This window comes from Glandiceps talaboti, chromosome 2 (genome assembly GCF_964340395.1).
Source record: "Glandiceps talaboti chromosome 2, keGlaTala1.1, whole genome shotgun sequence".
Classification (NCBI taxonomy): domain Eukaryota; kingdom Metazoa; phylum Hemichordata; class Enteropneusta; family Spengelidae; genus Glandiceps; species Glandiceps talaboti.
The window spans coordinates 27,187,071-27,259,159 of record NC_135550.1 but is presented as its reverse complement, the minus strand read 5'-3'; the positions used below and the strand labels follow the sequence as shown (position 1 = coordinate 27,259,159).

General features: G+C 36.7%; 4 protein-coding genes across 4 annotated transcripts in view; 1 reads left to right on the top strand and 3 right to left on the bottom strand.

Annotated features, from left to right (window-relative positions):
* Nucleotides 1-13,250: 13,250 nt before the first annotated feature.
* LOC144446169 (protocadherin Fat 4-like) lies at nucleotides 13,251-33,426 on the bottom strand. Its single transcript, XM_078135915.1, has 23 exons — nucleotides 33,357-33,426; nucleotides 32,673-32,870; nucleotides 31,874-32,185; nucleotides 31,143-31,445; nucleotides 30,239-30,547; nucleotides 29,853-30,049; nucleotides 28,892-29,564; nucleotides 28,448-28,607; nucleotides 27,870-28,079; nucleotides 27,255-27,632; nucleotides 26,370-26,725; nucleotides 23,009-23,182; nucleotides 22,120-22,482; nucleotides 21,422-21,829; nucleotides 20,471-20,782; nucleotides 18,693-18,995; nucleotides 17,616-17,924; nucleotides 17,015-17,211; nucleotides 16,054-16,720; nucleotides 15,480-15,639; nucleotides 14,804-15,013; nucleotides 14,095-14,487; nucleotides 13,251-13,635 (listed from the first exon to the last, which is right to left on the bottom strand). Exons 1-23 carry the CDS (start codon nucleotides 33,424-33,426, stop codon nucleotides 13,251-13,253), a joined length of 7,047 nt encoding a protein of 2,348 aa, XP_077992041.1.
* Nucleotides 33,427-56,616: 23,190 nt separating this feature from the next.
* LOC144446163 (25-hydroxyvitamin D-1 alpha hydroxylase, mitochondrial-like) lies at nucleotides 56,617-62,090 on the bottom strand. Its single transcript, XM_078135900.1, has 8 exons — nucleotides 61,675-62,090; nucleotides 60,901-61,097; nucleotides 60,387-60,593; nucleotides 60,021-60,196; nucleotides 59,250-59,416; nucleotides 58,815-58,893; nucleotides 57,699-57,905; nucleotides 56,617-57,057 (listed from the first exon to the last, which is right to left on the bottom strand). The coding sequence occupies exons 1-8, from the start codon at nucleotides 62,088-62,090 to the stop codon at nucleotides 56,944-56,946; spliced, it is 1,563 nt and encodes a 520-aa protein (XP_077992026.1). The 3' UTR covers nucleotides 56,617-56,943.
* Nucleotides 62,091-63,740: 1,650 nt separating this feature from the next.
* Nucleotides 63,741-69,007, bottom strand: LOC144446155 (25-hydroxyvitamin D-1 alpha hydroxylase, mitochondrial-like). Its single transcript, XM_078135888.1, has 8 exons — nucleotides 68,601-69,007; nucleotides 67,370-67,569; nucleotides 66,414-66,617; nucleotides 65,845-66,023; nucleotides 65,008-65,174; nucleotides 64,741-64,819; nucleotides 64,303-64,509; nucleotides 63,741-63,854 (listed from the first exon to the last, which is right to left on the bottom strand). Exons 1-8 carry the CDS (start codon nucleotides 69,005-69,007, stop codon nucleotides 63,741-63,743), a joined length of 1,557 nt encoding a protein of 518 aa, XP_077992014.1.
* Nucleotides 69,008-70,513: 1,506 nt separating this feature from the next.
* The window catches only part of LOC144446148 (BTB/POZ domain-containing protein KCTD7-like), a 2,261-nt gene continuing 685 nt past the window's right edge, over nucleotides 70,514-72,089 (top strand). The window contains exons 1-2 of the mRNA XM_078135874.1: nucleotides 70,514-70,540; nucleotides 71,437-71,585. Of these exons, the coding sequence (XP_077992000.1) occupies nucleotides 70,514-70,540; nucleotides 71,437-71,585 (176 nt within the window). The remainder of the gene's footprint in view (nucleotides 70,541-71,436; nucleotides 71,586-72,089) is intronic.

Below are 72,089 nucleotides of genomic sequence, written 5' to 3'. Positions count from 1 at the left end.
CAAACATTGTGGTATAATTGCCTTCACTATCTACTTCAAAGATACTTGGCCAGCTCATGAATGAAATGTGTTCCACTGTCCATGTTCATAACAACACTAGTCTAGGAATCTTTGTTTGACTGAATCGTACTGTGTTATAACAAATGGTAAGACAGATCTGCTGCTAGAATGTATTGAGTGTTTTGGAACACCATCGATTGGATATACTGCATTATACGTCACCTATCTCCAATCTCGCATTCTGATTGGTCGAGAGCCCTGCAGATACACAGGCGTAGTTTTCACCAACAGCCGTATTTTTGCTTGTTGTACCACATGATCACTGCACGTCCCCTTGTAAACAAATCTAGCAGACAACTAGAGATCGAGCTATAACCAGCATTTCCAATGCCAAATTTGTTGTCAATCGTTCGATATTGTTTACTTACAATTTTTCACTGAAAACTTTTGTATCCTTATTTTGCTCGAAAACAAAAGATTGACAATAAGTTGTGACTGAAATACACCCTTTGGAAATAAATGTACACCTGGCTCTGTACACTCTAAAAATTAGTGTACATTTATACAATATACATACACACGTAGTTAGTTAGTTATTTAGTTACTAAGATAGTTAGCTATTTTATTCACTGTACTTTTTAGATGATGATACACAAAACCCAAGGCAATGGCACCGCTAAGGCGGCTTTCACAAAAACCTGTTGGGGGGGGGGGGGGGTTCGGGAGAATTTTTGTAAAACCCTAATTTTTTTTCAAGTACCCCCCCCCCGCCATATTCCAAAAATTTTCAAGTACCCCCCTGCCAAAGCCCAAAATATTACAAGTACCCCCCTACCCGAATAAATTTTCAAGTACCCCCCCACCCGAATATTTTTTTTGGAATACTCTTCCTGTGCGTTAACATTCTATACCAAGTACAAAACTGTACATAATACACTTAATACCAACTTTGTCCATTATATATATAATAAATTTGTATATTGTGTGTGTGTATATATATATATATATATATATACAAACACCAGTTAAAACAAAATGTTATGTTAACCAGTGCATTGCCTTTCCAAAAAACAACATATACTTGTAAATGAATTAAACTTTGAAGAACTCTTGTAAAATGCTCAGCAAACCAACTGAGTCTTTGTTTTCTGTTCAATATTGTATTAGTACATTATACTAGTAGTGTTACAGTTGAATGTCATTTTAGTTGTATTTGCAAATATTGTGTTATCTAAAGAGAGTTTTATACTGTGTTGTTCCAGTTCAGTTTCCTAAATTGGTCTAAATAACACTAAAAAAAACTCTTAATAAAATGCATTTCCATGTATCCCGTTCTTGTTTGATGTAAATTAGTTCAATATAATGTCAAAAGAAAATAAATGTATGACTCAAAAATGCCAGCCACATTTCATCTAACAGAATAGGAATCAAGTGATATATATTAGTGGTAATGATAATTAAGATGGCCCTATTATCATAGTAATTGTATATCTTAATGAACCTGGTAATACATTTACCATGTAAGAGCCTGATTATTGGACTGGTTTTGACGTTAGATTACAAAGGTGAATGCAGGATTTTAAACAAAGTCTCAGAATGTGTTTATTTAAATTTTTGATTTCCAAGTGGTAGCTCTCCTTCCAGATCTTGTGTATATAAACATGGCATTGTCATCATCATCATCACACCCAATTTCTCCTTCAACTTCATCAGAGTTGGAACTAGCTGTATCATCATTCTCACTGTCAGTGTCACTGTCATCAGATGACAAATCACTCTCACTTTCTTTAGATTGATAATAGTGGCATCTTACAGCCTCAACTTTGTCTATTTTGTGCATTCCTGCCACAGCTGGAATTTCACAGTTGGAAAGGTACTTATCAAGTTCTTTCACTTTCAATTTGGAAATGTCACCGTTTCTGAAAAGCGCATCCCAGTCATATTCATCAAATTTGTTCAGCACATTGCTCCCTTTCTTTCATTCTTTTTCTTTCCCTCATAGAGGCAAGTGTTCTCTGTTGTTCTAAATGAAGGATTGCTCCCTTTAATATCTCTTTCTTGACACAGTTTCTTGCTCAATTCGTCAAGTTTCTCAACATTTTTACTTGACACTAACGCTTTACTATACAGGTTCACTACCTCATTCCTGCCATATATCTTTAGGGTAACTTTATATTGATAGTTATGTCAAAGTTTATTTATTTATCTTTATATTTAAAGGTAATAGTATATTCATGCAAAGTTGAAAAGTATGTGCAAAAAACTTATTTTAATTTTCCTCTGTTAACTCAGCTTGTGAGATATTGTCTTCTGTTTCACATGTAGCAGACGTTGCCAATGTGCTAATTTTAGGAAATATTTAGAATGTGTTATTAAAAGTTTATATTGAAAATTATAGTCATATCTATAGGATAAAAAATATCTTGCACAGAAGTTTTTGATACTTGTCAAGTATGTTTTAGTGCAGGTGCATCTTTTACATTTTGATGGCAGGCTGAGATGAACCTTTTCCAACTTTTTTTTAACTTCCAAGAGCTGCAAATTAAAATGTTGTCTGTCATATGTGTCTGTCATTTAATACAAGTAAGCATTTACATGAAAAAGTTACATATCATTGTGATAACCACAAACCAAAACACATTCATATCACAAAGAATATTTTCAGTACAGTGTAAAGGTAATTTCACACATTAAATGAACCAAATTTCAGTAGATAGTAGTGGACATGAAAGACACTGGTATTTTCAGACAAAAAACAATCTGTACCACTCAATTTGCCCATTTCAATTTATCATTACATTAACAGTTTCTTAAAAGAAAATTAAAATTTGACTGTTTTTGTTTTTCATTTTACTAACTTGTGAGCAACTGTTGTTTGTAGCTGCTGTTTTGTTGTTGTTGTTGTTGTTGTTGTTGTTGTTATTATTGAAAAAGGAAAACCAACATTTTAAAAGCTTATTTTCCCATGTTTGAAAAGTCATGTCAATTTTTTCAGGTACCCCCCCCCCCCCCACACAACCCATATATTTTCAAGTCCCCCCTCCCCCCCTAACAAGTTTTTGTGAAAGCAGCTAACATAAGTTTAACACACTAAAGTAAAAGCCGATAAGTACAGAGGGTCAACCAAAGGCAGATGGCATATAATTACTAGTATATTACATGTAACAGTTCAGACCTGGAGTCAAAAAACACTGAAAATTTAAACACTTCGGATTTACAACAGTGTATATGGACATTTTCATATATGGATGGGGGACAAGCTATAATAAGCAGTTTGAGATTACCTATGGTCGTAGGTTTTAAGAATGTCTGATGAGATTTTGACCAAGGTAACAATATCCTTTTACAGAAAAAGTCTTTTAATGAAACAAAGCTGACATCCACCATCCATACACACATATACATAGACCTGATATGTGGGCACTAGTATACATATATTACCCCCAGGGCTGTTGTGTGGTTTTTAACCTCAGTGTATCCTTATAATTAGTATCAGTTTCTATATTAATAATGCAACTTGTTGCCATTGTTCTCTCACACATCACATATGGATTATACCAGCACACACCATATCTACATGTAAATACAAACAATAGACGGGTCATGATCACATTCTAATTTGCATAAAACATAGACACCTTCGATGATATGATATCTATCCACAAACTCCACTAACAATCATACAAATAGGCTGTTTAGCAGGCTACTTACCGTGTATTTCTCATGGACGACTTCTTTTTAGAAATCCCTAAAACACAGTCATCGATCATCGCGTCGTTTCCAAAACCTGGGTCACGTATGTTATCAGACTGTTTATGTCCTCGATGTAATCTTCACTCAAAGACCAGCTGGGCACGAAAGGAGTCTGGGTAATCAGGACTAGTCCATGTTATGAACAGGTCATTTAACTGAAAAATATATCGCTACACACACACACAAATTCTTCTCGCGTGTATATTAAAACGTATTTCATACACTTTTATTGGAATTATTCAAAAGTAGGATTCTTTCGCGAAAGCAGTTTTTAGCGATATGTCTTTGGGCAATCATTGCAGTAGACGAGTCATTCACCCTTGTTGTTCGCGTACCTAACAGAAATGGACTTTACCATTAGGTCACGCAGGGATTATGCCACTGACCTTTTCCAACACATACGGCCATGGGTACAAAGAGTTTATGGGGTTTTTTTATGTTCTGACAATCGCGAGACTTAATACATTTACATGTCTTCAATGCTGTGATCGTGGTTTGTGAAATACACTGGTGGTATACCAGTATTCTCATAAGCCTTATGAAGAAGAGAGAGCGATTCATAACTATGGATAGAGTTTAACGGAGGTCGACAAACAGTCAACATGGCATGGTCAATGATGAACACTCACCAATCGTCGCTCATGGACAATTGTCTGACGAAATGCAAGGTAAGCTACCCCATTGATGGTTATATGTGTGTTTTATTTCCAGAAGATGTCGTTTGCACAATTTGAATCGATCAAAATTTAACAATTTCACAAAAGTCCTGTGTACCATGTCAGATGCAAGCTATTGTTCATTGAAGGGGTCATTTGTTAATTATGCATGTTATGTAAATTGTAATAAATGTGTTAATGTGTTCCTATTGTATTGCGATACACATGTACATTGTATGAATACGAATGTAAGGAGTGTGTGAGATACAAAATATACTGTTAGGCTGTACTTATTAACATACTGAGGCAAAGGGGTTCACTAAAATTTGGTTCAGGTGTTAAATCTCAAATATTATTTTTGTATCATTTTCATCAGAACATAAACAAACTCTATTTGACTAATGTCATCCCAATATATCTCCTTGCTGAAATTAATTTGATGACAACAAAATTAAAAACAACTGAATACCAATACCATAGTATTTTAAGATCTGATATTTGATGTATCAGCATTAACTGTACTATTTCACAACAAAAACTTGCTGCCATCGGTAACAAGGGAAATGTATTCATAGTTTGGTTTCAATGGTCACAGTACATTTTGTGCGTTTTAGGGTGGATAAATTTTGAAGGAATGAACATTCCAGTCACATCATGATAGGGAAACATTTTCAGCATCAATTACTTTCCATATACCTGGAAATTATTTTGCTGTTCATTAATTTTTCATATTTTAAAATAAAAATACTGCATTTCCTTGGCAACTAGTCAGTGTATGAACAAAAGTATGGTGTCATGCAAAAGGTCGTCTTCTATGCTGCATTTGCTGAAAATTTGGTGCAAATTGGTCAAGAAATGCTAGAGTTATTTACAGTTTTCTTTGTCCAAATTCCATCATATTTGGTGCCATTGTCTTTCCTATTCAACTGTGATTACCCTGACCAAGACATTTCCAAATTAAATCATAAAATTTAATCATATAAAAATCTGTAACTTTTGAATGAAAGATTGAATCAAATAAAATGCATTTTTCTTGTTTTGAAGAGATCTATCAAATGAGCCCATTTTTAATGTTGTACAAGGTATGGTTAATTTTCACCTGAAATCCCTAATTAACACATACTAAAGTAATTATAAAAAGTATGGTATTGCTTGTGATATAACCTTTTCATTTTTAGATTAACTGAACTTAAAAGGTTCAGTATAGGACTGTATTTCATGCCTTTTTTGCTACGTTTTATCAGGAGCAATACTATAACTGCATACATGAGCCTCTGGCAATCGTTGTTGCTATCTGAGTACATGGTTATAGTATTGCTCCGGATCAGAGCTATGGGTCAACTTTAGTTTTAGATATAACATACCACAAACGACTGTCGACAGTCTAGGTTCATTAGTGTTATAGGTGTCCGTGTGTGGGTGATTGCCCTAGTATTTGGTTGGACATTACTTTGGTGGGTATTGGGAAATTGTTCAAAGCAAAATAATCACACCACAGGTGTGATTTTGGCAAAAAAAAGTCATTTTTGGTCAAAAAGCATAAAATAAAAAAATACTGAGTAGATTGGTCTGACATTTAGTAGGGACTTTCTTAGTGGTGTGTAGATTAAGATGTGTTCATAACATGATGATTCAATCATTAATATGCAAATTACTAATTAGGGCTGAAATGTGGCTTAATTCCAAAAATCACTTCGCAGATTTTTCTGAAATGTAAAGGGGGTGCAATTGGGATGTATAGATGGAGAAGTGCTAAACGTATAATGATCTCACCAGCGATGTGCAAATTATGTATAAAATGTGAATTTTAGTCAAAAACTTATATCTCAGAAAGAATTTGGTCTATGAGACTGAAATATGGTGAGATATTTCTTGAAGTGTTACCCGAGCCAGGGGTAATAATTGTAAAGTGCTTTGAGCACGGCAAGCGCAATGTAAGAACCCAACATTATTATTATGTTGACACAATTGGCCCTAGCAACCATGACCATGCCCTTAGTAACAACCAATACAATGTGTGGTAGACAAGTGAGTAAACATTAAAAAAATGTATGCAAATATTCCTAACAACAATGATCACACCCTTAACAACAAACAGATGCTAGTATAGTTTTGCTATTTAAATAACATCATCTGGTAGGCAAGTCAGTAAACATTAATATGGCTGAGTATACATAAAAAAAAACATTAAAAGTTTGCATACACCTATAGAGGTGTTGCATCTGAATGCATTTCCTTGATGTGATGATGTTACCTATTTGCCATAGCGAAAATCTTTTAATCCTAATTAGGGGCCACTTATATATGAAGTTGCGATGTTACTCTGCATCAGATAAAGTAACGCGGTTATTTGAGGCAGAGTAACTGCACTAATTGTAGTGTTCGACGTGATTTTTAGGACTTTTTTTCTGTTTTTGTACTTTCTTCATTCCGACATTTAACTGGAAGCAAATGCTACAATTCCCAAGTTGGGTGTATTTGTCTGGTAAATTACGCCTTGACTGCGAAATTTTGGGACATTTCCTAACTCCAACATTAATTATTGAGACTTCAAGACCCAAACAGTCTTCAGAGGTACCTACATTTCCTTCAAAAACAGCAACTGTAGCAATGTTTTCAGCATGGTCTCATCTATTTGGGTTAACTTTCAAACTTTGTAATGTTTGCTTCCTGTTAAACAACAGTATGAAAAAAAGCACAAAAATAGAAGAAAAAGCTCTCAAAATCACAGCAAACGCTACAATCAGCTAGCACCAGAGATAATCCTAACCCCTAACCTCAATTCAACAGTGTGACGCATGGCTCCTAACAGCTTAAATCTTTGTTTATTACTATGTTGACTTTCTTCTCTGAGAAGTCAAAAATAAATATGAGCACCATGTTTATTTCATCTTTTTGTTTCTTACAGGTAATTGTATACATGTATTATTAGTTCTCGAGGAGAAGCGACATTGCATACTGACTGATGAAGATAAAAAGACTTTAGGAATGATATGCTACAAACTATTTGCAAGAACGAACAGTGAAGATCAATGACTAATCTTGATAAAGGAAAATGTTCCAGAAGGAGTGTTCTTCTTCTTATTTTTGTACAAGACACATTGTGTGGACAATGCAAGGGAAAAGTGGAAACTACTGCTGCAACTATTTGTGAAACTTTTCGTGACTGCTGAAGACTTGATTATCTCAGGTTGATATCAAATGAAAGTGTACAATTATGATGTGTTATCAAAAGTAGGCCTCGATATACAAGGATGACTCAAGATAGACTGATGTGATGATACTACACTTATTTACTATGGTAGGATGCCATTGTATCGTGGAAACACTTAGTATTGAACATGACCATACAGGATATTTAATACGTGTAACCTACATGTTAGTGTGACCTTACTACATCCCCCTCTTTTGTTTCAAGATAGAAACTATAAAGTTATTGTCAGTGTTCACTAATACTGTTTGACTTCGGGTATATAGCTGGGAAAGTGTTTCAATTCAAATTATCACACTGCAGGCTTTCAAAAAGGCAACAACTTGAACTCAAAAACCGCTGGGTGGAATTGCCTGAAATTTGATGAAAATGTTTATAGGGTTGTATACACAATGATCGTCTGTGACACAGTGATCCTATCGGTGATGACAAGTAAAAGTAACTCTTTTTGGTCAAAATCTCAAAATTGTTTGGCTTATTTGGCTGAAATTCCACAGGGATGTTTCTGAGGACATACTTTTCAAGAGATATTAATTACTTGATGATCCCATAAGTGATATGCAAATAGGGTTAAAAATGTCATATTTTGGGTCAGTTGTTTCTCAAATATTAGGGACCTACAATTGTCTAGAAATTTTATTGTTTCATTGATCTCATTAAATTTTTTAAATTATATGGGGTACCTCACATAATGTAACCAATGTACATGTATGTCAGTGGCACTTAAAATTAATGTCTTCTTCAGTTTGCTTGGAAACATTCTCTAAGTTCTAACACTAACTGGCATATTCATATAGGTTGGTTCAAGGTAAAATGCATGTCTGTTCTTCTCATATGGATGATGCAAGTGATTTTAGTATTGAACTATACCTCTAAAACTAAGTCCTGAGATGAAATTTGGTAATGATTCTAATATTGTCATGATTCTTGATAGGCGAATGGTTAGCATGGCCGGCTTTGAGCCCCATTGCTGCCATATTTTTCTGAATGGTTAAAGTCCTTGGGCAAGAATTTTGTGTGCCTTGAGCTCTCAGGAGGAAAGGCGCATTATAAATTTGTATTATTATTATTATTATCATCATCATCATCCTCATCATCATCATCATCATCATCATCATCATCATCATCATCATCATCTGAAATATCAAACTAGATGAAGTATTCACTGATTTTAAATGTATATTTGAATAACAGTAAACCATGAAACTATTTTCCATTTTATGATGTGAGTGTGAATTATATTGCAACAACTGTAATAAATTCTGATTTTTAAGGACAAATTGATAAAATAATAAGTCTACGTTTTATTCTTTTCTGAGTATGGAATGGGCTGGAAACTGTGAAGGGCCAACACTGTGAACACCCTGTGAATATATGACAGGGTCATCACTGTGAAGACCCTGTGAATACTCGACAGGGCCAACATTGTGAAAACCCTGTGAATACATGACAGGGTCACCACTGTGATGACCCTTTGAATACTCGACAGGGCCAACATTGTGAAGACCCTGTGAATACATGACAGGGTCACCACTGTGATGACCCTGTGAATACTCGACAGGGCCAACATTGTGAAGACCCTGTGAATACATGACAGGGTCACCACTGTGATGACCCTGTGAATACTCGACAGGGCCAACATTGTGAAGACCCTGTGAATACATGACAGGGTCATCAATGTGATGACCCTGTGAATACTCGACAGGGCCAACATTGTGAAGACCCTGTGAATACATGACAGGGTCACCACTGTGATGACCCTGTGAATACTTGACAGGACCAACACTGTGAAGATCCTCTGAATACATGACAGGGTCATCACTGTGACGACCCTGATGTTTCGTGTTATAGCTGCAGTTTTATGAGAACTGAAATTTACAGGGATTTTTTCATCATAAACTTTGCAAAAGTTGTGTGTTAAATGTAAATTGCAAATATCTAATGTAATATTTGTGCATTAGCATACATTTGAATGGATTTGTCAGTCTCAAAATGTCAGTTGTATATAATGCATTGATATTTATCAAGTTGTTGAGGCTCTATTTGGTTTCACCGGTCAAATCCAGTGTTTAAGCCTTATTTTCTAAATATGACTGAGGAAAATTATCTGCTGTTGCTATGTATTTCAACTTTGTATCATGCTATTATCAGGCAAATTGCAATGTTGCTTGAAAACACCATTGTGTTGCATTTGCTACTAGCCCTCAGTGAGGAATTTGTCAAAGTTTGAAAATGTTAAGCAGTTCAATAATTAGGATTTTTGGTAAAATTGAAGAAAGCAAGCAAAATTTGAAATATTCCCCAGCCATAATATGTGCAATCTTATAAATTACCCATAAGCTAGGCCAATTTACAAATAATAAGATGCAGTTTTACAGAAAACAAGGGGAAAACCTTATTTTTACCCAGAATTATCTGTACATATTCAGTTTTCTGATGCAATTGTTCCGAATTCACCATTATCCAATTATCCCAAAATAGTTCCAATCGTGTTATTATTACAAGTCTCTGTTCAATAGCATTTTTAGTTGAATTTTTCAGATACACAATTGAATAAAAATAATTATATAAATATATATATATATTTACTTCATATGGGATATAGACAAATGACACTGACTTACCTTGGATCAACTCAAACGGTGGAGACAGGCCTGGATCTGGTGATATACTTTCTAGAGCGTAGTAATACAGCCCTGTCTGCCCTTGTCCCGTAGCTTCGAATGTGCAGATAAGGCTTTGGTCAGCGATTAGTTCGTTTACAGGCACCGTATTAGGGTAGCCCCGAAATCTGAAAACTAAACAGGGTACAAACAAATATTTAAACGGGAAAAATAATTCAACCGACGCTACACCAGTCAAGGTACTTCGGCCCATCGCCAGTTATGAAGTCTGTCATTCGTCTGTCCTAGAAAAGTAAAGGTAGTCCTTATTTTAAGGGAAGGGCCGGGATGGGGGAGAGGGGACACATTTTACAAATCGGTTCTCGAGGAAGGCCATATTTGAGAATTTGGATAGGGATCACATTGTACTTTGACTCGTATGATCTAACTTTGCATCATTTTGCGATTTAGGTATCCCATCGCTGCCACCAGTGTCACATTTTATTTATTTATTTATTTATTTATTTATTTATTTATAACCACCCAACAGGCATTGCCCAATAATAGGAGGAAGGTTCAATGTTAATGCAGGAGGAAACCGGAGTACTCGGGGAAAACCTGCGTTGTTCGGTAGAGTCAAACTGAACGACACTCTTCTTAGCTACGGCGTGGTAAATTTAATCAAACCCTTGTCACTAAATTCGTAAGGAAAAACAAAAATAATGAATAAATCTATTTCAAGGGCTTCATTTTTTTATGTCATGTAATGTTCCACATGAACCTTTGTTTCAGATGATCAGATAAGTACTTGTCGGTTTGACGGAAAAATAGTCAGGGCAGGTTGATCTGGACAAGAATAACAGAACAGTGGTAGAGAAGTACAGTGATAACAATAAGATACGGTGCGGTGCATCGTTTTCTGACGGTCATAGGAAAAAAATTGTGACAGCACCAATAGTATTATAACTGTTGATATATACAATGTTATACTATTAAACAGGAGTTGGTCAAAACTCGACACTTTCGCTATTCACAGTAGATACCATATAAATGACATCGAATGATTGCCATATTCTTTTCAATATGATATACTAGTAAAACATGTATGTTTTGTCCATATTTTTAAAAAGCTAATGGTGTGCAATCTGGTCTAAGTTTGTCGTTAGAAAGGTGGATTCTGATGGGTATTGAGTTTGTGTTGTTTCAACAAATAATTACGTGTACATTCGTAGCATTCGTATCAATCATCTCAATCCTCTACAGGAAAAATTGACATAAATTTCAAAATAGATCCAATATATATTGAAATGAACACAATTTAGGCTGTGTTTTTAGAAAGACAGTAATTGCAATACACATGTAAACATTCGTTGAATCACTTACCACAGTGTCCTCCACTGAACAGAGTTCCGAACAAGATGAAATAGATCAGGATTCTTTTAAACATCTTCTGTCTTGGCCCATAGATCAAGTGACTTCTAAATCGCAAACAATTTGGGATTAGCAGATACGTTTTAATCCATGACTCAACGGACTCGGTTTTGCAATCGTCTGACGGTGTGTTAATAGGAGTACACTTTTTTACTCTCCTTTATTTTATTTTCTCCGGGACAACGTTTTGCGAGTAGGCATCAAGTGATTCGATTTCAATAGAATTCAAAATGAAGTGAACACCTTGGCGATCGTAAATGTTTAACATGGTACTGAAATTTCACAAACGTGTTCTCTGTCGCCTAACTAAGCCTCTTGAACTAAACAACGTTGGTTTGAGTGGTTATGTTGTAAAACCAAGATTGTGAGAGCAATACTTGTCTATCACTCAATGCATTCCTCTCAATCACAATGTTTACATAACAGCTATCAACGTTAGAACCATATGAATCCAAAGTACAGAGTCAGTCAAAAACGCCGAGTTAATAGAATATTGCTTTGTTAAAACAACATTGTTGCTACAACAGATCTGTTGCCAGAAATTATATTTTATGAAAAGGTGACACACCTACAAAGTTAGCAAATCCCTTTGTTGAGTTGTAGATGTACACAGGTAACGATTAGTTTGATAAAGCAGTGACGTCCACGTTTAGAAATTTATGTGATGTCAATGTGACTGCAAACTATATTACTGAACAAAGAAGGTCGCATCGTGTGTTCTTAAAGTAGTTTTCGAGCTATGAAGGATTTTAGCGACAAACGCTAGTCAAGCACCAAAACATTGGAGATCCAAATTTTTGCTGGTCGCTTATATCGTTGTTAGGGGAAACCGTAAGAGTTTAATCAGAGAAATTGTTGACAGATGTACGAAAGAATGCATCACAATCATGCCGCTACGTACGTGGATTGTGTTTTTCAAGTACTTCTGTAGACTATTGACTGTGTAAGAGATTTTAATAGAGTGATAGCAATGTATGAAATTGTGATTCAAGATCTATTTTACAGAACGAATCTCCGTGATAAAACTTTGTTTCACGTTCTGCTTCACATGGAATCTTGGCATTATACTTACGTTTCTTACAAATGTACAAATCTTGTCATAAAAATGTCGAGTGTCATTTTAGTATCACGAAACCTTGTCATTTACACCTGCCATACAACATTTCTTTGTTCGCACTCAAGTAATATTTTATTTCTGTATGTAAGCATATACACACTGAATCAAAGTAATTGAACATCAAAATTATATTTGCAACTAGGAGGAATTCAAACTTTATATCTTTATCATATTTGACTTTTTCAATGTTGTGACATGCAACTGAACTGTTTTTAGCATTTAAATCATTACATTTCAACATTATTATGATTAAGATATAAACTTTCCAATTCTCAATATGTTATGAATCTAGACACTTCTGTAGAACAATTTTTCAAGTGAAACGTTCTCTAGTGTACGACACGGTTACTTTTAAATTACAAAACTAATTGATTAAAACAGCCATTGTCTATTATATAGTTCCCAGAGAGATTATTCCTCGCCGTCCTGGAATACTAATGACTATAACGTGAAGAGGTGTACCACATGCGAGTTTCGAATTACAACATGTGGGTATCGAAGTCTTTTTTCAGTGGTGTTTTATACGAGCTATACGCATGACCATAAGTACGGGCACTCTTATTCCCATCAGACAGCTTGGTTTCCGATGATGAATTTGAAGATCGCGACGACGGTCGACTGTTACTGTCCGTTGTAGGCCTGGGTCTGGGTTGTGATGGGGCGACAATTACTGGTTGATAGCCCTTCTTTCGTAAGTTGTGACCGAAAGGATTCGTTTTCGTTGGTATTGGTACCACTCCTGGACCGTCAAACATCTTGCCATGCGGACGATTTGCATATCTGTGATCAAATGTTCCGTTATTGGCTGGTTCCACATCCCTAGGTACTTTGCCAGGTCGCTTCGCACCTTTACGCTCCCATGTTCTGGTTGAAATCGAGAAAGAAGTTAACTGTTAACTGTTATCTGTTATCGATAGAAACACTTAAGATATAAACTAAAGATAATGTTGATCAATCAGTAGCTATACAGAGTAACAAAACTACAAACGTTTAATATGTCAATGTTGTAAAGTCAGAGAAATGCAAAAATGAAAACCGTTCCAAATATATGTGTTGATTGTAATGAGTAACATTTATTTGGGATAAAGTTCAAGGAAGAGAAAGAAACTTTGTTTTTTTCTATATGAAGGACTATTTGGATGCGGAATTGTTCGCCCGGCTTGGTCATTCTTATCGAAAACGGTGATCAGCCATGTGCATCAAATATATATATGTGTCACTTTGTGCTTATCGCGGGTTAAGAAATTAACAAAGTCAACATGACATAGTATAGAGCAAGGAAATATGACAGCAAGAGTCACTTAGCAAATGAGGTTCACTTACTCCGCTCGTTCTTTCTTAGAACGTTTACATAAAGAACCACAACACCTGGCGCACCCTTCGCAGCACCGATATTTCCAACAGCAGAAGGCAATCAAAGCGATCAGCAGAGCTAAGGGAATGATGGACGCCAATACACCAATAGTGACGTTGCCTTCAACTGTATCCAACCACCAGTTGAAATCGTCCGATGTAACCTCGTAAGTTGGTTCGACTTTGACGATTGGATAGTTGTCAAATTCTGCACCAGAGATGATATCTGAAGGAGTGCCGTCAGAATGAATCCTCATTGCCGACAGTAAATCTTTGTAATATACGAAATCTTTTGTTGTATCGATATTTGCTTGGTGTTCTGTATTATCGTTGGTTAAAGCGTATATTTCGGCAACTGCAGACCTGAAATTAGATCAGTAATTAGCAAGTTCGTATCCTTAAGTGACACACTGTTGATACGATGACCATTTTTTTAATTATCAGAATCAATATCGATTTCCATATTCAGCCGAGTTCGTGAATTATCAGCTTCTGTCGCCAAGTTTTATCAGATTTATTTTTCGTGATTTTAAACATTATGAAAACTTTACGTTTTACGTCTTTACGCTGACACACGGCAACATCTAGCTAGGTCCATTCGCCTTTTGTGAATGAATGTATTATATATACATTCGTCCATTAAACTGTAAATACAATCCGTAATAAATGTGCCACTTACTCTTCGAGCAAACGCCTTTTCGTAGCAACCTGTAGATCGTTTCTCGATCTGACGGTTGAGATACGAAAATACCAAGGACTGTAGATATTGTTTAACTCGTTCAGGAACTGCTGCTGTCTGTCTGATGTAAACTCAACCACCGAGATACCAAGATAAACATCCACAAGTACGAACTGGGGTATAAAGGTGTCAATACGAATCGTTGATGCACTGTGAAAAAAGATGAATTGTCAATGATATTAAATGACACTGGTGCCTACATCGACTCGAGAAACCCGTCCTTTTTTGAATGTTTAAAAGGGACTTGTGATCAGCCATGTGGTACAAAATGTTTCGCGAATTGAAAGAGAACAAGGAAACAACTTCATGCAAATAATATTTGAGTTTTGCTATAATATATAAATATATACTGTTTCATAGCTAAGTATTACATGTATTCGAATCAGCGAAGGTGGGAATCACGATTGTCAGCGTAAAGTTATATCTAAGCTGTATTATGTAATGTAAAATATACTACTGCTCTGAGACTAGTACATATCTTGAGGTCATGGCAGGTACTTCATCATAAACATTGACAAGGTCAAAATACATGAACAGGTGCGTGAACATTAATTTCTTCTCATGAACCCAACCCCCCCTCCTTATGTAACCCCTGAGTTTGCTCTCTTACACTCACCCCGATGCTGCTGGTGGTGTTCCACTGTCCCGGGCATAGCATGTCACTAAATACTTTAGTTCGGGCTTCAGTCTCTCTTGTATAAATACTTGTCCGTCAGTTTCCATGGAAAATTTAGCATGTGGGATGTAAAGCAAATAGGAAAGTACTCCATTTTGACCTGTAGGTAGGTAGACGACAGAAATGTAAGGCTGAAAGATGTTTCCGGGGAAACGCACGATATCAAAGTTTATAGCACAGACAAGGAAATAGTCTTTTCTTTGTCTGTGTTTAGACATAAATATTATTGTTTCTACTGAAACATATATACACTTCTGAAGTGTTTGGACAAGTATACAGGTATTTTTTTTATAATTTGTATACTTACTGTATCAATATGTCTGTCTGTCTGTCTGTCTGTCTGTCTGTCTGTCTGTCTGTATGTCTGTCTGTCTGTCTGTGTCTGTCTGAATCCCCCCATTACTACATACATGTATAAATTCCCATCACTCATTCTTTTCCTCAATTCAGTGGAAACCCTTGATGAGCCAGACGCTGAAACAACAACTACAATAATATGTTTTAGAGCCCTTACCAACATCCGGGTCAGTGGCTGTAACAGAATTAACATAGGAAGCGACATCAGCATCATAACGTATTTCCCAGTTCCAGAAAGATTTACTAAAAATTGGAGCATTATCGTTGATATCTAAGATGTTGATTGTCACTGTTGATGTGACCTGTCGACTTGGCGATCCGTTGTCAATGGCAACAACAGTGAAAGTAACGAATTCACCCACTGTCATATAATCTACCAGTTGTTTGACAGTGACGTCACCAGTTACAGGATCAATATCGAAATAAGGATTTACAGGATTGATGGAATACGTCACTGCAGTTGCTTCGTCATCTATGGCCGATACTTGTAGAATGGAAGAACCGTAAGGTTCCTTCTCGTACATTGACCCTGTGTAGAGAGTTTGGGAAAACACAGGAGAGTTGTCGTTGACATTCTGAAGATGAACCTTCAAGGTCATGTAACCTTTACCACCCTCGGGGTCTTCTACAGAAAATGTAACTGTGAACGGTTCCGGGAAGCCCGCCTCGTAATCCATAAGTCTTGCAATGCTAAGTTGAGGACCGCCATTAGTGAAAGTGAAATATGACGAGAACGAACCATCAACCATGCTGTACACCAATGATGTCTGTGGGGTATCAACATCCACCACTGCCCAGTCCACGGATAGTACTGTTCCAATCATCTGAGAAACAATAAAATATGTCCTGGCTTTCAGTTTACTCTTAGGCACAGATATGTGTATGGAGAGAATATTAGTATTAAAGTAATGTGAATTGCAATCTCAAGTTGTTGAGTTATTGATCCAGAACAAGTCACCCAGGGTAAACTAAACACCAACAGTCTACTGTAACACAGTATGTAAACTTTCATTTAAAATAAAATAACACTTTTCGTAATATCGTATAATATTCTAATATATATATATTGGCAAGGCTCCAAATAATAGTACCATCTCGTCTTAGTGTTTTCAACTTACCTGATCCTCTCTAATAAACACATTTTGGATATCATCCACAAATCGTGGAGGTTCATCAGCGTCGACAATATCAACATTCAGTGTTCCAGTTGCCGTAAACTCGCCGTCCGTCGCTTCTAATATAATGGTGTACTGATCAATGCTTTCGTAGTCAAAGCCAGGATTGTCGGATACCTTGATCTTGGCATCATTTGCAGCTGTTAAAAAGAATATTTATAACTTTAATAGAAGCAAGACATCTAACTACTGATAGTTTGGGAATATTTGTCAGACCCGGACAATGGACAGGTCTTGCTCGTACAAGGAATAGGTTCCCTTTCTTTAGTGTTGTTGTTTTTGTGTCTAAACATGAGAACAGGTCCACGAGGAACCGCATGCTTTACACGTACTAAGAGTGATACAATCTCCACGTGGAATAACACATGTACCACAGAATGACGCCTTGATGTCTTAAAGACGTTACATTGATGAACTGAGGTTGTCTTTCGATACGTGAGCTTATTTGCAACTTTAGATGTCCGTGTCTTGTGGGAAATAAAGAAAACTGTAAACTCACAAAACTGTAACTCTGAAAACTGTAAACTGTAAATTTTGAACTCACTCGTGTTTATAACAAAGAATTTCCCTAGACCACTTGCTGGAATTACTGAAAGGTAATATCTCAGATCATTTCCATCCTGGTCAAATCCAGCAGCAGTATAAATTGCAGCCATATTTATGGCATCCTCGGGTACCGTCACTGTGGCTGGCAAGTCCAATATTTCAGGTGGTTCGTTTTCATCAGTTAGTTGGATGAAAAGTTCCCGAGGTGCACCAGCGTTTATGGTATCATGACACGTGACAGTCAGCGTGTAGTTACGGAGAGTCTCAAAGTCTAAAGTGGGACTGTCGATGACACTAATGACATTAGCTGAAACGAATACAAATTTTAAATGTAAGCTTTTGGCCCTGAACTTATACGTAGACGAATCCCTGTTGTTTCCAACGAGGGTCTACGAAAGGACAGCCCGGTTACTTAAAGACCAAGGTCTGTGAGATCTCAAGAAACAACGTCACTCCATCAGCAAACTATATATTTGTCTAACATTCATCAATTTCACGTTTGTTTTCGGAATGAGAGCAAATGCTGTGTGGATTGCAAAGTGGTATGAAATGCTAGAGTAGAACTCGGGCACGCACACATTCAATTGTTTGACTAAAAACTTGTAATGAAGCTATAATTGCATTGGGTTTTTAAAAGGGTGTTAGCAAAAGATGCCCAAAAAATAGCGATAAAACTCTTCAAGAAATAATGTACATTAATTTGTATTTGTCTGAGGAACATAAATTTGATCCATATTGACTTTCAAGTTCAAATCCATGAACAAAATGAACTTTTGCTATCGTTTTGTCGGCTTGCTTTGTCGACTACCCGGCCCCCTTGCAATCCTTCGGTGATGTCGTAATATCAAACTCCTATACCATTGTAATTTCGTTGTCCATAGTATCCCTTTGCCAAAACATTGATACAAATCCTTCATGTAGTGAACTTTCTTTGGAGTATTATTTTACAGACACTAGTGTATAGTACTCTGTGTAAAGAAATCATTTGGTGATTAAGAACTACAAGATAACTTGTGTGCCACTGAATGCTTATAAATCGGACAACGACACCAAATATTTATAGCAGTATACTTACTAATGGAATTAATCTCAAAGTTTCCATCGTTGGGGTCTACAAGCATAACACAGAAATAATCATCAGCATCATTATCCACAGCCACAACAGTGAAAATATCATTGCCTGCAGAGCTTACTTCTCCCACATCTAGTGAGACACCGGCTGGCATGTTAACAATCACTGGTCCCACGTTGACATCAGTGATTTGAACGTACAGTTCTGCACTGTCAGTTAAACCACCTGGGTCTTCGATGTACACATTTACTGTCCAGAAATTTGTTGTTAAGTAATCCAGACCTGGCGCTGTGACCTTTACCATCCCTGAAATATAATTTACAACACATTATGTGATATAGTCCTTCCAACACAATTTATCTATATGGCAATAGACAAGTACAGTAAGTTTGTTCCAAAGCTATTTCTACGCCAGGCCCTGCCAATGCTTCCTGAACACAAATATCGACCTATAGTTGTTTCTCTGAGTAAGTCAGTTTAGTCAGTTCACCAGTGTTGGTAAACCATAGTATCGAATTGAATTTCATGTATAATTTCCAAGGTTGTTTTTTGAACAAAAGGTCATTTCGATACTTTAACAGATTCTTGACAAAGGTTTGCAATAATTTGTTTGTTGATGCTGATTCAAAACAAAATGTTAACATCAAATCAAACTGTACAACTGAATATCAAACTTGATCACTAATTCTTAACAATCATATAACTGATGCCGGGGGTATTAGGTGTGTTGCTCATCATGAAGTGTAATTCAGCTGAACAGATAAACATAAGATTGAACAAACAAGGCATCAAACTTTTCTATTCCATTATTAGCAGCACTGTCAAAAAGCCAGACTTGAGGGTGTTTTATTCTGAGTTATAATGATTGTTCATGTGAGAAAGGGAGTACAGTGTCATTCACAGGTAAATGTCTGTGAGGATGATTTTAGGGACCCGTCAGTTTCTCCGGCCTGGGAGGGGGTCCCGTGTATTTTTCCATCGGCCGACGAAAAGTCACTGAACCCCCAACTCTCTGTAAAACCAAAAACAGATTACACCCCCACCCCCATCACTTAATTCTGACCTCACCACCTCCTCCCCCATATCATATTCACTTGACAGGTATTTGATCGTGACTCAGAGTGGACTGTTGGAATATGTCTTACAAATACTTTTATAAGATAGTACCATCATGTAATTAGCGACTACACAGGGTAAATATATTGAAAATGGCATTTTGACAGTAAAAGGCAGGGGGAAAGCTTGAAATGAGGATATGTCCACTTCTCATGGGTGGGGAGTCCTATGGGAAACTCTGGGGGGGGGGGGCGTTTTACTCTTAAAGCCAATAATATTTAGTTAGGCTATTCAAACCCTTTCAGGCAATTATTTCTAAGCATTACAAGAAAGCACCAACAACTATCAGAAACTATTTCTTATACACAGGGTTGAAATGTGTTCTTAAAAGGTTAAATTGCATCATTATAGTAAAGGTCATCACATCTGATGGTTGTATCATTGTAGAGGAAGGCTTGGAGAGTTTCTTGACTTTAGGAATCTTTTAAGGCAATTTTTAGATTATCTTGGCAATACTTTCACATCTTAGAAAGACATCAAATTAGCAATTAATCAGTATACACAATTTAAATGCCTAACTATTGAAACATGCAGGCCTTATGTTTAGCTATGCCTCCACCTATGTGTTTTCTTTAATTCATCTATATCAATCCATCTATCAATCCGTCCACCCATCCGTCCATTCATCCTGTCGTTCCTTCGTTCGTTCGGTCAATTTATCTTACCCGATGCATCTATAGAAAATGGTCCACCAGAGGGCGCCGTTGAAATCATGAATGAAGGGTTACCAGGGTTGCGTATATCCTCATCAAACCATTCAACTTGATAAATATCACCAAGAGTCGATTCCGGTATCATAACGGTGTCAGGAAGATTGGTGATGTTAATTGGTTCATTCTCATCGGATATAGACACGTTTAAATTAGATGTGATAGTCAACCCGGTATTGTCTGTGGCTGTGATGTAGAGTTCATATATTTCATCGAACTGCGTCTCGTAGTCAAAGCCTGGATTTAGTGCATTTTGGATCTCTACCACTGTTAACAAGGAGAAACGAAGATTGCGTTAGTTCGACTTCATCGTTTCACTAGAACAAAATAAGTTAACATATATGAATAACTTGTTCTGGCTATCTCATCATACGTACTTTTGAAAATATATAGATGATATACATTGAAGTACTTTATTTTTTATTGTCTTTCCTAAAATAGAACCCAAACGGTGTTCATGACATAGACTTTCTGTAGCCTAATATGTAACAGGGCATTTAGTTTCATATTTTCTCTTTTTGTATTGTTTATTCACAGACAAGCACATAAACACTACATGCATACGTACGTACGTACACACACACACACACACACACACACACACACACACACACACACACACACACACACACACACACATACACACATACATACATACATACATACATACATACATACATACATACATACACACACACACATACATGCATACGTACGTACACACACATACACACATACATACATACATACATACATACATACATACATACATACATACATACATACATACATACATGCATGCATACATGCATGCATGCATGCATGCATGCATACATACATACATACATACATACATACATACATACATACATACATACATACATACATACATACATACATACATACATGCAATGTCTAATTCTGTCTTTAGCATTACACGAACCATGTTCTCACAGTCGTCCCACGTCTCATTTCTGTCTTCCTTTAACCCTCTGATAATTAGGTTATTTCGACAAGTATGAGAACGAAGTCCAACAGCTTCGCGTTCCAATTCTGCAATTCTGTCTGACATTTTTTTATTTTCCTCAACCAATTCATCTTGTTTCGTTTGGATCTCATTCACGGTTTTGGTAACTTTTCTCATGTCATACTTTAGTGTTTTAATGTCTGCACGGATAGCCCTTACAATAGATAGTGTAGATTCACCTGTTTCGTCCTCAGTTTCTATGTTGTCTATATCTAGTATGTCACCTCTCGTAGATAATTTCATCTGTCTTGTCTTAGGAGGGCCTGGATTAAGTTCGACATCACTGGCTTGAAGTAGAAGTCTTGGAATGTACGGCATGGTGACAAGTTCATCTTTGAGATCAATTTACATACATACATACATACATACATACATACATACATACATACATACATACATACATGCATGCATGCATGCATGCATGCGCGCGCGCGCGCGCACACACACACACACACACACACACACACACACACACACACACACACATACATACATACATACATACATACATACATACATACATACATACATACATACATACATACATACATACATACATACATACATACATACATACCTATATTCCCGGAAACATCTGTTGCCGTTCCGATTTGGAATGGAGCACCTGGTGGGTCAGATCCGGAAATACTAAATGTGATATCGGCAACATTAGAATCTTCATCCGTGACAGTGACTGAGTGGAATGTTGCCGGTATTGTGGACAATTCTCCAACGCTAGCAACTCCAGGAAGATTGGTGAATATCGGTGGATCAGGTGCGTCATTGATGTCAACGGTTAGTGTACCAGTCACTGTGCCTGCTAGTAAATCGTCTAGATCGACGACAGTAATGATTAACACGTACTGGTTTACAACTTCATAGTTAAATCCTGGTGGAACTACGGCAAATATATCGGCTTCGTTGACTGGAGAAGGCGTTCCTGTAGGAATCAGTGAACAATAATACAGTGATAGTTAATGCCAATATAGCAAGTATATTTTTGTTGCCCTCAACTCCAATGATAGTGAAGTATGACTTTTGTAATGATGCTGTCGATCATTGCTATTGATCATAATCCATGTTAAATAATTTTACTTTCTCTGATGCTTGTAACAGCCATACCCAAAACCTTTATAATATACACTACCGCTCACATCCACTGATGCTTAACTTACACACGATATCATTTATATGTAGGGACATGATACTGATATCACAGTAAACCCAGTATATTGCACACGTTCTTGGCGAACAGATTACTATGAGTTCTACAGTCACCCTACTGTTATCCCTGAAAATAAAAGCTAGATAGTACAAACGTTTATTATCAACACATTTCTCTCAAGGCTTCTTTTGAATATTGTTCAATCTTAGTCCCAATTGATATGTTACTATAAGTCTGGATAGTTTGATGACTTTGATGCAAGTCATTTGCAGTCGTAAAAATAGAAAGAACAACTATTTACCTTGAGGTATTAATGTAAATGGAGCAGAGTCCGGTGTAACACTTTGTAAGGCGTAGGAATACCGCGCGTTTCCTCCTTGTCCATTAGCAACAACAGTATATATGTAGGAGCCGTCAGTGACATCTTCATCTATATCTGTCTGACCTGGGCTGTTCAACGCTGGTATATTCAAAGCTAGTCATGATAAAATATGAGTGTTTGCAAATGTTAATATACGAAGGTGCCATGGCTCTGAATATCAACTACATTACATGTAACTCTTATTTGAACAGGTTTTGTGTAGGAAACTACGAGAAATCCTTCGAATGTGATCGGGGAAATTTTTAGTAAGATTCATTGATTTTAAACCTGCACTAGCTCAACTCGGACGTTTTTTCATCAAAAAACCACAGATATATCATTAGAATTGGTCAGTTATTTATAAAAAATACATTGCATATGTTAATTTGTAGTCAATATCATGTTTAGATGGTGTAGTAGCAAGTGTAAATCTTGGGTAAAAGTTCACTTTTAAAACTGTCACCATATAAAATCCGTTAGTTGTAACTTAACTGGCGTATCACTTTCGATCAGACAACCACAATATATTTACTAAAATTGTTAAAACGCTAATAATTAGACATTGAACATGTAACCAGTGGTCGATATTAGCCATAAGCAGTACAGAAATAGGTTGAAATCGTGACTGCCGTTGAGGGCGTTCATTTATGGGTGCGGACCTAATATCAATTTAGTTTTATTTATCGTGTAAAAGCAGCTACAAAACAACAATAATATAATATTTATAAGCTATTTTTAATCGTCCAACCCAGCCATCAAAAGGAGACAAGCCCTGTAAGATAAGAAACGTCGCGTCGTACAAAGTCTAACTGAATGTCTACTGTTTGATTGTACCTAAGATCACTAACTGAACTATATATGGCCTTCTGACGAGAATTACTTACCACAATCGCCTGTACACAACAGGGTTCCGACCAGCACGAAACATATCAAGATTATTTCAGACATTATCTGTCTTCGCCCTGAAATGAACTGATTTCTATGTCGATTTCATTTCACATAGTCTGAAATTAACAGAGACTTAAATATCCATTAGTCAGCAAGCTTGCCTCTCTACGGTCTGACGATATGATCGAAGGACATATATTTTTTTACTCCCCCTTTTATTTGCCTTCCCTATGACAACGCCTTGCTAGGAGGAATAAAGTAGAGGGATTTCAATGGAATAAAGAACACTGAGAGAAAACACCGTAACAATCGTTGATGTTTATCAAGGGACCGCTATCTCACAAACGTGTTCATCGTCATCTAACTAAACCACTTGAGCTGAAATAACGCTGGTAGTTAAGTGCTTGTGCTGGAATACCATGCAGGACCTTAAAAGTAATACTGCCCATCACTCTACGCCATATCAATAGCATTGTTTACATTACGTATATTAAATGAATTCTGTAGTGGATCAAAAGTGCAAAGTCAGTATAAACACCAAGTTAATAGGACGTTGCTTTATTAACGGCACATTGTTGCTACAACAGATCTGTTGCTAGAAATTATATTATATGGCTAGGTGTAACACCTACAAACTTGTAAAGTTATAGCTGTCACAAGGTATTGGCAGTTATAAGGTCAGTACGTTCACGTAAATATGATATTGACTTCACAAATAACAATGTTACCGACGTAGAAGTCGGTCATGGTGGATATTTTGAGACAAGTGTCGGTTAGATTTCACAACAAATGTAGATTGACATTTTTACGATGACTTATGCCGTTGATGGGGGAACCACGAGAACCGTGACAGATATGAAAAATAGTACAAAGTCTTTTAGACAGCACAGGTGATTGCACTTGTATTAATTCATGCCTCGTTGATATTCAACGTTCTTAAGGTTATTCCCATCCTTGCCGCTATGGACTTTTATCGTGAGTGTATAATGTTTTTCTGGCGTACGTATAATTGTATTTCCTTTGAGCAAACGGTAATCTGGATCAATCAGTTACCAGGGGAATGTTTATATTTGTTGTTTCTATTTTAAAACACTCATTCTTGTTCCATTAAAACACATTGCTTAAACCGTTGCTATGGACACGAATAATGTTTCTATTTATTTTCCCCATTTGAATACATGTAACCTTAACAATACAATTTTCATCCCATTTATATCCCTAGGGATGCCTCTTTCAAATACCATAGCAGCCATCTCATCGGGATTTTTTTGGATTTATGACTTTTTGGTCAAAAATGCATCTTATATTTAGGTTATCGTTTTAGCCATAGATTAACATTCATCGTGTACACTCATTTTGTAAGTTTTATGTGTTCCATAACTGGTATGACTTAATTCTGCTGCAGCCTTTTAAAAACAATTCCAGTTTTTTAAAAAATGAAATGTGTATGCTGAGTACAAGTTCCCTTATAATTGTTCACTTACAAATATCACACCTATCTACAGAGCATTTATTTCATGTTTTAAGTTTGATACTGAACAAACGCAGCTGCCTGTTAGTCATTCTAGAGTAATGTGCATATCTGATACAATTCAAAATGAGTCTTGGATATTATTTTTCATTCAGCGACCAGTACGATCAACCCATTACATTTTCTACAAATATAACAAACAATTTTAGGCTAAATCTTCTGATCTTATAAAAAGTAAAATTCCACTGAATTATATACACATTTTCTACATAGATAAATTATTATTCTTACTCGTATTTTGTTTTACTATCAACTTGTTAATTTATTACTGTACTAAATTCTGTCAGGGTTTCACCATGTCTACGGTAAAAGACAAATGCACATTAAAATGTGATGTATTTTATCAGTATATCGTGATATATTCGATATCCACACGTATTTATTTGTTCTGCCTTACATTTCTTTTCTACAATTCTGTCAAGTAAAATACTTTAAAAACTTTTCATAGAATATCAGAACGATATTTTATACTAAAAATGTACTCTTGTGATATTTTAAATCCTGTAATCCATTGCTAACATATCTGACATTTGAAAATCCAGTAAGTAGAATTTACTGACTAGGTTATGATATAGTATATTACGCTTCAATTCCTTATAAATATGAAATGTTTCCACAAACATTTAACTGCCTTGTTATTGTTCAATGTCACAGATATACGACTCAGATACAATGACGTCATTAATCTATAAATGAAGACCTGGTATTTCTACAGACTTTTGTTGACAAGTTCACTACAACACTTATCTGGTATTACGCTACATGATATAGAGAAACACATTTCATGTGATTTTCCGAACTACATGTGGGTATCAAAGTCTCGTTTCAAAGGTATTACACCCGAGCTGTACGGATGCCCATGATATGTACGGGTGATCTTACTGCCTTCAGATTCCTTGTCGGCTTCATTTCCAGTGCTAGATTGGCGGGACAGCTCTGTCTGTGATGTTGAATTTGAAGATCGCGACGGCTGTCGACTCATGGTACGGGCCACTGTAGGATTGCGTTTGGGTTCTAAGGGGGCGATAATTAGCGGTTCGTGACTCTTCTTTTGAACATTCTGTCCAAAAGGAGCCGTTGTCGTCGGTATGGGTACCACTGCCGGTCCATCAAACATCTTGAAGTGAGGGCGATTAGCATAACGGAGATCAAACTTCCCGTCATTGGCTGGTGGGTTCACATCCTTGGGAACATCATTAGGTCGCTTCACTTCTTTATTCTCCCGTTTTATCGGAGTTCTAGTAAAAATCAAGTAGATATTTCATTGAAAAGTCCGTTATTCATTAAAATGACGCAATAATTAATATGTAAAAAAAAAAAAACCTTTAAATTCGGTGACGAGAAACAGTATCAAAAACGTTATATCTGGATTTAAAGTGACGTAGTAAGACGGGACAAATATCAGTCATCACGTACAATAATATGGATATAAATCATTGAATTAGATTGGGAAAAAAATCAAAATAAAACATCAAATAACACGTGATCTATTTTGGGTTTTTATTTTCTTACACTTTTTGATATATTGCTGATAAATATGCAACATTTCAAAAACTTTGGATAACAATAACTGTTTGTTGTATTTTCACTTGTAAAGTGTAAGTTTTGAAAGAGATAAACAAAACTTTAAGATTATGATGTCAAATCTATTGCATTTGCTACTAAGAAAATAAAATCCAAAATAGACCCCACTGAAATCAATACTCTGAATGTAAAGAACATCGCAAGAATTAATAAATTGGATGAATAAGTTCTAAAAGTACTTACTTGGGTCTTTTTGAACGTCGACAACAGTAACTGGCACATCGTTGACAGCACCGATATTTCCAACAACAAAAGGCAGCCAAACACATCAGCAGAGCCAAGGGGATGATGGACGCCAATACACCAATGGTGACGTTGCCCTCAACGGTATCCAACCACCAGTTGAAATCGTCCGATGTAATGTCGTAAGTTGGTTCGACTTTGACGATCGGAAAATTATCAAATTCTGCACCAGAAATAATATCTGAAGGAGTGCCATCAGAATGAATCCTCATAGCAGACAGCAAATCCTTGTAATAAACGAACTCCTTTGTCATAGCGACGTTGGCCTCGTTGTCTGTGTCATGGTTGGTCAAGGCGTATATTTCGGCCACTGCAGTACTGAAATGGGATGGGACAAGTTACCATATAAACTGCACTATAAAAAGGCGTTGCTTTCAACGTTTAGACTTGCATTGAAACTCAGTGCCAAATTTAAAGACATGCAATTAAATGATGACTGTAATCAAATACCCTGCTTACTCTTGAATAACTGTCTAAAAAGAGAAGAAAAAAACACGACGAGTTTCGTAAAAGTTTCGGACAATATTATTGTTCATCTTAATTAATTTGACTTACTCTTGAAGTAACCGTCTCTTCGTAGCCACCTGTAGATCTGTACTTGATCTGACGGTGGAAATACGAAAATACCAAGGATTGTAAATTGTGTTTAATTCATCCAGGAATTGCTGCTGTCTATTTGATGTGAATTCAGCCACCGTAATACCAAGGTAAACATCCACAAGTACCAACTGTGGTATAAAGGTGTCGATACGAACCATTGCAACACTGTCAGAGAACAAAACAGGAAGGTTACAGCAAATCTTACTCACTTTTTAAACGGAAACACACATTATTGATATAGTACGAAAGGAACTGATTTATGATTATAACAGGTTGAAAATTTACTGTATCAGTATCTCATATGTTCCTGATGTTTATAGGTTACATGTTACAATGTGTTATGTGTATTCTAGGTCTTAGATCAGCATCCGAAAATTCTGTCTTGAGAGAGTACAGTTTAAAACGATCCAAGTACAACATTCTTAAAGTTAACAGAGAAGATTTCAGGTAAATTTATTATTGAACAGAACTGTCCATCTTTTCAGCTTTATTTCTTTGCAGCTCTTCGACTGACCACTCGAGGCAATACTTACTCCGATACTTCTGGCGTCGTGCCACTGTCCTTGGCATAACAAGTCACGATGTATTTTTGCTCCGGTCCCAGTCTGTTCTGGACGATGACTCTACCATCCGTTTCCATGTTAAATTTAGAATTTGGGGTGTATAACATAGTGGTAACAAAGCCATTTTGACCTGAAGTGGATTGAAATAAAACAGTTTCTCGAATAAATAGTCAACTGTGTTATTAATTCCTTTAATTCTAGAAACGAATCTAAAGACACACACAAATAATGATAAATAATAATTATATTATTATTATTATTATTATTATTATTATTATTATTATTATTATTATTATTATTATTATTATTATTATTATTATTATGGTGATAGTGTTCGTGATAATAATACTAATACTAATACTAATTATAATAGTGATAACGAATAGTTGACACCTACAACACCGCAATACTTACCAACATCCGGGTCAGTGGCTGTAACAGAATTAACGTAGGAGGCGATATCAGCATCAAAACGTATTTCCCAGTTCCAGAAAGATTTACTAAAACTTGGAGCATTATCGTTGATATCTATTAACGTGATTGTCACTGTCGATGTGTCCTGTCGACTTGGCGATCCGTTGTCAGTGGCAACAACAGCGAAAGTAACGAATTCACCCACTATGGCACGATTTACCAGCTGTTTCACAGTGACATCACCAGTTACAGGATCGATATCGAAATATGGATTTACAGGATTGATGGAATACGTCACCACATCTGCAAGATCGCCATCTACGGCCGATACTTGTAGAATGGAAGAACCGTAAGATTCCATTTCGTATACTGACCCTGCGTAGAGGGTTTGGGTGAACACAGGAGAGTTGTCGTTAATATTTTGAATGTGAACCCTGACGTTCATATAATCTTTTCCACCGTCAGGATCTTCCACAGAAAATCTTACAACAAACGGTACAGGGAAGTTTATCTCTGAGTCGTAATCTATGGGTTGGGCAATGCTAAGTTGTGGGCCACCACTGAAAGTGAAATAGGACGAGTACGAACCACTAACCATGTTGTACATCAGTAAGGCATCTTGAGTATCAACGTCGATCACCGCCCAATTCACAGGCAATACTGCTCCAATCTCCTGAAAACAATCAAAAATCATATCACCAATGTTATTTGGACAGTTGAGATATATTTGAGTGTGTGGTAAATGGTACCATTTACTATAAATACATTATCATTTAGCATAGGTACATAAATAAAAATATAGAATTCGTGAAAAAATCAAAACTTTATTCATTCATACAATATTTTGTTAATTTTTTTCATGTTGTGTTTAGTTTATATTTACGTATACCGGTGAACATGGTAAACGATGGATCCCATCAAATGACATGTGTAAGTGTACGTTTTCAATCTACTATATTACCTTATTCTCGTCAATGTACACATCTTGAAAACGATCCACAAATTTTGGTGGTTCATCTGTGTCCACAATATCAACGTTCAGTGTTCCAGTTGCCGTAAACTCACCGTCCGTTGCTTCTACTACAATAGTGTACTGACCGATGTCTTCAAAGTCAAAGGCAGGGTTGTCGGGTATCTTGATTCTGGCATCAAACGCGGCTGTTGAGAACGAGTGTAATCTTACACAGTTTGCATAGAAACATGAAACCTGTTAACTATGATCAACTATATTTCTAGTGTTAAACTATACTTCGTAATATAAACAAAAATAACCAACAAAGAATCCAAAGTTACATGTTGTGCCCCTGAAGTTGATGAGATATTAAAACAAAGAAAACACCAACTTACTTGTATTTACAACAAAGAATTTCCCTTGACCATTTGTTGGCGTAACAGTGATATAGTATCGCAGATCATTTCCATCCACGTCAAATCCTTCAACGTCGAAAATTGCCGCCTTGTTGATCGCATCCTCTGGTACTGTCACTGTGGCGGGTAAATTCAATAGTTCAGGCGGTTCGTTTTCATCAATCAGGTTGACGATGAGTTCCCGAGGTGCACCAGCGTTGATGGAATCATGACACGTGACAGTTAGTGTGTAGGTAGGAAGTGTCTCATAGTCTAAATCAGGATTATCGATGACACTTATAATATTAGCTGAAACAAATATAGATTTTAATTAGAAATTGTTATCAGAAAACGTCCGGAACGACCTCACAAATTCAAGTCCTTTCTATAAAGCTTTTTCTTATGAGGCTACATCGGAGTGCTGTTTATGAAATAGCACATTTCATTCATTTTCCGTAAGGGAAAGTTATGTTTTAGTGATGTTTGTCTATGTACGTTTCTGTGTCTGTGTGTCCGTCCGTCTGTCTGTCTGTGCCATCGTTTTCTCAACACGGTTGGCTCAATTCAAACGATATTCCATACACACATTCTGTAGGTAACGGCCAGAACTGATAAGATTTTGGTGAATAGCCCATGAATATTACTTTAATAGGCATTCAGTTTCTATCTTGCCTATTAATATTTCGACGTGAGAGCCAGTGCAGTGCTCGTTATACTCCCCCAAAACGTTGACACGGCAACTTCGTGTTTTCAACTGTCACTTTTACAACTGAAATGTAATTGTACGTTTGTGTACCATAATCACATTTTGTAAGAATGAACACAATGACTAACTTGCCTCCTAATATTCACAGACAATGATATACTAATGCAAAAATACAAGTCATTTTGCATTTATACTCACTTGTAGAATTCATTTCAAAATTCCCATCGTTAGGGTTGACAAACATTACACAGAAATAATCGTCTTCATCATCATCCACGGCCTCTACGGTGAATATATCATTGCCTCCAGAACTCATTTCTCCGATTTGAATTGTAACACCGACAGGCATATTTGTGATCATAGGTCCCACGTTGACATCAATGACTTGAACGTATAGTTTTTCGTTGACCACTAAACCACCTGAGTCTTTGATGTACACATTTACCGTCCAGAAATTTTCTGTTAGGTAATTCAGACCCGGTGGTATTATCTCTATTTTCCCTGAAGATACAATATACATAATTGTATTTTATAGTAGTTTTAAAATATACCCAAAGCACCTTAAAGATTATCAGTGTGACAATCTCTTAGTTTGTGTCTAATCTTCTTTGTGTTCGCCGTTCGGTGTCTACACTAGTTGTCACGTCTATGTCTATCTATACAAGTACTTGAGTGTGCGTGTCTGTGTGACAAAACTAATCTGTTCGTCTCTGTATTTATCCATATATCTTATCTTATGTATCCTATCGCTCTCTCGATACATATGTATATACATATGTGTATATTTATCTATCGATCTGTATGTGTGTGTCTGTCTGCCTCTGACTGTCTGTTTGTTTGTTTGTCTGTCTAGTTGCCTGTATTTCATCTCATTCATTCACCTATATAATATATCAATCTATTTAAATTATACACGATGAGGAGTGTACCTGAATCGTCGATAGAAAATGGTCCACCAGAGGGCGTTGTCGATGTCGAAAATATGGGTTTACCAGGATCGAGTAAATCCTCATCCCACCATTTAACTTCATAGATATCACCAAGCTCTGACTCCGGCAATACAACTGTGTCTGGGAGATTGGTGATGTTGATGGGTTCATTTTCATCGAAGACACTCATAGTCAAAGTTGCTGTCGTTACCAACCCACCACCGTCAGTGGCCGTGATGTAGAGTTTAAATGGAGTTGTGGCCTGTGTCTCGTAGTCAAAGCCTGGGTTTGGCGCATTTTGGATCTCAGCCACTGTGTGGAAAGACTTATAACGATTATATTACTAGTACTTTCATTTAATTTATTATCGGGAATTCGTTGTCCTCGTCTTGGTACTTTCTGTATACCTCGACGTGTGTTCAATGTTTGTTGAAAACTTATCCCCAGCTTACTAACGGTAGACATAAGAATTTGTTATTCTCTTCTGATTGCTGTCGTGTGTATACTTTAATCCATTCCGAATAACAAAGTTCAACCTATACAGTCACGAGAAGTTCCTATTGACAATATTGACGCGGAAATTCTGTAAAAGTCCCTTTCTCCCGTTACAGTCACACACACACACACACACACACACACACACACACACACACACACACACACACACACACGAACACATACACGCGCGCGCACACACACGCACACACACACATACACACACACACGCACACGCACATGCACACGCACACGCACACGCACACGCACACGCACACGCACACGCACACGCACACATACATACCAGCTCCAAAGTTGTAGATTACAGATCCTATCTGAAATGGCGCATCTGGAGGGTCAGATCCGGAGATACTAAATGTGATATCGGTAAGAGGTGAATCATCATCCGTGGCATTAACCAGATGCCAAGTTACTGGTGCGTTGGCTAATTCACTAACGCTGCCAGTCCCGTCAAGGTTGGCGAACACCGGGGGAGCAGCTCCTGTCCGGGGATTTGAAGTAACAATGTTAGAGTAAAATTGCTACTTTTCTAAGGCAAGTAAAAGTGTTCATTTTACATTAAAATCGCACCAGATTTTTCTCTGACTTTTCTATCACGTGTGGTCTGCATTTAATGGTTATTTGTATCCATGCTTTGTGTACTAAACATGCTACAGTAGTGAGAATTTGACTGAGACAAACTTAACTATTGCTATTCAAGAAATGAAATCTAGAAATTATCGTACGAAATTATAATATTTCTGAACAGCTCTACGTTATTATTCATAAATGTGCGTTGTGATCTTGTGCACTATTTCAAAATCATGCCAGGGCCTGAAGTCTTGGTCGAAATGTGATACACAATAAACAAACTTGAAATCTTTTACGTACGATCGCGAGTCGAGTCGACGAAGCAATTAACTGCACTTTTAGGATACATGTCATTTTTCGCTTCTAATGATAATAATCAGTTTAAAAAATCACTTACCACAGTGTTGTACACATAACAGGATTCCTGTAAAAACAAAACTGACAACGATTACGTTATCTAGGTTCATTCTTCACCGTGGGATCGAATACTTTCTAAACAACTTTCATTCCAAACACTTTTGACAGTAGATACGTTGTCCTTCCAGCACAGTTTCGCAGTCGTCTGCTCATTTGATGAAGGGCGTAAGCCTTTTCACTTTTTTATTATTTGTTCTCTCCCCCAGGGACAACATTTTGGTAGGAAACATGAGTAGGTGGTTTGTTTAACAAAGCACCGCTATAACACGAATTTGTTCCTATCTATAAGCCTCTTCATCTGGACAACGTTGGTTTCATTGGTTGCACTGGAATACCAAAACCATTGAATTTATTAACGTCTATGGCTTCAAGTATTCCCATTAAACGTTATATCAGTTTAGATTTAGAATCATTGCCTTTTAAACCAAACACAATTGAGAATAATCTGCTCTTTATGAACACAGTTTAAAGGAAGTTATTGATACAACAAAGCTGTTACCAAACATTACGTTATGAGGAGAGGGCGACATTCTAAATTAGAACATACAATACAACTGACGCATCGTAATTGTGATCCTGCTAATTGGGAGATGTGTTGTCATAGTAATTCTATAATGAATAGTAATGAAATTTAAAAGTGTAATTGAAGAAAAAAGAGAACACATTTATGGATATTTGAACAAAAAAAATATCAGTTTCTGGCGGATTTCCAGAATTGTGTAAATAAATAAGACTTCGGACAATATACTCTTACATCCGCATACTTGTAATGATTCGAATTGTTGCCAGGGAAGAAACGGGTCAAAATGAAAACAAATATCGGTGCTTGTTAATGATAGATTGCAGAAGAATAGTTTTAAATTAACAACCTGTTGTACAGAAGTGGATTTTTTTCTGGTTTTATAGACTGAGTGTAACCCTTTAAGATGCCAGAATCGATATGCAATATTACATAAGTGAAAATGAAGTGAACAGACCACATTGTCTCCAAGGTAAGATAGATGAGAGACATCACTTATCCTACTTGATCTACGTCTGGACGTAATCACTTATTGTATGAAACGGTGTTAAGTATGTTACTTACTGGAACCTACTTTGCCGAATGAGAGAACACTTTTCATATCAAAGGAGTCCACAATTAAACTACAGAACGGGTATCATTGTCCTGACTTGAACCTAGCATGTCGAGTGACAGAACACGTTGTAAAGGAATCCTCATTTAAAATTTTAAGTACCCTTGCCCCTGATTTGAACCGAATGCCTACACCATTATGGATAGATTATGTCACATATGGTCATTACAATATCATTACAACTGTTTTGATTAAATATGTGATTTTTCGCTACACTAGTTATCTTGAGAATCTTTATACGTACGATGGTGTTAAACTTGCATTTTAAAATCGTCTCCAAGGTAAAACAAAATGTTGGTTTTGTTAACAGGATTCATCTGACAGGGAGCCTGTATGTATGTTATTTATTCATGTATGTATGTATGTATGTATGTATGTATGTATGTATGTATGTATGTATGTATGTATGTATGTATGTATGTATTTATTCATGTATGTATGTATGTATGTATGTATGTATGTATGTATGTATGTATGTGTGTGTGTATGTATGTATGTATGTATGTATGTGTGTATGTATGTATGTATGTATGTATGTATATACGTACGTACGTATGTATGTCTGTCTGTCTGTCTAAAACTATCGTACACGATTATATTTTTGAAATTCATGGCGGAATCATTCACAGCAGTGCGTGGTGATCATGTGCGCAATTTCGAAATCCTCATAAACCCTTCTTCAATGTATGATACACATGAACCACAGACAAGTAAGTTTCTTACTTGTCTGTGTGTGTGTGTGTGTGTGTGTGTGTGTGTGTGTGTGTGTGTGTGTGAACATATTTGACATGTGTACAAACGAATCGAGTCTGCTATACAACTGCACCAGTAACAGAAGTAAACAGTTAAAAATAACAACTTAGCACACCACAGCGCTGTACACACAACAGGTTTCTAGTAAACACGAAACAGACAAGGATTACTTTATGCCTATTCTTCACCATGGGATCGAATACTTTCTAAACTTCTTTCATTTCAAATACTTTTTAGTTACAATAATGTCAATGTTTCACAAGGCACCACTATAACACAGATATTCTATTATCTAAGCCCCTTTAACTTGACAACGTTGGTTTCATTGGGTGTATCTGAATATCGGAAGACCATTAAAGTTATAATGTCTACAGCGTTAAGTGCTAAGTATTCTCATTAAACGTTATAATAGTTTATATTTAGAATGGTGTATTTTAAACCAAACACAAGCAAGAATAATCTGCTCGTTATGAAGTCATTGATACATGTATACAACAGAGGTACACTCTTTTGTATTACCAAACATTACATTATAAGGAGAGGGCGACACACCTTGAATCGAAACTACAAAATTTAATGTAAGAATAGCTGACGTAACGTAATAGTGATCCTACTAATTGGCAGATGTATTTGTTACAGTATTTTATTTAATGAATGGTGATGAAATTTGAAAGTGTAATTGAAGAAAAAACAAAGAACATTTATGAATATTTGTACAAAAATAACAGTTTCCAACAGATTTCCAGAATTGTGTAAATAAGACTTCAAACCCAAATGAAAACTGGATGATCTCAACAAAACTCAACTCAAAAGGGTGTCCAAAAGTTCTGACTAGCTTTCGCCCTATGAACAGAGCATCATCATAGTAATATATCTGAAAGTTTCCTAAGGCTGCTGTAAGTTGTCTAGAAACCATTCACGATGATAGACTTCGGACAGTATACTCTTACACCAGCCTACTTGTGATGGCTTCAATTTGCTGTCAGGGTAGAAACTGGTCAAAATGAATTCTCGGTGCTTGTTAGTGATAGATTACATATTAAACAGTAGGGTTTTTTTAATTAACAAGGTGTGGTGTGGTGTGTAAAGTCATTCCTTCCTTGTCTGTGGTAAAGTGGATTTTTTTTCTGGTTCTGTAGACTAAGTGTAACCCTTTAAGATGCCAGAATCGATATGTAATATTTCATAAGTGAAAATGAAATGAACAGGTTGTCTCCAAGGCAAGATAGATGAGAGACATCACTTATCCTACTTGTTGTACGTTATTGTATGAAACGGTGTTAAGTATGTTACTTACTGGAACCTACTTTGCCGAGTGACAGAACACTTTTCATATCAAAGGAGTCCACAATTAAACTACAGAACGGATATCATTGTCCTGACTTGAACCTAGCATGTCGAGTGACAGAACACGTTGTAAAGGAATCCACTTTTAAATAAAGTGTGGGTATCCTTGCCCCTGATTTGTAACCTATGTCGAGTGCATGTCAAAGAAATCCACGTCATAAAGTATAGGTATTGGCTCTGATTTGAACTGAAAGCCTACAACATTATGGGATGGAGTATGGTTATTATGATGTTATCTAAAACGTTTTAAAATTAAATCTAGATGGACTTTTTTCAATACTCATATGCCATGCCATTCTCAGCTACGCGACACACCAACGACATGACCCAGTACCTCGACAGACAATGTATGGTGAGAAGTGGCAGGTTTCGTGTTCCAATGTGTCATACACAATGTCTTGATAAACATTCTTTTATCCTAAGAGCTGCAACCAGTTTTAGTGGACGATTAGGTACACCAAGTGTCTAGTTTTTATCTTTAATGGTTTATTCTTTTGGTCAAAGTCTTTGTATGTATTATTTGCATTTGTTCAATATTTTAACCGAGTATTTGTTTGTTTGTTTGTTTGTTTGATTGTTTGTTTGTTTGTTACAAAATTAATTTTTTATGTTTCAAAGCAGATATTTCAGTTTCTCCGTGAGACTCGGAGTAATGAAATGTATTGTATTGCACTGCACTGCACTGTACTGTATTGCATTGTATCGTATTGTATCGTATCGTATCGTATCGTATCGTATCGTATCGCATTATATTCTATTTTATACGATGATATTTTGAATTGACAACTAAAATCTTAAAAAATTGTCAAGATAAAAAATGTTGATTGTTTTATTGACAGGTTTCTTCTGACAAGGAACCGTTTAAATACTGTAAGACCGGGATGTGCCACATTACAAATTTGCCACCTATACTTAACATAAATACATGTACATGACGTAATTAATCAACATATACGCCTAGAACTCAAATAATTAAAAAATGTCCCCTCTTCTCTATCTGAAGTATAGAAATTTATTTACGAAATTCAGTTAAACTTGAAATCCGTACAAAAATAGATACACATTGTATGTATATATATATATATATGGTGCTGCTTCGTATACAAAATCTTAAAAGACAAGTACATCGACGTATCATAATACAAATGACAGATTAGATAAATGTGTAATTTTCACTCAGCTAGACCGATGAGTGAATCGTCGATTCGTCACTGTCAACTTATATACATTACAAACACTGGAATATTAATAATCACATAAAACAAAGTACTGATGTGGACAAAGTCAATAAATATCTACTGACTATGTTAGAAAGTTGGATATAAATACATGAATATCAGTCTTTTGTGGCAAGCAAAGAGTTTATTAGTCTCGTTGCCAGACTCGTGACTATCGTCCGCCGCGAGAAGAGAGGGACTTGATAATCCCCTCTCATAAACAGATTAGGGACGATAGTCACGAGTCTGGCAGGGAGACTAAGATGTTATGGACATCGTTACTGTTCTTTTTAGACAAAGTTCGTATTAGTCTCCACGATACGACCATAGTCCCACCCTGTCGTATAGATATATAGAGTTGCAAGACATTTCATATCTGATAGATTAAGTTCGCATGCATCAAAAGTCGTTGTTAGGAATTTATTACCAATAATATCAACCAACTGAGCAGTCCCTCTATTATGATAGATGGACTGTGACCTATGGAAGTAACCTTTGTATGTGTCAATCATAATTACAAAGTCTATGAAGTTCAACTAATAATAATTACTAGTATACAAACGGTAATACTCGTTACAAAAAATATTTGCTCAGTTTAAAAACAATATTCATATGGAAGACAATCCTGTGATTTGTGACTTCTTACATTCATTTACATGTTACGAGTGTTTACTGTGATACGCAAATGCTTTGATCGAAAACAGGTGCAGAGCGATTGCACTTGCGAAATAGACTATTACAAAGTCACTTTACACTATGTTACAAAAAAAACAGACAAAAAACCTTGTAAATCAAATAACATGTAAGCTTAATTATGCATTTCTACAATGCCTGGAGATGTGTCATTATTACAACATAGATAGTATGCCATAAATTAAAATGAGTATATAGTAACGGTGCCTTCCGTAACCTAGTGGTGTCATATGGACACTGATTATGTTGTGAAACAAGATCTGTGAAGTTTGTACTTCTAGCTTGTGCCAGTCGAGTATTATTAGAGACCATCCGTCGTAGATATAAGATACAAAAACGCTACAACATTTTACTGTAAATTATAAAGTGTTAAAATATAATGAAAACAGAATGTTCGCGTACGGAATTTCTTCAAATATATTTGGACCACCAATGTGCCATCCAAGTAATGTCGTCTTTACGTCCTCCAGACACCAAACAAAGTCTTCCGTGATGTTGGTTGCCAGGATACTTACAGTTGTCATTTCCCATTCATTTTGTCCAATTACTGACGAATCAAAAATAAGTTTAGAAAGTATTATGTTAGGTATGAGATGGGAAATGGACAAAGGTCAACATTAATTATGTTTAGAAATGCATAAAAGTAAATAACTATTGTCATCATCATTTGCTACTTGTATCAGTGGTGAAATTCTAAGAGAGAAAATTATGTAGTTTGGAGTGGAGTAATTTAGCGTTGTGTGCATTTGAAAATGAAGAAATCAGGGGTCAAAAGTGGAGAATGCACGTACTTTAACAGTTGATCAGAATTACGACCTGCTAGTTACCTGTCGCCATGAGTTGGATCCTTGGCCGAGATAGCCATGTGAAGTGTACCGAGTTTTAGCTACATCTGGCGTAAGTTGATCACGTGGACTTGTCGGTTGCGATCTGAGGTATTCATTGGTCTCCTGCTTTGTAGAAGCTGTGCCTACAAATCAAAGTAAGATTTAATTGGTTTAATGTTGTGGAAAAGGTTTACATAGCTGTAGTTTACATATCCTAGTTTTGTTATGTTGTACTTCGTTGTCCTCTCCTAGATCCTCTACCCTCTTTTCACCAGGGAGACAAGACGAGAATGATCGGTCAAAGTACATTGTATCAGAATATAGTACGTGACGAATTCCATTGCCTGTTATTAGGGAGCCTTCAGTAATTACAGGGGCGGGGGAAATTAGACTCGGACTGTTGCGTAAGATGTGACCCTCCCCCGACTCCGTCGGGCTAAAAGGTGGCCCTCTCTCAACTTTCTTTCTCTAAAACTTGACCCTCTATTCAAAACATGAGTTAAATGGTGTCAGATATGTAAAAGGACATGAGTCAGTGAATCAATGGTAAGGACTTCATCCCACCAATGTTGAAGTTTTAAAGGCATTGCACAATTTCCCATCACTACCGCCATGTTGATGTGTGTGTGAAGGCACTGCATTAATATAAATACCTGTGTTTAAATCTCATTGGCTGAGCTGAAGGCCACAATGCAACTCCCAATTATTAGATTGGTACACTCCTGACATCGTCGGGAGCAAGGTCAACATCTCCACAACATTATCCCTAGTATCTGACCCAACTGCTCCCATTTTACACCTGACAGCAGCAATTTGATGTAGGCTGATATCATGGTACCCGGCCCTTACCCTAACCCTAATCCTAACCCGAATGGCAGCAGTGGGATTTGGAATCGGTGGCAGCGATTGGATGACAGAAAACCGAAAATAATGCGTCCTTCTCCCAAGAGCCGATTGTAAAAAGTGACATCACTAATCCCCCCCTCCGTAAATAATGAAAGATCACTTACTTTACATTACTTATGTAAGCCTATAGTATCATCGGCAGATTTATTATTCAGTTATAACGGTTGTGGTGACTATGAGCGCAATTTTGCATGGATATGATCAAGAGCCTGAGGCTAAATCTTACTTACATTCCCCTGAATTATTCCAGCTTTTTTTAAAATCAAAAACGAATAAAACTAGCTAATTACTAATAGTTATGGTTTGTGTTTCTTTTCGTTTCCTGGTGTTCATATTTAGACTCATCGATTCTAGACTTGGAAAGACTATAAATGTTAGCGTCAATACCTGTAGGACTTTGGGCACTTGGAGATTGATTGTTTGCCATGAAAGCATCGAACTCTTGCCGGAGCTTAGACTTTGGCGCTCGGTAACCATTACCATAACTTCGAGGTGTTCCTGTCTTTGACCGGTTTCTCTCTTCATTAGTTTCTCCGTTATTTTGGTCATTTTCCTCAGAAGTCGTGTTCGTATCAAATTCTTCCCTGAGTCTTGGCTTAGTTGCAGACCCATACGTGTGACCAAAGTTCCGACCGCTGTCACTTTCATTGGTCGGATCCCTGGTCGGTGGATTTGATCGCCGCTGCACTGTCTGACCGTTCGGGATGGGGTTACGTCTTGGCTGTGATGGTACGACAATTACTGGCTCGCCATGTTTCTTTGGATTATTAGCCGAACTCACTTTAGTAGGATGGGTCAAAGTTGAACCATCCAGTCTCTGCTTGAAATGAGGACGATTACCATACCGGAAGTCGAAGTTTCCTACGTCGGAAGGTGGCATTTCATCGAGAGGAACTTTCTCTGGCTTCTTAACACTGTCATCTTCCCAAATTTCAGGTTCTCTGAGTACATATAAAAAATTCGACAAAGAATTAATTTCAAGTTTAGTTCTTGTGTGCACATAAATATGTTCATTCTCCGTCTTGTAATATGTTTATATTTAATATATGTCTTTAAAGTAGTATAAAGGTAGAATTTATTATTGTAAAGATGCATAACAATGAAATATTTTCCTGTGGACAGTTTTGATGTAAAAATGGTGAAGGGTACATATAGACCTATTTGATCACTTTTACAATCCCCTATTCCGCGATGGGCTCTGATTAATTCGACTAAAGAAGCCTATCGTGTAACCTGTTACCGCAACTAGTACTGAAACTGTACATTGGATATCTATAATTGGCTGAGACCTATGAGATTATTAGGAAGAAATTGAGGAGGGTGGAATATATAATTTAAATGTTTAAGCTAAAAGAGCACTCTATTGGGTCAAATGTTCATTTCAAAATCATTTCTACGTGTACATTTAAATTAACAACAACCTCTATGTATATTTCTTCGGTTATGAAATCACGGGGACAACTTTAAAACGATGGTGTCAAACTCCGTAGCGTTGACCAAGCGATTAAAATACCCTTTCCCCATCTTCGATAACATAGAGGCAATACATATTTTATTAAATCATCTTATTACTGGTCTACTCACGATGGTGGCTCTTCCTCTTCCTGCACACGTAGTTCTGAACGTTTACATAGTGATGGACACCTACAATGACATCGCTTTCGCTTTATTAAGTTGGCAAATCGTCCACAGCAGCGGTATTTCCAACAACAAAACGCCATCACTACTATCAGGACAATAAGGGGAATAGAACATAATGCCCCGATGGTGACGTTGCCTTCAATGGTATCCAACCACCAGTTGAAGTAATTGACCGCAGTTACCTGGTGAGTGGGATCTACCTTGATAATCGGAAAGTTGTCGAACTCTGCACCTGTGATTAGATCTGATGGCGTCCCGTCTGAATGAATTCTCATAGCTGCCAGTAAGTCATAGAAATAAACAAAGTTTTTGACGGTGTCGACGTTTTCCTTGCCGTTGGTGTCATCGTTTTTCAAAGCATACAATTCGACGACTGCAGTACTGAAACCAAACAATTTTAGAAGCTATATGTTAATAATATCTTAGCTCGGTTATAGTTAAGTAAGTTGACATTCTTCCATACTGTAGTAATAGATAGGTAATGCCAACTTGGTTTCATTGAAACAGTAAAAAAAAAGATGGAGAGAAAAAAAAACACGACGTATTTCGTAAAAGTTTCGGATCCAAGCATTATTTTATTGTTCATCTTAATTAAATTGACTTACTCTTGAAGTAACCGTCTCTTCGTAGCCACCTGTAGATCTGTACTTGATCTGACGGTGGAAATACGAAAATACCAAGGATTGTAAATTGTGTTTAATTCGTCCAGGAATTGCTGCTGTCTATTTGATGTAAATTCAGCCACCGTAATACCAAGGTAAACATCCACAAGGACCAACTGGGGTATAAAGGTGTCGATACGAACCATTGCAACACTGTCAGAGAACAAAACAGGAACAGTTAGCGGTACTCGAGGAAGATACAGCGAATACTTGCCAATACATCGTTCACAATACTGTAGGCATGGATGAAAATTATCGAGATTTAAAAAAATATAATGTTGAAAAGACAATAATACTACCTAACTGTGACGTTGGTATATATTATCTTTCTTGGAAAGCATCTGTGTCGTTGTGTTGGTATTCTCGAGATTGGCAGCCATACTTACTCAGATAATTCGGGTGGCGTTCCGTTGTCTTGGGCCTGACAAATTAGTAGGTATTTCTGTTCAGGATCCAGCATCGACTTAACAAATACTTGTCCGTCTGTTTCAACATCAAATTTAGCGTTTGGGGTGTACAGCATATATGAAATTTGACCATTCTCGGCTACGGTGTTAAATGTTCAGAGAAGGGGAAAAACGTTTTAAAAAATGTCTGTGGTAAAACAAAATTTAGTGCTACTAGTAACAAGACATTATCCTTCTTCTGTTATGGTCATATGAATGTATGTAATACAACTTTAAACTAATTCATTCTTTGAAAAGTTTAAATGTAAGTTTGTATTTATGCCACAGTTCATTATATATGCGTTAATAGTCAAAGGAAAAATGTTTGTTTTGTAATGCTCTTTTAAATTTATAGTATACTCTTAAAACTGCAATAATTGATCAACATATTATTTGATTACACTAACACTATCTATAACAACACTTACAAAGAACATTTCCGTATATCATGGAAGGGGTATAAGTGGTATTACAACAAACTTAAATGTGCATATGTATATCAATAATCCGTCTAAATTGTATTCTGTCTCATTTGATAATACAACAACCTGCATGCCTTCATAACATTCTTCATCGGAGACTATTGCATATGCTACTCCAACTATTTAGTCACTTACCCTGATCGTCGTCTGTAGCCGTCACACTATTCACGAAGGAAGCCACGTCAGCATCGTAACGTATTTCCCAGTTCCAGAAAGATTTATCAAAGACAGGAATATTGTCGTTGATGTCAAGAACAATAATTTCCACAGTCGACGTATCTTCAAGACTCGGTGATCCGTTGTCAGTGGCAACAACGGTAAATGTAATGAATTCACCCACTGTTCCGCGACTTATCAATTGTTTTACTGTGACGTCACCACTTACTGGATCGATATCGAAATATGGATTTGCAGGATTGATGGAATACGTCACTACATCTGCAAGTTCGCCATCTACGGCCGATACTTGTAGAATGGACACACCGTAAGATTCCATTTCGTACACTGATCCTGTGTACAGTGCTTGAGTAAAGACTGGAGAGTTGTCGTTGATGTTTTGAAGATGAACACTCAGGGTCATGTAGTCTTTTCCTCCAGCTGGGTCAGTAACGGAAAATAAAAGAGTAAACGGTACAGGGAATGTTGCTTCGTAATCCATAATCTGGGCAATACGGAGATCTGGTCCCCCACTGAGACTAAAATAGGGCGAGTAGGTTCCACCCATCATATTGAAAACTAAGGAGCTTGCAACATCGTCCACGTCAATCACTGCCCAACTTACAGATACCAATGTTCCAATAACCTGATGGGAATAAACAAAGCTTGTAAATAGGCTTAAATGTAAGAATTACAAAGAAATACCATTTTAACAAACAAATAAATTGACAAAGATATATCTTCATACCATATGCATAAGCACAACACCAACACATATACATAGATACACGTAGATACACGTAGACAGACAGACAGACAGACAGACAGACAGACAGACAGACAGACAGACAGACAGACAGACAGACAGAGGCATTGTTTAAGTTATCTCATCATTTTTCATCATATCATCAGGATCAAATGGAAAATATGTAAACTTTTCAAACCACATGTAGATGGTGACCTTTATCGAAGACTAATGTCCAACCAACCTACCTGTTCCTCGTCAATATACACATCTTGGATATCATCTACAAATCGTGGAGGTTCATCTGTGTCGACAATATCGACATTCAGTGTTCCAGTTGCCGTAAACTCGCCGTCCGTTGCTTCTAATATAATGGTGTACTGACCAATGCTTTCGAAGTCAAAGCCAGGATTGTTGGATATCTTGATCCTGGCATCATTTGCAGCTGTTGAAGAATATGTTGTCAATGCTACTATTTTGAAGAACAAGTATTATGGGACTCGTACATGTCTAGTATGCCTATACATATGTAACGAAGAAAATAAACTATGATCATCGTCGACGTTGTTGACACCTACATCATCATCACCACTATTACCACCACCACCACCACCGCCGCCGCCACCACCACCACCACCACCACAACCACAACTACCACCATTACCCATCATCATCTTTATAATCACCTGAGTTGTAGTAAAACTTTGACCGGGTGCTTTAAAAATTATAATTGTAGTCGATGGGGTTGCCTGTTGTTTTAGTTTTTCTTTCTTTCTTTCTTTCTTTCTTTGAATGATTTGCATATCAACACAGTCTGTATGTGATTTTACATAGACTAGCCATATAGTTGGTGTACAACCTGTATAAAGGTTCCTAACACTGTGCTGATGCCAAGTGCGACCATTCTCATATGAAACACAAATATCAATAGATTGCAAACATACTTACATGTATTGGTGACAAAAAACTTCCCTAGACCACTTGTCGGTAAAATTGTGATATAATATCGAAGACTATTCCCGTCTACATCAAACCCATCTGCGACGTAAATTGAAGCGGTGTTAATAGCATCTTCAGGTACCGTCACTGTTGCAGGCAAATCTAATATTTGAGGAGGTTCATTTTCATCAATCAGGTTGACGATCAGTTCCCGAGGGTCACCAGCTAATATGTAGTCGTGGCACGTGACGGTCAGTGTATAGGTGGGAAGAGTTTCAAAGTCAAGGGTTGGTGTATCGATGACGTAAATGATACTGGCTGGAATGCAACGAATAATATGTTAATTGTTATTTTTATACCTGCCATGTCATGTGTATCCGTGCGCGTGCCATTCAAACAGTAAGACCAGCATTAATTTGTAATTCGACTTTATTTATCAATAAATATTAGGTGTTTGGTGTATTTTTTAAATTGTTGTTTTATCATATTTCAGACCTTTAATGTTACAAAACTTACTTGTACTGTTGATTTCAAAATTCCCATCGTTAGGATTGGCAAACATAACACAGAAATAGTCGTCATCATCATCATCCACAGCTTCTACGGTGAATATATCATTGCCTCCAGAACTCATTTCTCCGATTTGAACAGAGACACCGACAGGCATATTTGTGATTGCTGGCCCTTCTGGGACATCTGTGACACGGACGTATAAAACATTGCTATCTGTCAATCCATCTGCATCTTCTATGTACACATTTACCTTCCAAAAATTGTTTGTCAGATAGTCCAGACCCGGAGAAACGACCATGATATTTCCTGCAAATCATCGAAACATGTTATTCATTCATTGATCATTGTATAGTGTGTGTCTCTCAAAGGCTTGATCTCATCTCAACCACCACATTTCCTACTATGCCTACTACCACCACCACCACCACCACCACCACCACCACATCGAATTCTTGTGAAGGTATTGCATTAATCAATATCTGTGTTTCGATCTAATTGGCTGAGCCGAAGGCCAGAACTCCCAAAAACTAGACTCCCAACATCAACATCTCCATGCCAACACATTATTCCCAATATTTTACGACACTCCTTCCTCTTTACTCATGTGAGACCCACTCCTTTCCCCGCACCACAATTTAAAAAAGATTCACTGTATGGTTGTCAGGAGCGATTTGACTGATATGTTCTGATATTAAGGTACACTGGTAGCAGAAGTGGGATCTGGCAACGGTGGGATGTCAAAATCACACAATAATGCAAAATTAGCGAAAAATCAAAGTAAAATGTGACCCTAATTCCATTTTCTAAAATATGTCCCTTCCCGAGAACCGATTTTTTTAAAAAGGGACCCTCCGATTCCCCCCGGTCCTCCTCCTTGTGGTTACTGACAGCTTCCTAATGCAAAGCGCCCAGACAACTGTACTGGTCATGTAGATTTTATTTGAAGAATAGTCAAATGTCTGAAATCAGTGTAGTTTTACGGTGCCATTATAAAATGGCAACTGGTCCAATACCTGATACGTCGACTGAAAACGGTCCACCAGAAGGCGTGGTTGAAATCATAAAGGTTGGAGTGCCGGAGTCAAATATATCTACGTCATCCCATTCAACCAGGAAAATAAAACCAACAACAGATTCAGCTTCAATAACAGTGCTTGGGAGGTTAGTAATTTGCACAGGTTCATTTTCATCGTAGACAGAAATCGTCAAAGTAGAAGTTGATGACAATCCACCTCCGTCTGTGACTGTGATATACAGTTCGTATGTATCGTTGATCTGAGTCTCGTAGTCGAAGCCAGGATTTAATGTGTTTTGAATCTCCGCAACTATTAATAGAGAAAAAAACCCACAAAAGATTAAGATATATTTCACTATCATTCCGTAAAGTCCAATTCCCTAAGTTAATCACACGGGGACACTCTCGCCGAACAAACAGAGAGACTGACTGCATGTTGAGTGGTTACCTTGCTTTTAATTCACACCCTCATCTGTCCACAAAATCACTGATCGACTCTGTCATCCATTCACAAACCCATCCACTAAATGTATTAATTAACAGAGAATCCCTAATACCTGTGTTTACATCATTATTACATACGTCCATACGTACGTTCATCCATCCACCCACCCACCCCACCCCACCCCACAGATACATACATACATACATACATACATACATGCATGCATGCATGCATGCATGCATGCATGCACGCACGCACGCACGCACGCACGCACGCACGCACGCACGCACGCACGCCCACGTACGTACGTACGTACGTACGTACGTACGTACATACATACATACATACATACATACATACATACATACATACATACATACATACATACATACATACATACATACATACATACATACATACATACATACATACATACATACATACATACCAGCGTCTCCAGGATTGTAGTTCACACCTCCTATCTGGAATGGAGCACCTGGAGGGTCAGATCCGGAGATACTAAATGTGATGTCGGTAGGAGGTGAATCATCATCTGTAGCAGTAACCATATGAAAAGTGAACGGTGTGGTGGCTAACTCACTAACGCTACCAACGCCAGGAAGATTGGTGAACTGTGGGGGGTCAGGATCGTTAGTGATGTCAACGGTTAGTGTACCAGTGATTGTACCAGCAGGGATATCATTTAAGTCAGTTGCGATGATATGTAGCACGTATTGAGTCTCCGTTTCGTAATCAAATCCTGGTGGGACAACAGCACGGATTTCAGCTGTGTTAGCTGTACTTGGTGCACCTGTAACAATGACGAAGAAAACGTTTTCACAGTCTGAGGGTTATTGATATCGATTGAGTTAGTGAAATCAAAAAATGGTATTTGGAGAAAAGAATCTTGAGTAATAAGTGCTAAAATGTGACGAGTTAACGACTGCTTACCTTGTATTATCTCAAATGGTGAAGGAAGACCTGGGTCTGGCTGTATACTTTCAATAACATATGAATACTGTGCACTCCCTCCTTGTCCACCGGCACCAATATTTGAATAAATGGTGTCACCATGAATGATTCCTTCATTTATGGATACAGTTACTGGGGAGCTTAAAGGTCCAAAGTTCAAAGCTGAACGATAAGAGGAGGAGAAGAAAGTTGAAAAGCTATATTCACCATTACACGTTTTATATAAATTTACATTTATTCACAAACTGTTTATCCCAATAAAAATAGAATACATTTGCAAAAAAATATATTATAAAGCAAAAAATATCGAAGAACGGTATAAATGGACCGACCTTCTCAAAATACACTTTATGTACACACAGACACAGACACATACACACATACCTCCACACAGACAGACAGACACAGACTGTAGACACTATCGTCACCATCATCATCATCATCATCATCATCATCATCATCATCATCACCACCATCATCTTCATCATCATCATCATCATCATCATCATCATCATCATCATCATCATCATCATCATCAAAACAAGAAACAGATTATTAAGTTGATTGAGTTTGTGAAGCCGTTATGTTTTCTACGTAAACTCTTTATTGTACGTACAATGTGATGTAGATACAATACAGATTGTACATTGACAGCAGGACTTGTTGACTTCGATCAATTGCAAAAGTGATTGATGAGATGGGCTGAATAGAGTAGCAAAGTACATTTTGTGAGAAAACGGGTTAAATTTGCATTTATATATATATCACGCAGGATACATTTTGAATATGGACAACGAATTGTACTCTCTTAATTTGTCATAGTGCAATACAATCATGTGTTCATTCTATGAATTATAGTCAAATTGTAATGTACATTATTCTTCAGAATGTATTATATTACACAATAAAACGTTGAAAACAGTTGTAATATAGTCATGCTTGTTTTTATTTTGTTAATTTGCAATACACACAACTACAATGACTTTTAAAATAATATCTCAAACTTGCTCTCAAATATAACGTAATTCTAACGGATGTTACGACGTTGTGTTTTCTTGCAACCGTGGTAGCAATTTCCGTCCATCTTTCACCATACTAGAACCAATTGAGTTATGATTGTCGATAATGTTTAAACGTAATGTTTCCATATCCGTATAGGTCCTTCCATACAAATGCCAACGTCACTAAAACGTCGTGGTATTGAGCAATAAAGCACTTGGTTGATTAGATTTTATAAAAACAGTGACTTTTCAGAACAAAGAAGTAAACGAATCATGAATTTCGGTTATTTTGAAGATTTACAAATGAATGTACTTTTAAATTCTGAAAGGTTTCGTTGATAGACGGGTCTGCGTAAATGGCGTGCTTTAGTCGTGTAGGAGTTGATGTTTTAATTCTTTCAGTGAAGTACATTGTGAAGTCAATCACGTTAGTTAATGGTTACCCCATTAATGGCTAAGTAAGTTTGACTTTAGTCCTATAGCATGTAACTCAAGAATAACATTCTCATCAGAAACTTTCCGAGGTTGTTTTTCACAGATTTCCCCCAAGAATTCAGATACTAAATCGCTAAGAAGTAATGCCGAATGACTAGTGATAATTAGATATTATTCCCCTATTCCCCAGTGAGGTCACGTCTATTTTCCGACTGAATGTAGTAAAATAAGAGGAATAATAAAATAAAATCTCCTCATACATGATTTATGACAAATCGGAAAAATAATGGTGATTTTGAACATTTTGACTCATATTTTGAGCACCACAGAACCAGTGACGTATGCACGGGTTGTCGTGACGTAGAACGACTAAAGTATATAATCTGTAGTATCTGTTCAAAGACAATAATTTGGCTTGTGCATATCGTAATTAACCATGGAGTATATAATAGATGTAGAACAGAAGTATAGATATAACAGCATTGAAACCCATCCTTTGACTGACATTTTTCATTGACCTGAGTTTATTGGGTACCCCAAAATGCCCCCAAAATGTCGGGGATGAAACCTGTTTCGTTTTAACCAACTACAAATTGTTGTTAGGCCATAATTGGGTACTCAAATCGCGATAAGCTTTAACGTATCTACTACCACTTTTGTTGTGACCACAAACGTTATTTTATACACGTGTTTATATTAAACGCTATCTTCAGCTTAGTTACTGAGCGAAGTTTTGTTAATTTTGTATCAATTGAAGTGTATAATAGAGACCGATGGTTTAATCCGAAAATACAGTTTGAAGGTAGAAACCCAACACAGTAGGGACCGAAGGATTAATCTCGTTAGCTGGTGTATGACAAATGTCTTTTCAATAACAAGCTCTAAGAAACATACAATGGGGCATGTCGACAGGCTTCTCGGTAATGTCTGGGAAAATCCACAAGAAAGGTTTCTAGTGACAAGGCGATAACTAAACAAACATGACACAAAGATGAATCGAATGATCAGCAAGGTCATGTTAACGATGCAATGTTCAAACTTCATTTAAAATATTTAATTATCGTCGAGAAATGTAAAAACTTTAGGCTTTATAATTATTTTGAAATACCTTACACTATCAAATAATTAACTTTATAATAATGTTGATAACGCATGTTAAATCTTTCATTCTGGTGCGAGCTGAATATCATGTAAATCATAAACGTTCGTAAAATGATAAAAAATGTTCCTTATAATATTTATGTTTTCATTTCTATCAACAGTGTTCCAGAGGGACAACATATTTCAATCAAGACGATTTTTCCGTGCCACGTCGTTATCAAATGTGTCAGCTTGATACATCTCCTGACCTCCATGGCCATGATGCCCGTACATCGTTAGAAACATTAGTCAATGTGTCGTTATTACCTGATTAAATTCAATTTGATTTTCTTTACTCTCTAGAATCCAATTCTAATATTTTGACATTCTGGGTTAAGCCATTGTATTCTAGGATGTTTTCACTACAGTGTGCCATCGACATTTTATATGGCAATATGTCTGTCGATTTACTACAAATAGATTATCTAACCGTTTAGTAATTGCGGTACAACTAGTGTGCTTGTTACAAAATACGCCAATCGTACTACTTCCGCTATCTTGCAAATGTAGCGAACGTTTTAAGTCCATTAAACAGTTTCCTCTTTCGCTATCTAGACCTCGTTCAACAATAAATTATTGAGTCGACGTACGTAAAAGACATTACACTAGTGAATTCGACGGTACATGCGTATAGATCCCCGGAGTTAGGTATATAGTTAGTACTCGACGAGATATGATTCCTTCAAATTTGGTTTATACATACATCACGACTTATCAGACAGAGACTGAAGAACAATCCTCTCTTTATCTCCGGTTTAAAACTTATGGTCAATAAAAATGTAATTTTGACGACATTTACATATACTTTAATATTAGAGATAACAGCCTACAACTATATGATCCACCCGAATCACACTTCCATCAATATTTTGACACAGTTTGATGGATACGTGAAATATATTTTGTAACAAATGCCCGAATGTTGTGCTATCTCCTGTTTCGCCACAATTGACGACTTTGATTAGTTCTCACTAAACGTCACCATGGCAATGAGCAATTTACTATATTTCTCGGTTTTAACAAACAACAAAGTATATCAAGACTTTGTAGTGATGCACTGGACCGAGATCTTACCTCCGTTATTAACGAAAAAAGCACAATGAATATCTAAATGTCTATATCATCCACCGTGACCAATTCATCAAAATTAGATGAACTAATAAACGATAAAAGTCAAATAACTAATTTGGTTTTATTACAACTATAGAACTTAGCTTTACGTCTTTCATTGGCCATCGTTCTCATTTTTATCAAACATATTCATGCTACTTTGATTATTTCAGGATAACGATATTGTGCCAGACTAGTAAGCTTAAATCAAGTTGGAAAATAATTAAAATGCAAGATGGAGCATGTTTGAACCATTCGATTAGTTTGCATGGAAACGGCTTGAAAGTAGTTCATTAACTTCTTATTAGTTCCTGAGTCAGGGTTGGTGGAAAATTGAAGGATAGTACACAGGGCAGTGGTGTTACTGATGTCATATTTTGCACACAAAGTCTTTGATTTACTGTCAACATTCAGCGGATAACAGAAAGGCGTTCTAGTTTCGTGATGTACTCCACTTTAATCATTGACCGTGACCAAGATGAAAATGTAGTATATAGCAGTCATGAAGTTCATGTAAAATATCCCTTGTCATATATTCATCGTTTATAGCATATGAATTACCATCGTCCTACTAGGTCAATGCCAGTCAATAATATACATATAATAAGATTTATACTCTAAATAAATGCAAGACCTTCAAGTTGATGGATGGTATTAGCAGTCCATTAGACCAACCAAGCCTTCATTACATGTAATTCCTTCAAGCAACGATCTCTCATACGGATGAATCAGATACTATCTTGTTTTCCGTGGTTTGTGTTGATGATTTACACACCATTAGTAGGTACTAGGTATCTGCTCCATGAGATTTTAATCTAGATCTGACATATTTGCGAAAACACGACCTTTATGTGATAAGTTCATGGTTATGGACATTGATTAACGTTTTCCAGTTCTTCAAATTGTTGCAGTGTCATCTCAAAATAATGACGTTGGTTGTCGTCGTAAATTGGACACTGTTAATAGTCATGTTTACTAGATGTAGGACGAAACATCAATTCATTATTTTGACACTGTCAACTACAAATTATCTAAGCAAGGGACAGTGCAATGCGTTCGGTTTGTGAGATTCTACAGGAGTGTAGTTTGACGTTGTCACGTGCCGACTCCATACAAGAAATGTCGAAGTGATATGATATTGATGAAACTTATTTTACGCTCTCAGATAAAATCATATTTTGAAACACCTTATCGTAGTAGCGAAATGTTACAAAGAGAAAGTACACTTTTGCATTTTTCCCATTCCCCAAATCCAAAAAAAAATCATTCGCAAGTTGACAACGGTGCACGCACCGTCTTACTCATAGCGACTTACCTGCTTGCCCAAAATGAATCAAATTCCCGAATAAAACAATCCAAACGAAGAAGATTGTAGGTTTATCCATTCTCCGCCTTCTCTCTAATTATTCAACGAATTGAACTCTAGCTGTTTGTTTTACGTAAAATCATCGTACGACAGAAATTAAACACTTTTGGTAGTTCCAAAACCAAGATCCGATTACTAGAGTATTGCGTGGTCGTCAAAGTGAAGATTTGCTTGACGTTTCCATTCGCTTAATGCCAATCTACGAAAGACCCCTCAGCATGCCGTTAAAGTTACAAGAAGTTCAAATTTAATTTATGGGATGTGTTTTGTGAGATTTTATAAAGCCGCGGAATTTGGTAAATTTCAACTGAGATGACCATGTTTCAGAGATTCGAAATGTGACCGGATACTTTTCCTCTTCTCACCACATTCAAAAGCCATGGGTCAATATATCATAAATGTAACGTCAATTTTCGCAACATAATATGATGATTAGTTTAAAAGCTAGGGTGTCATAATGTATTGGTAATGCAAACGTACCGGTATATCGCAATATTGCCTTTATCTTTATCCCTTTTTTTAATCAGAAAAACACTACTTTCATCCATTGTATCAAGCACCTATCTATACACGCTACCAATCATTGTAACCCATTTCACTTGAAAAGGGGCTGAAACGACAGTCACCTAAATCCCAACCTTAGTATCACTAAATAAACAAGACTGTAACAATGCATTGTGTGATTTGTTTCTTTCTTATTCTTTCGATTTACAATATAATTGCAAAATAAGCGAAGGTTGCGTAGAAACAGCTATCTAAATCACAGACAGACCTTGTCTCTGAGTGTCTAAATGCAAATGGTATCATATCTGTGTGAGTGTGTGTGTGTGTGTGTGTGTGTGTGTGTGTGTGTCTTGTTGATATGTACTTGTTATATCTTCTACAAAATAACTAATGGAGATTTGTCAATTGACCAGTATTTCACCTGTAAAAGGCTTATTATGTTCTAAAAGCTCCATTATTATTCCTCTCCTATTATTCACGTCACCATCCTACATATAGCAGTAAATCTTATATCTCTTCGAGTCAAATTCAAGAAATTACATATAAAGTCGATATATTTAAAATTGTCGGGTTCCACCATAAATGTATTGCTATTACTGGTAATAATAAAAAACAAGCGTAATTTATGGACGCGATAACTATTATGTGGTAGAGTGAATTGTAACGTTATTCGGTTATAAAAACCAACATGAACCCAATTGACACGTGATAACAATAGAAGTGATGTCACAACACGGCAAATCAGCAGTGTTATCTTTTCTAAAACAGCCTCCATCAAATTTGTACATTGTAGAGGGGCATACTGCTGTAGTTCATGTTGTAGTAGTCATGTTGTGCCGTAAATTTTACAGTTTACTCAGTATGGCATGGGGTGCAATACCAGAGTTATCACATGTCAGTACTAATTCACTTGTTAATTTTTGACAATGTAAAGAATACCTGGTGCGCAAATTCAAACAAATCGTACGGAAATTCCTGAAAAAAAATCAATGAATTTCTATTGTTTAAAAGTGAGTTGTCGTGCAATGGAAACCGATAGACGAATTATTTATCAGCACACATTCTGCAGATATTCTGAAGTATCTATTATAACGAATCAACAACCTATATGATCGGTGTTTACTATTAAAACTTTTCATATATTGAATGAAATTAGTAGAACGTGTAAATGTAATTATTGAACGATATACTCATTGTGCACGAAGCAAAGTAAGGCTGTGACTGTCAGTCTCAGCTCCCGGTCTACTCCATCTACGATTACTATAGGAGGGACACGTATACACTGCATAGCATACTCACTTTATACTTGAACACATCGTGTATAGTAATGTGTATTATTACTCATGAAAGTAACAATCTCACAGCAATCAAAGTTACGCGTAGTTAAATTTTAAAATCATGGGTTTTCTCAATGGTATGGGTAAGCTCTTGTTGCTGAAATCACAGGGCCGTTCGGATTTACATAGGTCTCCTACCACTGAAGTAAACATCTAAACGTGTAACTAATAATTTATTGAATATGATATTACCTTAATGTATGTTAGAATTCAAGTGAAAGAAGGGGTCGCGTTAAGACATTCAACTGCTAGATAGACGTTTTTCTTTTCAATTGTGTACGTGACAATTTATTATGCTTCATTTAAAAAATTCGACAATTCGGCCGTGTCGGACTAAATGTGTATAGGAAATGGAAAACAATGATTTCAGACTTGGTCCGTCAAATTCACTGTCAACATAGTCAATTATCCCATACGTTGGGAATGTGATTTATGGTAATTTATGGCATGACTTAAAAATTATATTCGCGTCATTACACAAGTAGCAAATATAACAATCCATCGTACAACATTCGTCGACTAAATCACAACCCAATTATAGCGCATCGTTAAAGCTCTACGTAGATGTGTTGACTTGTCATTAAAAAAAATCCAAAATGATATTTAACACTGCTCTTTGTACACTAGCATAAAAAGGAATAAGCTTAACTCCTAATCAACACATGTTTCACATTCATGTCTTCTCGAGTTTTGTTCAAATCAACATCGTTCAACCAGAAATGTTCTCTCACATTAATTTCTGATTCCTATCATTTGGTACATAACATTACAGTTGACCTTAAACCGATGACGTACGAAGAGCTATGATTAAGGTCAAGGGTGAATTGACTCATACAACGTATATTTAATTGAATGTTATGAGTTGTGGTCTTGTGAAACGTAAACACATCACCGTCTCTAGGAGACCGATTAAAGCTGAGTAAAACCATCCAATTATGATGAAAAGACGGTGACCGGCTTCAATCGAGGGTTATATCGGATTAACGTAACACAAATAACAAATGAAGTATAGTAAGCTTAATAAAGCGAGGCAGAATGTACCACAGATTGGATGTAAATTACATGGTGGTGTGCGATAAAAGCAAACATTAAGTCCTATACACGTACATAAAGGGTTTGGCTCAATGGAAAGGGTTGATAAAATGATATTTGGCTCCAATGAAATATCCATAGAATACGTTTCACGTTAGTCAACGAGTTCATTCCATAGTCAATGTCATAAAACATATTAACGTTCTACATCAACACATGGCAGTGCATCTTCATCATTTTATGTTGCCATGGCAATGTCAAGTATATTGTTGTAGGTTTCCCTCAAGATCAACAAACGTACCATTTGAACTGTTTCAACATGGCACGAAACATACCATTAGATGTTTATTTATAATATATATCTGATTTACAACAAGAGTTAACAATATCTCTATATCTCTAATGTAGAAATATATAGCTGGTAGATGTAAATAGACAAATGTCACAATGTGACCTAAAACTACGTGATGATGAATGACGTCAGCACAGAAACTAGCTACGTCACTCATGCTATATTTCTGATACATAAATCCAAGATCAGCAACTCGTTGATGTTCACAATGACGCAGAATAAAGTTGTCTTCAACATGATTACATTCGCCCCATCAAATCAAACACTTGAAATGTGTGTTGGTTTTGCCGTATGTAATCTGTAGCAGTTATATTGAATCCAGTCCTTGAGCATGCCGATGCAAATGAACTATTCACAATATATGACAGATTTTTTGGTTTACTTTCTCTGTAAACTGATTATTTCCGTTCATGAAATTTCAAGTACAATGGTTTATCAGGAACCAGGATTAATCTCGTGCAAGGTTCTAAGGGCTTATCGTTATTTGGTTCAAGACGGAAATTCTGGGTGATCTGCAGATTAAAAAACATGGAAAATTTCTTTATGAACAATAGTGATAAACATTGTAATGTTTCAGTCTGGAAATGACCGGCAGTATATGTATATTGACAACCATAATTCATATATTCTTAATAACAATTAACCATTTGTATGTAAATTTCATCATTGAATAATGATGTTGAACAAGAACGAAATAAAGACAAACATGTATAGATATCGGTGAATAGATTGAGGGCGCTGTAAGGCTGTGCAGTAACAGTATAACAGTCTGCAATGTTAATAGATCATGTGTTGTAGTGCATAACACTGCAGGCACCCGGGTCAAGGGTCAATTCTATCATTATCATATATCAAAATTCGTGCTATGAAAAGCAATGTTATCGTTTCAATTAGTGTCCTTAAAGTTAGACACATTGATCTACGAAATGGTTGTGTAGGAAATGTCAATGGTCAACCCTCACTAAGAAATCACCTTGGTGAATTCGCTCCATACAAGATTCTCCCTTTAGCCGGTGGAAAGTCTTCTTCTATCTTAATAAGGCTATGGTTTCACGGAGAGAAATCCTTTTCGTCAATATTACACCTCATTATATTCTGACACAAAATCCCCTCCCCTCCACCCCCACCCCAATCATGGATCATGTCGGGTTACCTTAGCTAAGCACAAGTACATCTCAAGCTCAGATATTCGCCTTCCAATGCACTGTCTGGTACCGGTTCCAAATGGTTGCGAGGCAAACTGGTTGACCTTATGTTTGTGTTTCTCTGATCTTAACCATCTCTCTGGTTTAAAGTCATCCGGGTTTTCAAAGTTGTCCGAGTCACGTGACATCAAATTTGTAAGTATGATAACTGTGGTCTGAAATTAAGAATCAAATGAAATTCACTCTGCCACATGGGTATTGTAACCCAATGACAACTAGGACAGATGTAATAACACTTGGAAAATACAATAGATATTACTAATATTTGCAGACAATGTAGCAATGGTTACATGGCTATTCCACCATTCTCCCTCCAATCTACTCCTCCTTACTATCATGATAAATTATGCATACCTGCACTACTACGATTGCGATTCAACTCGTCCCATTTCAACTCACCCCAATTTCAACTCGGCCCATTTTCAACTCGCCCCATTTTTAACTCGTCCCCTTTTCAACTCGCCCCAATAACACTAGTAAACGTTTAAATCTAAACGATACATGGACTCGAAGTACAGCGCGGGGACCGAAAAACTTACATGATTTTACCTACATGGCCAGTTGAAGCGTAGAAAATGTAACATTTCGTAGCAGAAAGTGGTGTGGGTTTTGGCTAAGTGTTTGCTATAGGTCTAGAACTTATACTAGCACAACAACTTTCCTCAGTCATGGAATATCACTTTCCACATTAGGACTTAATGTTTACAACCTAAATAAGAAATATTAGTGACTGACACGATTACGACTTCCGCGCGTACGGGTTTTGGAGACGTGTCTCCTCTCCCTACTTAACGCAACTAAGTATTGTAGGATGTGTTTTAAGCGCAAGTGGTACTTCATTAGTGGAATACGAGATACCACAGACCCTCCAAACTGAGTACTAGTAGCTTCGATTTCATATATGCACAGGTAAATTATATTGTAAAGAGTTGGGGCGAGTTGAAAATGGGGCCAGTTGAAATTGGGGCTAGTTGAAAATTGGACGAGTGAGTGGGACTAGTTGAGTGGGACGAGTTGAAATGGAACGAGTTGAAATTGGGACGAGTTGATCCGTCACTACTTACCCCCTCTGGGACTTTGTAACCACCCACAACGGCATCCTTATTCAGAATACGAGAAAAACCATAGACAACTGGAAACAATCTACATGTAATTGAAAAATAATTTCATTAAAGTCAATGATTAGCATAGTACACAATTCTATATGCATGATATGATAGTAGACATGGCGTTATTACCGTAGTGAATAGTAAACATTCCATAAATTCCGCTCTAAAATCTTGTACTACTTCTATTAATGAAGTACTTATTATTCTTGAGACGTCTGAAAATATTAAGTAGCACTGAGTTGATATTGTTAGTACCCATAAATGAATTACACGGTGTACACGTTAATGTTTTTTCCATCGTTGATGGTTTACAATACATAATACTTTCTCTGACCACAACTATACAGTTATATATGTTTATGTTCTACCATCGTTGATGAGTTACAATACCTCATACTTTCTCTGACCACAGCCTTAAGATAGTGAAACTCCTTCAAGTGTTCTTGACTGATTTTCTCTCCTTTCGGTACCACATTTGTAATTTCTTGATGTAGTCTTTCTTGTACATCCGGGTTCCATGCTAGTAGATCTAGTGTCCACAACATAGTATTCGATGTCTGAAACAAATAGAACGAGTTGTTGTTGACATTACCCGGGCTCACACATGGGGGGGGGGGTGGTGGGGGGGTGGTGTTGGTGATGATGATGGTGGTGGTGATGGTGGTGGTGGTGGTGGTGGTGGTGGAGGTGGTGGTGGTGGTGGTGGTGGTGGTGGTGGTGGTGGTGGTGGTTAAATTAATGTTGAAACAAAAATCCAAGATGCTGTACGGATAAGAAACAAATGCAGTATATTCCTTGGAACGATCAATTACCAATATCATAAGTCCGTTCCTTTTCCACCAACATGCAAATGTTATTGTATTTTGTTGATTTATCATATGATATCTTCTGATATATTTTGTTGGTATTGCAATCATTTAATTCCATTTAGTCGTTGTTTGCAATTTACTCAGAGACAGCGTATGTTTTTGTTTCAGAATCATAGGGCTTGCCAATCTCATTAAAGTCTGATGAGGCTAGATGTCTTTACGACACAAATAGAGGTAAATAAAGACATCTAGCCGCCTTCACCACATCGGATTTTATCAGATTGGGGGACTACATGCCCAAATTTTGAACAAACTACAGAGTACTATATACAGCATTAAAATCTGCCATTACCGTGTCAACTGCTGCACCAAAAAGTTCAGCAGCATTGGCCAGAATTTCCCCACTGGATAGTTTTCCTGATGACATTAGATATGGAATGATATGCTGAAAGGTTTTCTCACCGTCACTTTCAGTTGAAACTAGAGTTTGTTCTCCCTCAGCTATCCTTGTATTCATATGCATTTCGGCTTTAAAGGTAAAGTGAGATAATCAGATTATCAGTTATCCTTTTCTTACAGATTGTAATAAGGTTATTGTAAGATAAATTAATAAGCACAAACATAACTATGTTTTGAAAGGTATATGTTCGTTTCTTAGTATGCTACCAAGACATTTACATGACATTTACATTTGAGCCATTGTAAGAGAAATACTCACTTATTTCGAAGATAATTCGGGCGTTTTCACGCATTTTTCTCCAGGCAGGTAGATTCAACTTTACCTGTAGCTTCAGAGATGGAAAGAATATCACTGATTCAGAGTGACGGAAAAAATCCTTCGCTGCCTGTATGAACTTCTCCGACGTTGGATCAACAGTGTCTTTCAGCAGTCCCAGTCGTTTCTCAAATAATGTAGATGCCACAGCTGTACATGTAGACAGAGGAATGGTCTGTTAAGTTTTACTTTCTCTTGTACATCAATATCTAAAACAAACGGACCTAACATTCTCCATCTTTAAGTTATATTCCCTTTTTATTTTCATACATTTTTAAAGAGAAATCTCCTGAGTGAGTCACTTTAAAATTAGTTATGCCTTCAAACATGTATGATTATGAACCCGTAGACTTCTATCAGATATGCTGTATGGAGGGATTGCAACATTCAGAGTGAATTTGAGAGAATAAAATCGAATTTTGAGTGCACACAACGTTTAAAATTCTTCTTTTCTGACCTTCCATGGACCATCTGAATACTTCGTCATCAATATTAGTCGTTAGTTTGCCATCTGCATCATCACGTAGTCGTCGTATCTTAGCAACCAAATCATCAGCTACAGTGCTGAGAGTATCCGTATGAGAAGCAACCTGTTTTGGTCGGAGTAAAGGTTTGATTAGCACACTGCGATGACGATGCCAGTCTTCACCATCCCTATTGTAGTTAAAGTAGAGTGACGTCACATTCGTCATTACTTTCAATAGATGATTGGACAATCATGTCAAGTTAATAGTTTCAGTTTGATGAATGATTTAACAATTGGTTACTCATGATATATATAAATGATTTATAACTTTGTGAAGAGGTGTACACTGGACAGACAGACAGACAGACAGACAGACAGACAGACAGACAGACAGACAGACAGACAGACAGACAGACAGAGAATGCGTACACGTGTGTGTGTGTGTATATATATATATATGTGTGTGTGTGTGTGTGTGTGTGTGTGTGTGTGTGTGTGTGTGTGTGTGTGTGTGTCTATAATGATACGAAGGTACTAGTATCAGCATGTCGGTTTTGAGACCGGTGGTGAATGGCATTTGCCCATTCTGACGTCATTACCCTTGCCTATTCATACCATGCTGACCTTTGTAAACAAAGGAATTAAGTATACGTGACATTTTGACTTCTAGCGTAGTAAAGGCCGTATTAAATAGTAAAAATAACTGTAAAGTAAATAACACTGTAATTTTGTGTACAATTTCAACAAAAATAATTGTCAACTCACGAAAGGAAAACACCAAGGGAATATCCCCCAAGTTTCCTGTACAACAACCATGGGTCCACTGGAGGTCGACGTGGATATTTACCCTCAGAGCGAAACACGGCTGCGGCGGCGTTGGGATCAGCTACAAAAACACCAGCCAGTCCCCCTAGGTCCTCTCTCCAAATCGGACCGAACTGTTGTCGACGCATCATGAAAAACTTGTCCATTTTAGAAACTCCCCCATTTCGAATTATATCGAGATATGTGACAAACTTGTTGCTCGTACTTGGTATTTGCTCAAAGGGTTTGGCATCACCGTTTATGTGATTGGTATTCTCTTGAGTTGTTGATGCCGTTGTACGATACCCGTAAATATTGTTGCGTGCTAAATTGATGACCGGTTGACGACTGACGACATATCCACAACGAAGTGCCATTATGATATGTGTCTAAATGTTCGAATGAAACGTTGAATGCTGACGAGTGTGAAGCTACCATCATATTCATATTCATCTTCACTTTCAAAAGTTGACCTCTACGATCAATGTGAATATGATGATAGCTTACACATTCATCATCATATTCGAAGTACTTCCGAATGGGTACGAACATGCGTTCGGCAAATCACATATCCTTCATTGGGTGGTTGAAATCATGTGATTGTAATTACTTTTCACTTGATTTGCCTGGATTTGCATGCTCTCTTCTTATTTTTGCCAGAGTATCCAATTTGCACCATAATTTATTGTTCTCATGGACCATTATTTTTCACAATCGATTGCGTTGACCGATCCCGATCAAAGGAACTACACACATTGTGATAATTGTGGTCTTGACAACACTATTTTGTGTAAATTTCACCAGTGTAAGTGTTAAGTAGGGTTTCAAAGATAGCAGCACTGCGGGAAATCAAAACACACCCAGCCAGGCCGTATTTTATTACATTACTCATACACAAGTTTTTTGTACACCCAAATATTGACATTTTCAAAGATATGGGAAAGGCATACTAAACATCCAAATTAGTTTTTTTATATGACAACAATAATTCATGGTGCAAATTGGATACTCTGGCAAAAATAAGAAGAAAGCATGCAAATCCACGCTAATCAAGTGAAAAGTAACTACAATCACATTATTTCAACCTGCCAATGAAGGATTTGTGATTTGCCGAACGCTTGTTCGTACCCATTCGGATAACTTCGAATCTGATGATGAACATGTGAAGCTATCATCATATTCACATTGATCGTACAGGTCAACTTTTGAAAGTGAATATGAATATGAATATGATGGTAGCTTCACACTCGTTGAATGCTGTCAAAGTCCAACTATAATTGGTTCATGAACTTTCACCTCTGACCCGTAAATGTGCAATCTTTGTTGCACAAGTTCTCACATATCGAAGTTGCTAGTTGAACCATAATTTGTGATAACGACGCAATCAATCGGTCATTGAAGTGAAATATCATTTTGTGCTGATATTTCACTGATAACAGACGGATAGACAGACACAAAGGGTTTCTTCAAAATTGTATCCACTACTTATCCTGATTCTCAAAATATATATGTATTCAGCCGATAACAACTATTATGACAAACATTGGGATAAGTTACACTCAGCGTAAGTTATAGTATCATCTTTATTCAACATAAAAGTAATCAAAACATGAATAAATCTTCACATATATTGCTCCTGTCCCCTGTGCTTTCACATTACACTGGGTTGGTTTTTTAAAAGAAATAATTGAACAATTTTAAAGAACAAAATGTCCCAAGCTTCACATATACTTCTATACTAGTCTGTGCATGGTTGAGTGTTTATTCTTATATAACCACAAAAAATAACCAATTACATGCTCGCTGCCCCCTGTGGCTCGACCTGGACGATTCAGGAAAATATGTGGAAATTGTTTATCTTGAACTAAACGATTTAGGACTATTTAACTCAATTGAACAGATAATAGTGTTAGGCTTCCGTGTGAATGCAAATAATATTGTGTAAGAAAGCGTATAAAACAAGATTCTGTTATTTGAGTCCATGACCTCTAACCGATTTACTTTCAAATCCTTTCCCAAAGAATATTTCATTCTCGTTCAAGTAATTTCACGTTCAGGGGTTTATCAGGAACAAGTAGAAATTTCATATGAGGTTCCAGTGGTTTATCATTATTTGACTCAAGGCGGAAATTCTGGATGATCTGTAGATGGAGACAGAAATACATGTAAGATAAGATGGAGAAGTCTTTATTTATCTATATCATATCTGACTAAGGCTTGTTACGATTAGAAATTATATCAGTCCCAAAAAGCATCTCTCTTCATAGTAGATATAAAGGCAATACAACATATGTGGTCAAATGATATATGTGAACTAAATATCCAAAAAATGTCAGCTTGCATCTCATGCTAATTCGACCTATGTTGTATGGTCAGTATCCAGTCATTCTTTCGTGTCCGCTTAGAAAATTTGTTGTTTTTTCACAGCTCTGGACTTTAAAGGTAAATGCAAATAATTAATGCTCTGAAACTTCAGTCTCAGAACTCTACGAGTTTGGACTAGGATTTTCTTATTCCTTTGTTAACTTACAAGTTTTATACAATTAAAAGTTCAAATAGAAACAATTTAAATAATTTACAAATGTTTACCTTGCTCAAACATAGGTACATCTCGAGTTCAACCAATCTTCTACCAATGCACTGTCTTGAACCGGCTCCAAATGGTTGGGAGGCAAATTGGTTCACCTGATGTTTGTGTTTCTCGGATCTTAACCATCTTTCAGGTTTAAATGCATCCGGTTTTTCAAAGTTGTTAGAATCACGTGACATCACATTCGTAAGTATGTAAATATTTGTCTGAAATAAACGTATAATAGGATTATAAACTCCACGAATTTATGCAGGGGTGAAGAAATCTTGAATGGAAGAACTTTCTGTCAAACTGCCTTAGTGGTCTTAAGGACGTATCTATTATGTTTTACTAGTTATAGAAGATACTTATAAACGTTATAGATAGTGGCGAACTTGACATTCAAACCGTGTGTAGACCTCGAGGAAATTTTATCGACCACACCTGTGCGTACTTACCTCTGCTGGTATTGTGTATCCACTCATTACAATGTCAGTGTCTAGAACTCGAAAGTTTACAAATCCTACTGGAAACAACCTATTTTGAAGAGAAATATTCCGATAAAGTCAATATATAATAAAACTGAAGAGTATGATTTTAATACTTTGGTTTTATCCTCAAGAATCCCAAATTATTGCATATAAACCAGCTGTATAATGCAAACACACAATGTATTCGACTCCGATTCCTTTGTCATATCAACAAAATATCTGATATTACAATACCTCATACTTTCTCTGATCACTGCCTTGAGGTAATGAAATTGTTTCAAATGCTCTTGACTGATTGTCTCTCCTTTCGGTACCACATTTGTGATTTCTTGATGTAGTCTTTCTTGTACATCCGGGTTCCATGCTAGTAAATCTAACGTCCACTTCATAGTATTCGATGTCTTGTCAATACAAAAAAGTGACAACATTTTGTGTGAATGTCACGAAACTTTCATTTGGTGACTTGCCAAGGATCTGGGCATGGTTCATCCATATCGAAGCCCACCCCCTTGTGGTTGGAAGACGTATACCTTTGAGCTCGTCTTTCGATGCAAATATTCGAACTGTCAAAATCAAAAGGTTGCAATAGGTTGACACAAACATATCATTTGTTGGAGAGTATGAACAAATAATCACATCAGGTCGTTTTGATGACGTGAACGGTTGCTTTATAATAAAATGAAATAATTCTCACGAAGTAAACGGAGGAAATATCGTAAACATGTATCGTACATGATCTCGTTCTATATGAAATTATGGTATATGTCTCACTTCCCATTTCTATCTATCTTAATTAAAATGACAAAATTATAACCTCTCTAGAAAGCTTAACACAACAGTCTTGGTATATAATATTATTATATGTATTCATTTAGGAGAGCTGAGAGTTTGTTGAAGATAAATTATAATATTCAAATAAGCGTATAAAAAATTGTCGAAGGTATTACTATCGTAAAATGCTTTTTTATTATTAATGACACATCGAGGACAATTAGACCCTAAACCATGTCCTTGGATTTCGCTATTACTGTGTCCTGGTAAGATTGTATATAAGAACAAAACATATATTACCGTATCGATTGATGCACCAAACAGTTCAGCTGCATTTGCCAGAATTTCACCTCTGGATAGTTTTCCAGACGACATTAGGTATGGAATAATATGTTGAAAGGTTTTCTCACCGTCACCGTCATCGTCACCTTCAGTTGAATCTTTATTCTCAGCGATCCTCGCATTCATATGCATTTCCGCTGAAACCCGACATAAGCTTACATTGCTAGACTAAGTATTAAAACCTGCCATGTACTGTTAATTGGACCATTCCCACGGTCCCATGACTTCATCTTCAGCTCTCTCATTATTCACATTTCAACCATAAACTTAACAAAATTATGTTATACCCCTTTTCACTCTATCCTATACCATTAAATTTATTGTATTAAACATTAAGAGAATTTGAAACATTTTGTTCAAGTGATCACGCATGGTTCATTTTTGCTTTGTAGATTTCATTTTGAAGACTAACTTCGTTATCTTTTGATTGTCACGGAAATCTAAATGTCTGAAATATATCCAACAGGCGCAAAGTGAAACATCTTCCATAGATATCCATGAAGGCTATTATTCATAGGAATACTCACTTATTTCAAAAACTGTACGGATGCCATCACACATTTTTCTCCAGGATGACATATTGAACTTCACCTGCATCTTCAATGGCAAATAAACCACTGATTCTGAGTAACGGAACATGTCCTTCGTTGCCTCTATGAACTTCTCAGACGTGGGATCAATAATATCATCCAGCAATCCTAGTCGTTTCTCAAACAATGTAGATGCAACAGCTACAGGTAAAACAGAACACTGACACGTGACTTTATTGTTGAAGGATAGCTGACATCTTTAGAAATCTTCATTGAAGACACGCTACTAAGACTACAATCATGTATTGGGCTACGTCGAAGCTTCGTCAGAGTCAACACTAATACATTACACTGGATACAGTATACATACTTACATGTATATATAATGCAAGACATATCCGTGATTATAGCAAGGTGCATTAGAAAGAGCATTATATTAATTTGAATTTCAGTAAAGAAATCATTTTGTGTTTTATCCAGATACTGTAAAAATCTGTTATGTATAACTGTTTATGCGTTAATAAAAATACTTTAAATACAAAAAAGAGCATTATATTAATACTTGGTGAATAGTGGTAATTAAAATATAAAGACTCGGAAATGGTTTGATTTTTAATTTCGAACCTGAAGCTTCACATAAGATGATAACAATATATATGAAGTTTCTTTGATTCAGAATGAAAGTTTTACTTTCGATATTTGACACTGAAAATCAAAGTAGTGTTGATTATCACTTGTATGACTCTCAATACGACATACATTATATCTAATAGTATTATGGGTCTGGACATTCAACAATATATCTCTATAGTATAGTTGATGGGTGGTTTTTATGGGGACGACTATAGGCGTCATTTGGTTCACTGAAAAAGTTAAAAACTTTAAACGCCAAAATTGATGGCTTAAACAGTACATCAATTCTATGTCAGGTTTGAGTGCAAGTAAAATCTCACCTTCCATGGACCATCGGTACAAGTCGTCTTCCATGATGACCTCGCCATTACCCTCTCCAGTAACACCGCTTTGTCGTCGTATCTTAGCAACCAAATCATCAGCTACAGTGTTGAGAGTATCCGTGTGAGCAGCAACCTGTTTTGGTCGGAGTAAAGGTTTGATGAGCACACTGCGATGACGATGCCATTCTTCGCCGTTTCTGTAGATGATAAACAGCAGAGTGACGTCAGAGTGACGTCGGTGAAATTTGACCAACTGTGTCCAAATTACCGTAGTTACTATGATGTATTGATATACCATCTCAGCTTGAAAGTTACATCTGCCCTCTACATTCAATGTTCACTAGAAAGTAATAATTGAGTCCGGCATTAACTTTAGCTATAGCTACGATGGTTCAAGGGTACATTTTACAATCGACATCGAAACACAATTCGTCGTGACCTTTGATTTTTAGGGACAAAGATCATGTACTATGTGTATTGTGTTGCTGTAGTTGGTCGAAATACATATTGTCTGTTCACCGTCGGACATGAAGCAGTTACAGAGAAGTATATTAAATAAAAAACCGGGAATGAATGAATGAATGAATGAATGAATGAATGAATTATTGAGTTGGATGGATGGATGGTTGGTTGGTTGGCAGGCAGGTTGTAGTGGTTGCAGTGCTTGATTGATTACCTGGCTAATTGGTTAGTTGGTCGGTTGGCTGGCTGGCTGGTAGGTAAGTCGGTTTGCAATCAATATAGCGCTACAAGCATGTTCCATTCATGTGATTATATAGGGAAAAATTTTAAAACGACGAACTGTTCATGGTTGTACAACTCTATTTACAATCATTTTTACTGCACAAAATCAATAAATTGGCGATAGTGACAATATGACTGCTATTTGATTACCTGTGCATTATTGGATGGTTTTCATAATCGTTGTGTTTGGCACAGGTAGGGGTTCCTATATAATGACAATACTTTTTTTCGAAGTTCAAAATACATAATGAACGTGTTTAATTTGTGACAGTTTCCAAATGTTTCACCTGGTGACGCTGTTTAAAGAAACTCTCTGCATTGCCTGTGAACACGATAGATCAAACTCATGTAGATAATACAATGTACGAATATCTTCGACGTGGCCTAAATATGGGGTCTAATTAACCCTGTAAATGGGCATATCATATTTACTATTAATAATGCAATTATTTTCTTTTAAAACACACGGGCAATGGTAACTCACGAAAGAAATACTCCCAATGAATAACCTCCCATTTTTCGGAACAATAACCATGGTTCCACAGGAGGTCGCCGTGGGTGTTTGCCTTCGGCGCGAAACACGGCTGCAGCAGCGTTGGGGTCAGCTACAAAAACTCCACGCAGAACACCGATGTCTTCTCTCCATACTGGACCGAACTGTTTACGGCGCATCGTGAAGAACTGGTGCATCTTAGAAAGTCCTCCATTGCGAAAAATGTCGAGATATGTGACAAGCTTGTTCCTTGGACGTGGCATCTCGTGAAAAGGTTTAGCAACGACATTGCTCTGATTGTCTGTTTTCGGAACTGTTGACGCCGCCGATCGATATAAAACGGTAACATGACGAATTACTGCGAATGATGATGGGTAACGACGTAATGAGATGTACATATTCTTAGGTCTTCACAGCTATACATATATATGAACAAAACAAGAATTATTATAGGAATGCAAAGAGGAGGTCAAAGGACGTAGTCCTGAAATTGGAGTGTGAACCTTCACCTCTGAACCCCCCAAAGAGGCCATTCGTGTACATAATATATTTCCCATTGATGCATTTCTTTTTCTTTGCGTACATGTGTTTTGTTTTAAGTTTTGTTTGTTTTCTCTTTTCTGTCTAAAAGAATAGACATTCGAGATTTGGAAATGTTTTTTTTTTATCACAGGGGTATTAAAATGGTATGTTTCTCCAGTATTGCATACTAACTTATAACTTATATTATGTGTACGATTATACATGCATGGGGTAACTGAAATTGAGTTGATATTTCTAAGCAATAATGAAATGTCTTGTATTGACCTAGCATATTTGTCCTTCTATCATGATGAACAGGGAGAATACATTGGAATTGACGCTTCTTTTCAAAAGGCCCAAAAAATGCTTCTTGTACATTCATGATTCAATAACAAATACCAAACCAATAACATACATGGTATCCGTAGTAATATTCCAAGGTGTTCCAACGAATCTGAAAACGTAAGCTTATTGCTAGACTTATGATGATAATGGTTTTATTTCAGTGAAGGGTCACAGCACGTCATACAGAGAGTACGAATTTAATACATTACAAGATTTCGATTTGTCTTTAATGTAAAATAAATGTCGTAAAAAGAACCTGGAATAAAAATTACAGATACAGACGTCATGTCCATTTATCATGTTTATACCTGTGGAGAAAATTCTCTCTTGTTCTAGGATGTGGTTTGCCACTGATATAATTCCTGTGCCGTATTTTTCACGCATACGATAAATATTTAAATGTGTGCAAACCCTTAACCGTTCCAGAGTAAACGTTTTTGCATAATATCAAATGTCAGTGAGAGATGTAGAATGATTATTTAAAACGAAGTATAGGTTAGAATAAGATAGGTGGATATGAAAGAGGGCGCTTTCCAAATTTTCTATCAGAGTCGTTGGTGTAAATACCGAGAATAGTTCAAGGTTCGATAACGGAGCAAAGTCCAATTTACTAACCCAATGTCGATGAGTACCTTCAACTGCTACAAATCTGTATTTTTTATACTGAGATACGTTATCATCCTCAATCTTTTTGGAAATGTACACTTCTTGGCCTACGAATGAAATACAGTTCTAGTACAAAACAACTCGACATATGTTTTAAGCGATTTCCCATGCAAATTTACTAAAATATTACGTTATCACTGGCCGAACCTATCTCTGTGACGTTGGAGGTCCACTGTATTAACATAGGTTACATTTAAACAATCTATCTATGGGATGCCATGCGTAGGTGTATGGCTACACCTAAAGTGACGCTGAATCTTGGAGGAAACGGAAAGAGTGACTTAAGCTTACTGGTCGGCAATATATGTCATAACATCTAGAGACCGTAACAGGAACATCACATACTGGGATAATACTTTGAGAGATTCGTGATGAGCAGCGACATGACAAATAACACGGTGAGTTTCTCGGAGATCATATACTGTCATGGTATGGTATGGAGTATATTCCTGTATTTGTGAGATGGTGACAGCACAGTATAAATACAATATTGTGGTTACTGAAACTCACCAAACGAAATCAGGGATATTGATCGATCAAATAAGTGAGCTCTGAATTTTATTCATCATAATTCTACAAAATATATGCATACAGTCACAGTCGATTCCATGACAACGAAATCAGTGGTAATTTAACGACGAGAAATATATAGTTATGAAATATATCAATTCTCTATAATTCCTCATAATACACAAGAGGTTGCAGTTGGTGATAGAATTTAACCTTTAACGTTCGTCCAGAGAGCTGGCTATGTACGACTGTCATAGTTCGATATTGTTCAGCATAGTTCAATGATAAACCATTGTACATCATCACAACGGTGATATTTTGACATCGCTAATGCCTTTTAATGTTCTTGTAATACCCAAGGCGGTAACAGGTGGTTGATATCAAAGGTAATGATGTTTTTAATCACCAATACAGTAACTTGTTATTCTTTTTCAAAGTTCTGCCTTTTCGGAGTGTGTTTCATGCTCATGAAATTATGTATTCTTACAGAGTGTAACTTCAACCCTTCCCTGTTCTTACGATATTAAAACCTCTACCCTACCACATGATAGAAAAGATACGCCGCACTCATACCCCAATGTTTGAATCCCACCGTCTTGGATTACCACTATCCTATCATAGAACTTTTCAGTAACTGCCAGACAACTATTGTCATACTAGTATCCAAATTTGCTAAAATTTTAACCCTAAGTCAACATTGGCTATCAAGTTTGGTGACATTTTTACTACAGACATAATAACATCATCTAAAATGACGTATATTTCACCATCTTTTTATTGGCAGGATGTGATTACTTTTCCGTCAGTGGTCAGACTTAATGTCGGAGGTCTTCACTTCACCACTCGTTTATCATCTCTACAGAAATATGAGGATTCTATGCTGGCTGCCATGTTTAGTGGAAGACATAACACAGACAAGGACCAGGACGGAAGGTGAGTACCGAACTAAAGTTGATTTCTAAATTCGACATGCTACAATGATTCCTCCCCTCCATGAAAATGATTTCAGTGATTTCAGTGATTATTATAATAGATGACTAGGACAACACATCAAATTAAAATGTCTCCTATATATTTAATTGAATATCAAACTGTTCATATGTGTATAATCATACTCAGAATTCTGTAAGTACAAATTAAATCTTATTTTTTTTCGTCGTTTTATCTTCAACGAGGATCAACATACCTTTAAATATCTTACATAACATAACACATTATCCGCTTATTGCATTTCCAGCTAGGGGCGGAGCACAATTCATGGCGTAGGAGAAGGGGCTGTGGAAAATGGGGGGGGGGGAGAGGCTCCAATTTTCAGTCTTTACGTATGTAATATGATGGCCGCTGGAAGGGTGCGGTGGCTGAGGTGATACTATTGATATCGTTATCACTTTATTCATAGTCGGTAACAAAAGTAACACTACACTACCTACTAGTATA

Bases quoted from the DNA above. Each gene is read 5' to 3' on its own strand.
- LOC144446169 (XM_078135915.1), bottom strand. From the start codon at position 33,426: ATGAACCTAGATAACGTAATCGTTGTCAGTTTTGTTTTTACAGGAATC. The intron at 29,565-29,852 runs GTAATATAGTAG...GATTGTTTTCAG, and splicing joins TGTACATTGACGAGAATAAG to GAGATTGGAGCAGTATTGCC. The intron at 15,640-16,053 runs GTAAGGGCTCTA...ACCTACCTACAG, and splicing joins AGCCACTGACCCGGATGTTG to GTCAAAATGGAGTACTTTCC.
- LOC144446163 (XM_078135900.1), bottom strand. From the start codon at position 62,090: ATGGCACTTCGTTGTGGATATGTCGTCAGTCGTCAACCGGTCATCAAT. The intron at 61,098-61,674 runs GTGAGTTGACAA...TAACTACAATAG, and splicing joins TCCCTTGGTGTTTTCCTTTC to GGATGGTGAAGACTGGCATC. The intron at 58,894-59,249 runs GTATTGTAACTC...AATTACATGTAG, and splicing joins GTGGTCAGAGAAAGTATGAG to ATTGTTTCCAGTTGTCTATG.
- LOC144446155 (XM_078135888.1), bottom strand. From the start codon at position 69,007: ATGTACATCTCATTACGTCGTTACCCATCATCATTCGCAGTAATTCGT. The intron at 66,618-67,369 runs GTGAGATTTTAC...TTTTACCTGTAG, and splicing joins GTACCGATGGTCCATGGAAG to CTGTTGCATCTACATTGTTT. The intron at 64,510-64,740 runs GTAAGTACGCAC...CGTTTATTTCAG, and splicing joins GATACACAATACCAGCAGAG to ACAAATATTTACATACTTAC.